The following is a 72089-nucleotide window of genomic DNA, read 5'->3' as shown; positions in this document are numbered from 1 at the left end:
AAATTTGGGAATTTTAATTGAGACCAATAAAATTATAAAAATTATTTTTAATATTAAACTTAATTTTAAGGGCCAAATTAAGATTTAAGTCGCTATATGTAATAAGAGATCATTTACTTTTTAATATTGAAAAGGTTGGATAGAATTAATTCTTTTTTATTACTTTTTTTAACCCTGGCGCCTGAAACCATTCTATGCATATGAGTGATAGGACTGAGATATTTTGTTTGATCCAATTGTCACACACATTCCTTACCACTAATAAAGTCTTGAAATGAAACTCACCTCGTCCTTTCATGGATTATGATGGTGGACATCCATATATGCAAGTGTTGAAAGTTAAAAGTGAAAAAAAATAAATAGTATAATCATTATCTTTATCCTTTCTTTAAAGTGATTGTAATGATATCTAAAAATGTTTGTTGCACTTATTAAAAAATTCAAAACTAATATTAAATTTAAAAAACATAAAAATAACTAATTATTTAATATTTAAAATTTATCATAAAAAAATAAATTAAATAAAAATTAAATATTAAATTCCAAATACTATTGAATTTATCTTTCTTTAATTAATAAATTTATAATCAATTTTTTAATTAACAAGATATATATCTTCACTCTTTTCAAATAAATCATTTTTTCAAGAAATTAATTTTATATAATATGAAGAAAGAAAACTCTCTGACCAACTTAAATTTGTTAAGTAAGTAATTTATTCATCTACTTAAATAAATATCCAGAACACGAATTTATCATAATTTATGCATGCAATAATCTATTAGTTAATGACAAATCTTTAAATGATAATAAATTTAAAAAATATCGTGATTAATAAGATGAACTTTAATACGGATCCTATAAAAAAAATTAATTAAATAAGAATTTAGCTATCTTGTATCTTTAGAATATATATTAAAATTATAAATTTAAAAATTTTTTATTGAAAATAGAAAAATTTAAAATTTTAATACATTTATTTTATATTTATTAAAAGAAAATATTTAAAATATTCCATTAATAATAGTTTTATCATATTCTCTTAGGACACATGTTAACTAAACCCATTAAATAACCAATTTCAATCACACCTATGCATTTTTAGAGTTAAATCTCAAAGTAGTATTTGAACTTGCAATCGAGTCTCTAACTCGTCCCTGAACTTAAAATTACCCCAAATTTATTCTTGAACTTAACAACAGTTGTCCTTAAAGTATATTCCACCGAATATTCGCAAAATAAATGATGATGTATACTGGAAGATGCCATAATAGATAACATATAACGACTATATTTCGTGGTACATACAAAATTTTAACTCGATTTGGTCCCTATTATAATATTATTAGGGTAAAAATCCTACACCAAATTATCTTCACCCAGATTCTCTTTCTCACTCTCTTTTTTTTGTTCAACTTCATTCACTACTTTCACTCCTCCAAATCCAATAATCAGTAACAACATCATAAGAAAAGATCAAAAATTGTTGTTTTAAGATTATAGCAATCACAAAATATAAAAAAATCAGCAATAATAAAAAAAGATCAGTCAATCTAATCTGCAAGTATCATCAACCTAAATAGCAATAATAAAAAAAACAACAATTAGAAAAAAATCAACATCAATTACAGAATAAAACAACAACAACAAATCAACCGTTGCAGCTACATTAAAATAGGATCAGCAGCAACCATTACTCAAAACATTAGACAATAATAATTGAATACCTAACAAAATTTAAAATTCATCTTGGCCACCGCATGCAAAGGAAGAGAACCAGGCCAAAGAAAAAAAAGGAAGGCAGAAAGAGATAGAAAAGAGACAAGAGAAGAGTGTAGACGGCAAACAGTGATGACAACAAGTAGAAAAGAAACCAACAACGAGCAGTAATGGTGAGAAACTAGACAACGCGGTGACATAAAGAGGCCGGTGAGCGCCGCAGCAACAAGATGAAAGTCGGCGAGAGGCGACAATAGAAAAAATTGAGACTTTGAATTCTGCCTTTACTGTGTTCGAATACTGTGAGTGTGAGAGATTAGGTTACGCCGGAGAGGGGACGAGAAGCGTGACGCTGAGATGGTAACTGATGAGAAGTGAAGACAAATAAATTGAGAAAAGTTCTGCTATGTTGTGACCGTGACTTGTGAATATGAAAGAGAGTTGAGGGGTCTGAATATATATATATAACGACGTCGTTTTGGAGTGGAGATTTGTCGGTGTGACAGAAATCAATCAAGTTTAACTTTTTGATGATAAAAAATATCTTAAAGATTATTATAAATTTTAAAATACAACTTTAAAAATAAATTTAAATAACTATTAAATTTAAACACCATAAAAATTTTGATATTCCAATGTATTTAATTTTTTTATCTTGGAGCAACGTACATTCATACTTTCATAGTACTTACCTACTCTACCACCAAACCAAATAATTAATTAATCATATTCCAAGAGTTCAAAACCTTAATTAGTGAGGACGGGGATGCTAGCTAACCAAGATAAATAATATTTTAAATCAATGCAGATGGAAAAAATTAATTAAATTCTTTTTGTGTTTATTTTTTCTCCTCGATCATATTTAGTATTTTCCCACACATAATTCATTCAGTGATTCAGATACTTACTAGCCAACAAGAAGTTAGTGATCTAGTACCTGTCTGCCACCAGATGGACAATAGATTCTCTTCCAAAACACTTTAAATAAAACATCTTTGAACATGTGTAAGAGTTAGGTATGTCTCCAAATATGTTCAGAATATTAATTTCTACTTACATTTAATGCCTCATTGGCATTTCCATTAGAATATAAAAACATAATCTTTCTTCTTTCGCCCATTATTTGATGTTAACAAGGTTCATAGACATGGACAGGGATTATATTATAGTTAATAGATGATGAAGAGAAGAGTTGAAAGAGAATGAATTGTTTTTTTTTATGATCTTTTTTAATTCATGTTAAGAATTAATCCGTTGCGAATCAAAATTTTATTTAAAAAGTTTACTGTTAATTATTAAATTGTTGTATACATAAAGTGAGATTCAAATTTTTGACATTTATTTAAACAGATTAATGAACTAACCACTAAAATTAATTCAATTTGGTTGAATGAATTGAATTGAAGTGATTGTTGTATTATGTAGAACATGAATAATACAAAATAATATAACTAATTTTGCTATAACTAATTTACCAAACTAATAACTACCCTTGCCTTACACTTATAATGTCGCAATACAAAATTAAAATGATGTGAGAGTAAACATAGAGCTCATTAAGCCAATGAGTTATAACTTAAATGACATAGTCTTTTTATTTTCACTTAGAGGTTTTAGATTCGACTCTCACTCTTAATTTAAAAAAAAAACACATAGAGCTTCTTAAGCTGATTCTGGATCTACATTATTTTAGAATCAGTTGTAGCCAAGGTTGTGAGAACCAGACCGATCAATAAACCGGTGAGATCACTAGTTCAATGGTTCACTGGTTCGACTGGAGTTCAATCGGGATTCAACCGGTGTTATTAAATATTAAATAAAATTATTAAAAAACCTAAAAATAATTTTAAATATATAAATTCAATAATTTCTAACTTAATAAAATTTAAAATTTCACATAATAAATTATCCATAACTTAATATTAGAGGTTCACAAACAACTTCAAACATCAAAGTTTATAACTAAACAAAAAAAACGCACATAATGACAAACCCATAATGTTCTACATTCAAAAGAAACAATTACTAGCAAGTTTCCAACTAATCAAAGGTGCAATTCATCAAAAATTATAATTATCATTAAGTGTTCCAATATCTCCATCATAAACAGGTAATCCAAAGCCACCATTATCAAAAGTACCACCAAAAGAAGCTGTATTTGAAGAATCAGCAGCATCAGGCAAATCCACATCAACTTCCACATCTCCTCCATCTAATAAAATAAAATAGAAAACCAAGAAAAAAATTAAAGTTATAACTTTACAACAGATATCTTTAGTAAATGAAACAAGTTTTGCTATTTCAATCACCTTTAGGATATGAAGGCATAGCATTATCTGTGTAAATTAAATTTTCAATACCTTCGATGTCTCCATTAGTAAATTCAGGATTATCTTCATCCGACATTACCCAAAAATCTACTGTGTCAATGCTTTGAATGTCAATTGGATCATAATTCTTCTTCTTGTGATGCATTCTAGATTGAAGGCATAGATTATAAGTCACATAAACAATGTCACTTAGCCTTTGATGCTCTAATCGGTTCCTTCTCTTTGAATGGATTTGTTCAAAGAAGCTCCAGTTCCTCTCACATCCGAATGATGAAGATGTTTGATGAAGAAGACGAATTGCCATTTTTTGCAAGTTAGGAGCACTCCCACCGTGTAGCCTCCACCATTCACCTACCAGGATATGAAAGTCAAACATCAATTCTCATTCAATAGTTAAAAAATCAAAATAAATTGAATATAGAAATATAATAACTTACCAGGTTCAAGTCTCTTAATTGCTTTCAAAGCACTTTCCCTTCCAAAACTTCCTTTTCGATCTCGATACAACTGTATCTCTTGCATTGCGGCAACTGAGTCATCGCAAAGAGTTTTAATATCAAATAAATCAAGCAAAGACCTCAAGATATTTGCCTTCTCAACAAACTCCTCACTATAGAAGAAATATGGATTCAAAAAGTATGCTGCTGCATGGAGGTCACGCTTCAAATGCTTATCCCATCGTATTTTCAAGATACTTGTATAAGGTGTGTATGCATATTTTCTATTTCTAAACATTGTCTTGATAGCAATTTTGGCTCTTTGCATGCCCTCATACACGATACTCAGAGAAGGTTTCTCATCAGCATCAACAAGCCTCAATAACTTAATAAGAGGACTGACGTGAGTGGAAATTGGCAGATTAAGAATTAATTAGAGAAATGGGGTTGTGAGTACAGTTCTTAACCGGCAAAAATCCACTCGTCAATTTAGAAAAGGGTTGTCACAAATTTTAGAAATAAAATACTGGGAATATGAGTCCCAGGTCGTCTCCCAACGAGTTGCAGGAAGATGTGCTATTTTATCAATCAGAGGTTTTCAAAAGGGGTTTTGAATTTGATGAACAGAAAATTAAATTAGAGGATTTATATGATTTAAATAAAATCTTGACTGGGAGAAGATTAATTGGAAGTTCTATCCTTGTTAGAATTTTATCAAGAGCAATTAATAATTAGTCATTGTTTACATTTAATTAACCCTCAACGAATGAAGGAAAGTTAAATTAAAAGATCAACTTCTATTCACAAGTCCTAACCCTCTCCCTTGGGAAAGATTAGAGTTAGTGATTAACAAGTCGACCAATAATGAACCAATTATAATTGAACTCTTGAGTATTCCAACTCAAGATTCTCCTTTTAATCAACTCCCAATCAAGTTGGGGGACTACTCCATCATCATAATTGTAGACTTCACAAAATCAATTGGGAAAGTAAAAGAAGACATAATAAATAATAATAAAAGAGATGAATTAAAAGTAAAAATAGTCTTGTATTAATAAAATGTGAAAAATAATCCAATGTCAACTCTGGATAAATTAAGAATATGGAAGAGTAAATGAAAAGTAAAATAACAAGCTTTGATGACCAGTACCGGAGGTAGACTCTTCTCAAAAGCTAAAGCCAAAATTCTTCAAAATCCTAATTTATGAATGTTCAAGTGAGAAACCTAGGGGATGAGTAAATTCAGATCTAAAAACTTGAAATTGTCTGGAATGAATTCTCCTTCTGTCTCTGCATGTTCCCTGGCTCTAATCTGTGTTTCTGGGCCAAAAACTGGGTTGAAATGCGGCCCAGAATCTGTGCCAGCGACTTCTGAAATTCTGCAGATCACGCACGTCACGCGGCTGCATTGTCCACGCGTTCGCGTCACTCAGCGTTTCTCGTACCACGCGTGCGCGTCGTTCACGCATTCGTGTCGTTCGCGCAGCTTCCAATCCGCGCGGTCGCGTCAGGCACGCGAGCGCGTCACTGTGATTTCTTCCATTTCGCGCGGTCGCGTGAGCCATGCAACCGTGTGACTTCTCGCTGGTCATCTCCTCAATTTCTTGTATTCCTTCCACTTTTGCATGCTTCCTCTTCATTCCTTACGTCATTCCTGCCCTATGAAGCCTGAAACACTTAACACATAGATCACGACATCGAATGGTATGAAGGAAGATAAAAATATACAACTAAAAGGTCTTTAGGAAGCAAGTTATCAATCATAGAATATTTTTAGGAAGGAATTATAAATACATGCAAATCATATGAATAAGTGGGCGAAGACATGATAAAATCACACAATTAAACACAATATGAATCACAAAATAGTGGTTTATCAACCTCCCCACACTTAAACATTAGCATGTCCTCATGCTAAGTTGAAGGAGATAAATGTGAATGAATAGGAACATGTAAGACTTATGCAATGCAACCTATATACATATGAATGCAACTATATGATTTTGTCTACATGATTAAAAATAGATAAGTTCTCTAAGACAAAACATGGGGCAGATTTCACCAATTTAATTAATATTGTAAAAGCAGATAAATTTGTAAGAAGATAGCTCGTGAAAGCAGGGAATACAGGACTGAGCATTGAACCCTTACTGTTGGTGCGTGTGCACTCTAATCATCTTTAGTATATGGGGTAATCACTCTATCCTTCTCTAATCATGCTTTCGAAAATTTTGTTTTTCACCTAACCAATCAACAATTTTAAAATGCCAATGCAAACATCATGAGGTCTTTTCATGGTTGTAATGGGGCTAAGGTAAGGTGAGGGTACACATATGGCTAAGTGAGCTTATACATTGAATCTTTAATTAATCTAAACTCTCACCTAACATACATATACTCTATATAATTTTAACATTCATCTTAGCTACCCAAAATCTCCTTTTCACATTCCATACTCATGTATCAACCTTTATTTTAATTTTATATCACATGTGCATTGATTATTAAACTCTGACTTATCATTGGGGTGATTTTGTCCCCTTATTCACTAAAATAAAGAAATTTTAAAATTTTTTTTGTATAGCTTATCAATGCACATAGATTTGTAATCTTTCTTTTATGGTTTCACATGAATAGGTACCCAAATTCCCTTTATTCTATTATGACATATTTTTTATTACCCTTTATTCCCATGATTTTTCCATACTCAGTTAACACACAAATTCTATCTTAAGCTAACCAAAGATTTAATTGGGATTTTCAATTGTTTTCCGCTTAAGGCTAGTAATGTGGTAAAATATAGAACGAATGGGATTAAAAATGGCTCAAAGTGGTTAACAAAGGTAATTAAAAGGGTTGGCTTATTTGGGATACGTGAGCTAAACAAACAATGGCCTCAATCATATGCATGCACATAACACATTAACATTGGACATATAGGATAAAACAAAATTCAGATTACAATCATAGAAAAGTAAACACATGAGAAAAAAATGTTTATGGTTAAATAGTGTAACCATGTATTTAGGCTCAAAGTCTCATGGGTTGTGTGTTCTTTTAGCTCAAAAATCCTATTCCAATTTCAACTTCAAACAAATTTAACATAAATGTTTTGATCTAAATTAGTGAAATTTTCGAAAAATATATGGTCTTAAAAGAAACTTATTGTCTTTTCAATCAGGTAGAACATGCATGCAATTAACCTACTAATATGTAATCTATCCTATTCTAAAGAAAAAGAAGTTGGTGTTAGGGGGAAAGAATTACCTCTGGAAGTTAGGTACTGACCGACCTCCCCACACTTAAGGCTTTGCACCATCCTCGGTGCGATCTGTCAGAAACAAGGGTGGGCTGGTGGCAGTATCTCCACAGTCGGGACTGTCATGGCTCCCTGTGTTGGTAAAGAAAGTGGAGTTCGGAGTGCCTGGGTCCTCGTCAGGTCTGTGGTTGCCTGTGAGTAGCTCTTTGAGGTATTTGAATCGGTGGTGGTTGCGGCGCTCTCGGAGCTTTGCTTTCTGGTCTTGTTGGTCCAACCTCTTCAGTATTTCATGCAGTAGCTGACTAGCAGATGGTGGAATGTCTGCAGCATCTTCTGTGGACTGGCTGGTAGTGGCAAGTGGTGGCCTGAGATATCTCCCGTTAGGGACGTACTGATCATCCCGTGGAAGTATGGCTTTGGTGTCCCCAGCTCTGTAGGAGACTCCGACTGCTGAGACAAGATTTGAGACCAAGGCGGGAAAAGAAAGGTTGCCCGCGATTTGCACGTGTCTCATAGCATTCCGGATGTGTCTTGGTAGATTTAGAGGCTGGTCTGTGAGGATGCACCATAGTAGAACAGCCATGTCTGCGGTGAAGGAGGACTCATGAGTGCTCGAAAAGACGTAATGGGACATAATTTGTGCCCATACGTGAGCCTCTAAGGTGAGTGTGGAAGCCGAGATCCCCTTAGGACGGGAACGATGGTATCCAAAGATCCATTTGCTGCCAAGTTGTGTGATAACTCTGAGAACAGCATCCCAGTCAAATTTGTACGCCTGGCGCTTGAGTGCGGCTTCTTGAAATGCGTCCAATCCTTCTGGAGCAGGGGAAAGATCTAGGGCTCGCTGAATGGCCTCTTATGTAATGGGGACTTGCTTCTGCTGGACATAAACAGACTGCATGGTTGGCAGGTGGAAATTGGAGTAGAACTCAACTACCCAAGAAAGATTAACCTGTCGTGGCTGTCTCTATAGGAATCCCCAATGTCTTTGTGCAATATGTGGCTCAACAAATGTGGCAATACGAGGTGGAAAGATAAGAAGGTGTTCATTGTTGTAATTCTGAGCTGCCAGAATGGAAAACATCTGCTCACAATAGCGATTGGGAAATCGTGCAGTGTCCTTTGCTGAGAATGCTTTTTCCTTTTCATCGATCTTTATAATCCTTTTAATTCTTTTTGTTGAGGGTTTAACCGCAGTTAAAGAAGGCTCTACTACTAATGCTCTTTTTGTTCTTTTTCTTGCTGTAGATTTGGGGGTAGCTTTCTCCTTTGCCTTTCTTGGTGGCCATCCTGAAAGGAAACGAGTAAGGACATGAATATTTCAATGGTTATAGCAAGGAAAAGAATGGAAAATGTGGTAATCAATGCACAGGAAAGGATAATGATGTGAGCACATGGTCATGACTACATGTGGCAAATCAACAATGGAAATAAAATAAGTACATGTGATGACAGTGAAATGCCAAGTGTTTATTAGCATGCCGGCAAGGGCATGAGTAGCATAGATCAAGCATTCAATGTCCAAGTTAGATTACCAAGTCTTTCCAACTAACAATATGCTTGTAATAACAATTATATTTAATTAATAAAATATAAAAAGGGTGTTGTAAAAAGCAAGCATTTATAGTAGTAGATTGAAAGAAATCCAAAAATAGTGCAAAATGCCATATGGGCGTTTTCACAAACACATAGCATGCATGTTAAATAAGGTATGGAAAAATTAATTTTCAACATGCAAGTAACCCTATAAAAATAACATATAATTGTTAAACAAGTCCTAAACAATTTACAAGCAACATATAAAAATAATGACCCAAATAAATTTCTAACACCAATAGAAGGAAGAAGAAAAGAAAAAGAAAACATGGATAGAGAAAGTAGAAAAGAAAGAAAAACAAAACATGAAAATAAGAAGAGGAAAGAAACAGTAGGGATGGGAGAAGAAAAGAAAAAACCTTGATAATGGTGGTAGAAAAGAGAGGGTAGAAGAGAGAAAGAAGGGGGGAAGAAGGAGGGGAAAATAAAATAGGAATGGGATGAGAAAAGAAAAGATAATCTGGCAGATTTGAATGAGTTGGGCGGCGAAAGTGACGCGGACGCGTGGGACACGCAGTCGCGTGGAAAGCCTTTAAATGAAATGACGCGGATGCGTCGGTCACGCGGACGCGTGACATGATTTGCGCTAGTGGCGCGAGGGTAGCTTCGCGCTCGCACAACTCTCTGTTCAAATTATATTTTACCAAAATTTAGGGTGATGCGATCGCGTGGTTGACGCGATCGCGTGGTTGACGCGATCGCGTGGATGGCCAGATTGAGAAAACGATGCGGACACGTGGGGCACGCGAGCGCGTGGCAGGGCTTGTGCGACTAGCACAAGTGCAGCCCAAGTCCAGCTCAACTTTCGGCCATACACCCTTTTTACGTCGATTTATAGGGCACGCGTTCGCGTGGGTGACGCGGATGCGTGGAAGGCCTTTTTCCCACATGACGCGGATGCGTGAGCGACGCGGTCGTGTGGAACAATTTGTGCCAAAGGCATGCCTCCAGCTACAATTTTGCGTGACTCTTTGTTTCTTTTCTTCTCGTGTCCCAGGCACCTATGACGCGGACGCGTCATCAATGCTGTCGCGTTGTGTGCTCTCGCTCTCTTTTTTTTAATTAAAAGTAGAAATATGCAATATGCAGTATGCGGATGAGATGCAAAAGAGAGGCATTAGTACTGAGAAGAGTTATTGATGAGAAAAGATAAGGAGAGGAGAAGGAACGATCAGACCATGGTGGGTTGTCTCCCACCCAGCACTTTACTTTAACGTCCTTAAGTTGGACGCTCTACTAGCTCAGTCTTCTGCTGTGGGCGAATCTTCCAAGAGGAAGATCTCTAGTTCCTGGTTTTTTGCCATCTTTTCACTATGGAATAACTTCAAGCGATGTCCATTGACCTTGATAAGTTCAGAGCTTGAAGGATGGCTCAAGTGAAAGACTCCGTATGGTTCCACCTTCTCTACTCGATACGGACCATCCCATACAGATCTCAGCTTGCCTGGCATAAGTCGCATTCTGGAGTTGTAAAGTAGGACTAAGTCCCCTGGTTGGAATTCTCTTCTTTTAATGCTCTTGTCATGCACAGCTTTCACCTTCTCTTTATACATCCTGGAGTTTTCATAAGCTTCAAGGCAAAGGCTCTCTAATTCTTGCAGTTGCAACTTCTGTTCAGCTCCGGCTTTCTCATAGTCCATGTTGCATTCCTTTACCGCCCAGAAGGCCTTGTGTTCTAACTCAACTGGAAGATGACAGGCCTTTCCATAAACCAAGCGAAAAGGACTCATCCCAATCGGTGTCTTGTATGTTGTTTGATATGCCCAAAGCGCGTCTTGGAGCCTGGTGCTCCAGTCCTTCCTATGAGGCTTGACTACCTTTTGCAGTATGTGCTTTATCTCTATTAGACACCTCTGCTTACCCATTAGTCTGGGGGTGATAGGAGGTTGATACTTTATGAATGATCACGTGCCTCTTCAGTAAACCTGTTAGTGTTCTGTTAGAAAAGTGAGTGCCTTGATCGCTCACGATTGCTCGTGGTGATCCAAAGCGACAAATAATATGATTTCTAACAAAGAAAGCAACGGTGTTAGCATCATCAATATGGGTAGGAGTTGCTTCCACCCATTTAGAAACATAATCTACAGCTAACAGTATATAAAGGTGGCCATTAGAATTTGGAAATGGACCCATGAAGTCAATGCCCCAAACATAAAAAATTTCACAGAAAAACATAATTTGTTGAGGTATTTCATCCCTCTGGGATATATTACCAAACCTTTGGCATGGAGGACAAGATTTACAAAGATCAGCAGCATCTTTAAAAAGAGTAGGCCACCAAAATCCACAGTCTAAAACTTTTCTAGTAGTTCGTTGAGGGCCAAAATGTCCTCCACTCTCAGATGAGTGGCAGGCCTCTAAAATCGACTGGAATTCTGATTGAGGTACATACCGTCTAATTACCTGGTCAGCACCACACCTCCATAGATATGGGTCATCCCATACATAGTATTTGGACTCGCTTTTTAGCTTGTCTCTCTGATGCTTAGTGAAATCAGGAGGAAAAGTATGACTAACTAGATAATTAGCTACATATGCATACCAAGGGGCTATATACTGCCTGTAAGCTATCAAATGAAAAAATTATCATTGATAGGAATGGAGTCATCTTTAATGTGCTCAAGGCGACTCAAGTGGTCAGCCACTAAATTCTGGTTACTACTCCTATCTTTAATTTCCAGATCAAATTCTTGCAGTAGTAGCATCCAACGTATTAGCCTTGGTTTAGATTTCTTTTTAATTAATAAATATTTTAGAGCTGCATGGTCTGAGTACACTACTATCTTAGTACCAAGTAAATAGGCTCAGAATTTATCCAGATCAAAACAATAGCTAGAAGCTCCTTTTCAGTAGTAGTGTAATTAGATTGAGCAGCATCTAAAGTCTTAGATGCATAAGCAATTACAAAAGGGTCGTTACCTTCATGTTGAGCCAGTGCTGCTCCTACTAGATGATTGGAGGCGTCACACATGATTTCAAATGGTTGACTCCAGTTTGGTCCCCTCACAATCGGAGCTTGAGTCAAGGTGGTCTTTAGCTTATCAAACGCTTGTTTGCAATCCTCACTGAACTCGAACTCAATATCTTTCTACAGTAGTCTGGACAAGGGTAGTGCTACCTTACTGAAGTCCTTAATGAATCTCCTGTAAAAACCTGCATGGCCAAGGAACGAACGGACTTCCCTCATAGAGGAGGGGTAAGGTAAACTAGAAATAACATCCACCTTTGTTGGGTCTACAGAGATACCAGTATCAGAAACAACATGTCCTAGAACAATACCTTGTTTTACCATAAAATGACACTTTTCAAAATTTAAAACAAGGTTTGAACTAACACACCTGTCCAATACTTTAGATAAACTATCCAAGCAAAGGTTAAATGAATCACCATAAACGCTAAAGTCATCCATAAAAACTTCCATACAAGTCTCAATGAGATCAGAGAAAAGACTCATCATACACCTTTGGAAAGTAGCTGGTGCAGCCAAAGGGCATTTTTTTATAAGCATAAGTCCCAAAAGGACATGTAAAAGTAGTCTTTTTCTGATCTTCAGGAGCTATATAGATTTGAAAATAACCTGTATAACCATCTAAAAAACAGTAGTGAGATTTACCAGATAGGCGATCAAGCATCTAGTCAATGAATGGCAAGGGATAATGATCCTTGCGAGTGGCTTGGTTGAGATGCCTGTAGTCAATGCAAACTCTCCATGCGTTCTGCACTCTGGTTGTCAGAAGTTCTCCTTGCTCATTCCTTATTGTTGTGACTCCAGACTTCTTGGGCACCACTTGTACTGGCTGACCCATTCGCTATCTGAAATGGGGTAAATGATATCTGCTTCAAGTAGTCTGGTAACTTCCTTCTTGACAACTTCTAAGATGGTGGGATTCAATCTTCTCTGAGGTTGATGGATAGGCTTTGCTCCTTCTTCTAAGAATATTCTATGCTCACAAACTCGAGGGCTGATGCCTACTATATCCGCCAAGCTCCATCCAATTGCTTTCTTATGCGTCCTCAATACACTAAGCAGTTGTTCTTATTGTTGGAAAGTGAGCTCCATTGAAATGATAACTGGAAACTTCTGCTTGTCCTCAAGGTATGCATACTTGAGGTGTGGAGGAAGGAGTTTTAATTCCATTTTCCGCTCATGGTTTGGTTCTGGATTCTCTGGGGCTGGTGAAAATGGTAATGAATCTTCAGTATGTTTAAAGGGTGTCCCCACACTTGGATCTTGCTCCATGTGACTCTCTTCTATTTCTTCTTGGTGAGTTGCAGCTATAATTTCATCAATGATGTCACATTGGAATATGGAGTGATCTTCTGGGGGATGCTTCATAGCTTCATCTAGATTGAAGCTCACTGTTCTGCCATCTACCTCAAAGGAATAGGTACCCGAAAAGGCATCTAGCTTGAATTTTGAAGTCTTTAAAAATGGTCTACCAAGCAGGATTGACGAAGGTCTCCCTAAGTCATTTTGGGGCATCTCCAGGATATAAAAATCAATGGGAAACGTGAGCCCCTTAATGCTCACTAATACATCTTCAGCAATTCCAACCACTGTGATTATGCTCTTATCTGCTAACACAAAACGAGCTGCCGACCTTTTTAAGGGAGGGAGCCTTAAAGCATTATATATAGACAAGGGCATAATACTCACGCATGCTCCTAAATCACACATACAGTCATAAAATATAACACTTCCAATGGTACAGTTAACCATGCATGGGCCTGGGTCACTACATTTTTCAGGTATATTTTCCATTAAAGTAGATATAGAACTACCTAAAGGAATATTTTCTAATTAATTAATTTTGTCTTTATGTATGCACAACTCTTTTAGAAACTTTGCGTATTTAAGCACTTGCTGAATGACATCAAAAAGGGAAACAGTTACCTCAACCTTTTTGAAAATCTCTACCATTTTTGGATCAAGTTCCATTTGCTTTCTGGGCTTCTAAGCAAGGTGTGGAAATGGAATAGGAGTGACGTCTTTTATAGCTTCAGCTTGCTGGGGTTTCGCACTCCTTGGTTGGGCTGCTTCTGCTTCAGCCATGCCTTGTGCTTCATCTTCTTCTTCAGCATCATCTACCTCAACCGCATCCACAGCTGGGGCGTGTTCTGAAGGGCTTGATTCCTCTGGATTCCTCTCTTGCAGTGTGGTTCCAGATCTCAGGGTAATGGCATTGACGCCACCCTTGGGGTTGGGAAATGGTTGAGAGGGGAGTCCACCAGAGCTTGAGGACTGGTTGTTAGAGTTATTCAGTGATCCAATATGTGAGACAAGGGCTTGTAAGGTAGAGTTCAGACCATTTAGAGTAGAAGTAAGGTTGTTTTCCATGGCCTGCTGGTGCACGAAATTGTGATCATCAACAATGGCGCCAAAGACTTGGTAGCGCTCTTAAACGTGAATCACACTTTGTCACAACTTCGCACAACTAACCAGCAAGTGCACTGGGTCGTCCAAGTAATACCTTACGTGAATAAGGGTCGATCCCACAGAGATTGTTGGTATGAAGCAAGCTATGATCATATTGTAAATCTCAGTTAGGCGAATTTAAATGGTTATAATGGTTTTCGAAATTAATAATAAATAAAGCATAAAATAAAGATAGAAATACTTATGTAATTCATTGGTGGGAATTTTAGATAAGTGTATGAAGATGCTGTGTTCCTTCTAAATCTCTGCTTTCCTACTGCTTTCATCCAATCCTTCTTACTCTTTTCCATGGCAAGCTGTATGTAGGGCATCACCATTGTCAATGGCTACTTCCCATCCTCTCAGTGAAAATGGTTCAAATGCTCTTGTCACAGCACGACTAATCATCTATCGGTTCTCGATCATGTCAGAATAGAATCCATTGATTCTTTTGCGTCTGTCACCACGCCCAACAATTGCGAGTTTGAAGCTCGTCACAGTCATTCAATCCTTGAATCCTACTCGAAATACCACAGACAAGGTTTAGACTTTCCGGATTCTCAAGAATGGCCGCCAAAGGGTTCTAGCTTATACCACGAAGATCCTGATTAAGGAATCCAAAAGATACACGCTCGGTCTAAGGTAGAACGGAAGTGGTTGTCAGTCACGCGTTCATAGTTGAGAATGATGATGAGTGTCACGAATAATCACATTCATCATGTTGAAGTGCAACGAATATCTTAGAACAGGAATAAGCTGAATTGAATAGAAAATAGTAGTAATTGCATTGAAACTCGAGGTAAAGCAGAGCTCCACACCCTTAATCTATGGTGTGTAGAAACTCCACCGTTGAAAATATATAAGTGATGGTCCAGGCATGGCTGAATGGCCAGCCCCCATAAACGTGATCAAAGGATCATAAGGTAATCCAAAAATAATCCAAAGATGTCTAATACAATAGTAAAATGTCCTATTTATACTAGACTAGTTACTAGGGTTTACAGAAATAAGTCTAAATGCAGAAATCCACTTCCAGGGCCCACTTTGGTGTGTGCTTGGGCTAAGCTTGAGCTTTACACGTGCAGAGACTTCTCTTGGAGTTAAACGCCAAGTTGTAACGTGTTTTGGCGTTTAACTCTGGTTTGTGACGTGTTTCTAGCGTTTGACTCCAGAATGCAGCATGGAACTGGCGTTGAACATCAGTTTTCATCATCTAATCTTGAATAAAGTATGAACTATTATATATTTCTGGAAAGCTCTGGATGTTACTTTCCAACGCCGTTGAGAGCGCGCCATTTGGAGTTTTGTAGCTCCCGAAAATCCATTTCGAGTGCAGAGAGGTCAGAATCCAACAGCATCAGTAGTCCTTTTTCAGCCTGAATCAAATTTTTGCTCAGGTCCCTCAATTTCAGCCAGAAAATACCTGAAATCACAGAAAAACACACAAACTCATAGTAAAGTCCAGAAATGTGAATTTTGCATAAAACTAATGAAAACATCCCTAAAAGTAGCTAGATCCTACTAAAAACTACCTAAAAACAATGCCAAAAAGCGTATAAATTATCCGCTCATCACAATACCAAACTTAAATTGTTGCTTGTCCCCAAGTAACTAAAAATCAAATAGGATAAATAGAAGAGAATATACTATAAATCTCAAAATATCAATGAATATTAGTTCTAACTAGATGAGCGGGCTTGTAGCATTTTGCTTCTGAACAGTTTTGGCATCTCACTTTATCCCTTGAAGTTTAGAATGATTGGCATCTATAGGAACTCAGAGTTCAGATAATGTTATTAATTCTCCTAGTTAAGTATGTTGATACTTGAACACAGCTACTTTTATAAGTCTTGGCCGTGACCCTAAGCACTTTGTTTTCCAGTATTACCACCAGATACATAAATGCCACAGACACATGACTGGGTGAACCTTTTCAGATCGTGACTCAGCTTTGCTAAAGTCCCCAGTTAGAGGTATCCAGTGCTCTTAAGCACACTCTTTTTGCTTTGGATCACGACTTTAGCCACTCAGTCTCAAGCTTTTCACTTGGACCTGCATGCCACAAGCACATGGTTAGGGATAGCTTGATTTAGCCGCTTAGGCCTGGATTTATTTCCTTGGGCCCTCCTATCCATTGATGCTCAAAGCCTTGGATCCTTTTTACCCTTGCCTTTTGGTTTTAAGGGCTATTGGCTTTTTCTGCTTGCTTTTTCTTTTTTTTCTTTTATATATATATATATTGCCACTTTTTTTTCGCAAGCTTTTGTTCTTTACTGCTTTTTCTTGCTTCAAGAATCAATTTTATGATTTTTCATATTATCAATAATATTTCTCTTGTTCATTATTCTTTCAAGATCCAACAATTTTAACATTCATAAACAACAAGATCAAAGATATGCACTGTTCAAGCATTCATTCAGAAAACAAAAAGTATTGTCACCACATCAATATAATTAAACTAATTTCAAGGACAATTTCGAAACTCATGTACTTCTTGTTCTTTTGTATTAAAAACATTTTTCATTTAAGAGAGGTGAAGGATTCATGGAATTATTCATAGCCTTTTGACATAGTTACTAAATACTAATGATCATGTAATAAAGATTCAAAACATAACCAAACATATAGCAAAAAATCAAAAAACAGAGAAATAAGAACAAGGAAGTTAAGGAATGAGTCCACCTTAGTGATGGTGGCACCTTCTTCTTGAAGAACCAATGATGTGCTTGAGCTCCTCTATGTCTCTTCCTTGCCTTTGTTGCTTCATCCCTAGTGATTTTGGTGCTCCTATCTTTAGTTGCTCCCAATAGTTGTGTGGAGGATAATGTATCCCTTGAGGCATCTCAAGAATTTCTTGATGAGGGAATTCCTCAAGCTCTTGTTGAGGTCCATGAGTGGGCTCTCTTGATGTGCAGTCAAATGCTCTACTACTGAGCTATGGACCCTTGAGATGAATCTCTCCATCTCCTATGACTCAGAGGTGGAAGCTTTTGTCTTTCCTTTCCTCTTTCTAGAGGTTTCTCTAGCCTTAGGTGCCATAAATGATTATGGAAAAACAAAAAGCTATGCTTTCACCACACCAAACTTAGAATATTGCTCGCCCTCGAGCAAAAGAAGAAAGAATAGATGAAGAAGAAGAAGATATGGAGGAGAGGGAGAGATGTGTGGGTTTCGGCCAAGGGGGAGAAGAGAGGGTTGTGTCGTGTGAAAGTGAATAAGGATGGAGGGGTTTATATAGTGGGGGGAGAGGGAATGGGGTTCGGTCATTTAGGGTGGGTTTGGGTGGGGAAGAGATTTTGAATTTGAAGGTAGGTGGGGATCCTGTGGGGTCCACATATCCTGAGGTGTCAAGGATTTATCATTCCTACACCAATTAGGCGTGTAAAACGCCCTCTGCATGCAATCCTGGCGTTCAACGCCAGATTGATGCTTGTTTCTGGCGTTTAACGCCAGCTTTCCTCAGAGTGCAATCCTGGCGTTTGAACGCCAGAGTGCTGCATGTTTCTGGCGTTCAACGCCAGATTCATGCTCTGTTCTGGCGTTGAACACCAGCCAGATGCTCCTTACTGGGGTTTAAACGCCAGTAAGCTCTTCCTCTAGGGTGTGCTGTTTCTTCTGCTATTTTTTATTCTGTTTTTAATTTTTACAAATGTTTTGTGACTCCACATGATAATAAACCTAATAAAATATAAAAATAACAATAGAAATATAGATAAATAAAAATTGGGTTGCCTCTCAATAAGCGCTTCTTTAATGTCAATAGCTTGACAGTGGGCTCTCATTGAGCCTCACAAATCCTCAGAGCATTGTTTGTACCTCCCAACACCAACTTAGAGTTTGACTGTGGGGTCTTTGTTTGACTCTATATTGAGAGAAGCTTTTCATGCTTCCTCTCCATGTTTACAGAAGGATAACCTTGAGCTTTAAACACAAGGTAGTCCCCATTCAATTGAAGGACTAGTTCACCTCTATCAACATCAATCACAGCTTTTGCTGTGGCTAGGAATGGTCTTCCAAGGATGATGCATTTATCCTCCTCCTTCCTAGTGTCTAAGATTATGAAATCACCAGGGATATAAAGGCCTTTAACCTTTACTAACACGTCCTCTACCATTCCATAAGCTTGTCTTATTGACTTGTCTGCCATCTCTAATGAGAATGTGGTAGCCAGTACCTTAAAGATCCCAGCTTCTCCATTACAGAGAGTGGCATAAGATTTATACGTGACCCCAGGTCACACAGAGCCTTCTCAAAGGTCATGGTGCCTATGGTACAGGGTATTAAGAATAGGGGTGGCAGGAGTACCCGAACCCGCGGGTACCCGCCCCGCCCCTACCCGGTCGGGGCGGGTTATTACCCGCCCCGGGTGCGGGGCGGGTTTTTATCGGGGCGGGGTCGGGGTTGGGGTGAACCCGCCCCTACCCGCCCAGCAATATATATTATATAATATAATATAAAATAAAATATATAATATAAATATATAAAAATTAATAAATATTATTAAATATTAAAAATATATAAACAACTTTTCTTTCAGATGCAACATTGAAAGTTTGAAACCCTAAATTTATTCTTCTCTTCTCCAGATTCTAGAAATCACAGTGAGAGGCTGAGGCTGAAAGCAATAGCCAATAGAGCATCGAGCTTCTTGCCTTCTTCTTCTCCAACACCTACTCGTTCTTGCCACCGTCCTCCGTCCGAGAGCAGCTGAGCAGCGTCAACGTCCTCTGTCCGAGCGCAGAACCTAGCCTCCGTCTTCCGTCCTCCTTCCTTCGTCGCTATGAATCTGTCACCGTCGCCGTGAGTCCATCGCCGTACCCTTCGTCCGAGAGCAGCTGAGCAGAACTTTGCCACCGTCATCCTCCGTCCAAGCGCAGATCTTACCCGACGTCCTCTGTCCTCCGTCCTTCGTCGCCGTGAGTCTGTCGCCGTTGCTGTGAGTCTGCTGTGAATCACTACTTTTTTTGATAATTTTTATTCAGGGTTTGCAATGTTCCCTAATTTTAATTTGAGTTACAATTTTGTCCTAATTTTTATTTGAGCATGGATTTGTTGCTGCATGCAATTCTATTTGTATGCAAATCTGTTCAGATTAATATGATAAAAATGGTTGAATCATGCTTATTTTGCCACTGTATTTTTCTCTTGAATATTATTTATTTATTTTTATATATAAGATTCAATTATAAGAATAAAGATTATAGTAGAGTAAACAAAGTGATGGTACTCCCAGCCTTTCTTTTCTTTTTGAATGATTTGATATGTTTAATCTCTGGCTAATTTTGGATGTCATGCGAATAGACAAAGAAGAAGTTCTTTTGATGGTACTGCAAATTGTTTTCTGTTGAATTTGACTGAAAGGATTCTCTGAAAGTTTGGAAACTCAGTTCTATAAACTACAGGGTTGGTGCGTGTAATCTACTAATCTTATTTTGCATATTCCAAATTGTGTGTCTCTTGATTTATCCTAAGGGATCCCCCCAAAATTTTAAAGTTACCTCAGTAATTATCTGGATGATATTTATGGTCATAATTACAGTGAGAAATGAGAAATATGTATATTAAAACTCTATATGTTGATTTATCCCTACGTCAGAAATTTTAGTTCAAAAACTATCTTGTAGTATCTGTTTGAAGAAATTATGAGAGATCTATGTGAAAGAGAATGTTTTGATGCAGTTTTCATTTGAGATATTATTCAGTTGAGACAGATGTCCTGTTATAGGAAAAACTAGATTCCTAACTTCGGCACAATGCAGCGCACACTATCTTTCTTCTTGTCTTTTGATTATGATTTTCATCAATGTCTTCCTAAACGGGTGATCAGTTCATTTGTTATTTTCTGGATAAAATCATCTGTGCATAGACACTTGTTTCCCCTTTTTTCCATGATACATATATGTATGTGGATACTTTATTGTGCACTTTTGTGCCTTGATTTTCTCATGACATGAAATTATATTTCAATCGGCAGTTTGTTTGATAAGTATGCTTCATCTACATGCTAAATCATGAGCATCTGTTACTTAGTTTTGAAAAATTGTGCATTTTGATTTTGAGGTTTTTCTTGTTTTCGGTAAGTAAATTAAAAATTTCAATTATTGTACACTTAAAATCGGTTTGATTGCCTTTTCACTAATTTGCTTCTTTTTTTTCTTTTTAAATTTGTAGGAAAAGTACTTTTATGGTAATTTTTTTCATAGTACCAATTAATTTGTTAATTGTTATCTCTTTTTCATAGTACTTAGTTGCTCACTTGCTTGCAATGTTTTAGCTGCAGGGCTTTTTTTATTAGTTGCAACCAAAACAAACTTAATTTCAATTTAAATTTTGACAATTTTTAAAACTCAACAGATTAAATAAAGTAAAAATAAAAGAAGATTATTATTATTATTCTCAAATGGAACAAGAATCAGATTACAAAAGCCAACTGGTATTGGAGATTTGCTTAATTTCCACATGTTCTGTTGTATGTGTTCATAGACTTGTCCCTAATAATTAACAAAACTAATAAGCCACCTTTCATTGATTGGTACTGCATTCTTGGAGTAAGTATTAACATTTCTAATGATGACCCTTTTTCTTTTTGGTGCTAAAGTTTGTAATTTTTATCTTGGATCTGCTTTATCATGAACTTTTATATGATTATGGTCCACCTTAAGTGAAATATTAATATTGAAATACATTTTGAAATACTATAAAAATGCTTGAACTTTTATATATCAATTGTTCACTTGCTTGCAATCTTTTAGCTGCAGGGCTTTCTTTATTAGTTGCAACCAAAAGTCCAAAACAAACTTAATTTCAATTTAAATTTTGACAATTTTCAAAACTCAACAGATTATATAAAGTAAAAATAAAAGAAGATTATTATTATTATTCTCAAATGGAACAAGAATCAGATTACAAAAGCCAACTGGTATTGAAGATTTGCTTAATTTTCACATGTTCTGTTGTATTTGTTCATAGACTTGTCCCTAATAATTAACAAAAATAATAAGCCACCTTTCATTGATTGGTACTGCATTCTTGGAGTAAGTATTAACATTTCTAATGATGACCCTTTTTCTTTTTGGTGCTAAAGTTTGTAGCTTTTATCTTGGTTCTTTTTTATCATGAACTTTTATATGATTATGGTCCACCTTAACTAAAATGTTAATATCATGAACTTTTATATGATTATGGTCCGCCTTAAGTTAAATGCTTCTAAATTATTTTATGACCTTAACCTGAATGGTGTATCTGCATGAACTTTGATGGTAAGATATCAATATGAGCAGCAAGGATATTCCTTCTAACACTCTGATCTCTCCTAGTATAATCAAAGCTGTTAAATTTTCAAATGTCAATCTGATCATGGAAGCACTTGATTTTGGGTTATTCAAGAATTATTATCAGCTTAAACTAAACTATAAGGTGATAGCTTTTCCTTGATTTAACCGAACTAGTTGGTTGTCAACCACCACTATTTCTCCTGGCAGAAAACGAAAAGAAAAAACCACCCTTACCTAATTAATGAACCTTTTTAAAGTTACTATTCTATTAAAGGAAGTGAATGCATACATTTGGCTCGACTACTTTAATTGTGCATTCTGATTTGGTTTATTCTAATTTTGTAATTATGCATTTATGATATGATTTATGTTAATTTTATACCCTCATGTATTTTAATTTTATTGATATAGGTGTTTTCAAATTACTTCATGGCTAGTAATGCTAGAGAAGACACACAAAGCAACAGTGTTGCTCCAAATGATAATGAAGTTGAAGTTCAAAGTAATGCTAATCCAACTTCAGAAACTCCACAAGCAACGGATAATGTCTCAACTCCAGAAGGATCAACTCCTAATGAAGGTGACAATAAGACTCATGTTAAGAGTGCTTACTGGGAGTATTTTGATCGTTTGAAAGTTGAAGGAGAATGGAAGGCGAAATGCATGTTTTGCAAGACTGTGCTTAGTGCAAATCCGAGGAATGGTACCAAGTCATTGCGGAACCATGTGGATCGATATTGCAAGAGAATAAAGGTGGCAAACTCTAGGCAATCATCAATTGTTGAATCATTGTCAAAACAATCACAAAAGCAAAAATTGAGTGAAGATGGTTTTGTGTTTGATCCTTCATTTACAAGAAAATGTGTTGCTGAAATGATTATTATGCATGAGTATCCTATGAGTTGTGTGGACCACCATGGATTGAGGCGAGCTTTTGCTTCAATGCAACCAACTTTTAAAATGCCTAGTCGAAACACTATTAGAAAAGACATCTTGAAGATGTATGGGGACGAGAAGCAGAAGTTAACCCTTCAACTAGATGAAAATGATAGTAGAGTTGCAATAACTAGTGATATGTGGACTTCCAACCAAGAAAAAGGATACATGGTTGTCACAGCTCACTATATTGATACTTCGTGGAAGTTGCATATGCGCATATTGAGGTACTTTAAATATTTTATAAACTTTTATACATTGTGTTGTTTTCATATGTTGAGCTAGGTTAATCTAAAAATGCATGCATGTTTGTTAATCTTTTCAGCTTTTGTTATGTTCCTTGTCCCCATACAAGTGAAGTTCTCACTGAAACGTTGATGAAAATATTGTTAGAATGGAACATTGATATAAAATTGTCCACTATTACATTGGATAACTGTTCTACTAATGATGCTATGATAGATGGACTGTTGGGGCGTTTGGATTCTTCATTCTTGATGTTGGGGGGTAAATTATTACATATGCGTTGCTGTGCTCATATATTGAATTTGATTGTGAAGGATGGCTTAAGTATTGTTAAGGAAAGTATAGAAAAGATTCGTAGTAGTGTATTGTATTGGACTGCAACACAGAAAAGGACTGAAACTTTTGTGAGTTGGTGTGCTAAAACAGCGATCTCATTTACTAGGAAATTAGTTCTTGATTGCCCAACTAGATGGAACTCAACTTATTTGATGTTAGAAACTGCTTTGTTGTATAAAGCTGTCTTTCCTAGGTTAAGGCAGAAGGAACCCCAATATAAAACTGTGCCAAGTAATGAGGAATGGGAACTTGCGAAGGAAATATGTGACAGATTGAAATTGTTTTATGATGTTACTCAACTATTTTCTGGGTCTAAATTTCCGACTGCTAATCTTTATTTTACTTTGGTTTGTAAAATAAAAGTGTCATTGGATGAATGGGAAATTTCTACTAATCCGTTAATTGCTAATATGGCATCTAACATGAAGAAGAAATTTGAAAAGTATTGGGATGAAATTCATGGCATTATGGGTGTTGCTGCTGTTTTAGACCCTAGGTACAAGATGGTTGGGGTTGAGTTTCAATTTGAAAAAATGTATCCAGATCCAACAGAATGCTCCAAGCAAGTTGATAGAATTCATCAGTTGTGTAATGAGTTGGTTAATGAATACACTCAAAAAATGAGTTCTGATGTGTCACATGTCGGTGTTGGTGTTGGTACAAAAGAACTTAATGAAAGTGGAAATGCAAGTTCATTTGGGGGTGATGATTACATGGTGTATCTTAAAAGAAGAAAAATGACAAGGAGTTCATATGTGAATGTTGAGCTTGATCATTATCTTGAGGAGGAAATTCATCCTCCAAATGATCCTAACTTTAATGTTTTGAAATGGTGGAAGAACAATCAGATGAAATTTAAGGTTCTTGCAAAAATAGCTAAGGATATATATGCTATTCCGGTGTCCACTGTTGCCTCTGAATCTACTTTTAGTACAAGTGGTCGTGTGATTTCTCCTCATCGTGCAAAGCTCAAACAAGACATAATTGAAGCTTTGATGTGTGGCCAAAGTTGGTTGTGGGCACCTTTGGGAAGTAAAGGTGATATATTGATTAATCTTCATTTATGTTAATTTTTTTCATAGTACCAATTAATTTGTTAATTGTTATCTCTTTTAATTTTCAGGTTTAAATCTTGATTTGCAAACTTTTAATGATGATGAAGATGTTGAAAGTGATCAAGAATAAGGGTTGAAGATCATTTTATATCTAATATTGTAATTTCTTTGTTATGGTGTTAAATTTGTAGTGATCTAACAATATCTTTTTTTTTTTAATTTCAAGTTATTTTAGCTAATGACATTGTATGAATTTTATGTTTGTATTTTAATTTATCTATGAATTTTAAATTTTTGTCTTAATTTATGTATGAATAGGTATATTTAATTTTTACAGGGGCGGGTCGGGGTGGGGCGGGTACCCACAGGGGCGGGTGCGGGTTCTGCTGTTTACTACCCGCGGGTAGTTATGGGGCGGGTAGTATATGCCTGTCAGGACGGCGGGGCGGGGTCGGGTAGGGTAAAAACCGGCCCCTACCCGCCCCACTGCCACCCCTAATTAAGAATTTAACAGGATCTTGTTTCTTTTGAGGTAAAGTTTTCTGAACCCATGTATCTAATTCACTAATGAGCAAGGGAGGTGCATCTTCCTAAGTCTCATTACCAAACAACTTGGCATTCAGCTTCATGATAACTCCTAGATATTGAACAACTTGCTCTCCAGTTACATCTTCATCCTCTTCAGAGGAAGAATAGTTTTCAAAGCTCATGAATGGCAGAAGGAGGTTTAATAAAATCTCTATGGTCTCTATATGAGCCTCAGATTCCTCTAGGTCCTGAATAGGGAACTCCTTCTTGTCTGGGAGACGTCCCATGAGGTCTTCCTCATTGGGCTTCACATCCTCCCCTTCCTCTCTAGGTTCGGCCATTTTGATTATGTCAATGGCCTTGCACTCTCTTTTTGGATTCTCTTCAGTATTGCTTGGGAGAGTACTAGGAGGAGTTTTAGTGATTTTCTTACTCAGCTGGCCCACTTGTGCATCCAAATTTCTGATGGATGACCTTGTTTCACTCATGAAACTTAAAGTGGCCTTAGACAGATTAGAGACTATGTTTGCTAAGCTAGAGGAGCTCTGCTCAGATTGCTCTGTCTGTTGCTGAGAAGATGATGGAAAAGGCTTGTTATTGCTAAGCCTGTTTCTCCCACCATTGTTAAAGCCTTGTTGAGGCTTTTGTTGATCCTTCCATGAGAAATTTGGATGATTTCTCCATTGGAAATTATAGGTATTCCCATAGGGTTCACCCATGTAATTTACCTCTGTCATTGTAGGGTTTTCAGGATCATAAGCTTCTTCTTCAGAAGATGCCTCTTTAGTACTGTTGGATGCATTTTGCCATCCATTCAGACTTTGAGAAATCATGTTGACTTGCTGAGTCAACATTTTGTTCTGAGCTAATATGGCATTCAGAGCATCAATTTCAAGAACTTCCTTCCTCTGAGGCGTCCCATTACTCACAGAATTACTCTCAGAAGTGTACATGAATTGGTTATTTGTAACCATGTCAATAAGTTCTTGAGCTTCTGCAGACGTTTTCTTTAGGTGAATGGATCCACCTGCAGAATGGTCCAGTGACATCTTAGAGAACTCAGGTAGACCATAATAGAATATATCCAAAATGGTCTACTCTGAAATCATGTCAGAAGGACACCTTTTGGTCATGTATCTTTCCCAAGCTTCATAGAGGGATTCCCTATCTTTTTGTTTGAAGGTCTGAACATCCACTCTAAGATTGCTCAGCTTTTGAGGAGGAAAGAACTTAGCCAAGAAGGCCGTGACCAGCTTATCCCAAGAGTCCAGTCTATCTTTAGGTTGTGAGTCCAACCATGTTCTAGCTCTGTCTCTTACAGCAAAAGAAAAAAGCATGAGCCTGTAGACTTCAGGATCTACTCCATTAGTCTTAACAGTCTCACAGATCTGCAAGAACTCAGTTAAAAACTGGTAGGGATCTTCTGATGGAAGTCCATGGAACTTGCAGTTCTATTGTAGTAGAGCAACTAGTTGAGGTTTCAGCTCAAAATTGTTTGCTCCAATGGCAGGGATTGAGATGCTTCTTCCATCAAATTTGGAAGTAGATGTAGTATAATTACCAAGCATCCTCCTTGCATTATTATTTTCGGCTGCCATCTCCTCTTCCTTTTCAAAATTTTCTGTAAGGTTGTCTCTGGATTATTGTAATTTAGCTTCTCTTAGTTTCCTCTTCAGAGTCCTTTCAGGTTCAGGATCTGCTTCAACAAGAACATTCTTGTCTTTTCTCCTGCTCATATGAAAAAGAAGGGAACAGAAAATAATAATAGGGATCCTTTTTACCACAGTAGAGAGATTCTTTTATGTTAGTAGAAGAATAAGAGAATAAAAGAAGAAAAAGGTAAGAATCCAAACAAAAGGGGGAAGATTAAGTTCGAATTCTTGAGTAGAAGAGATGTGTTAGTAAATAAATAAATAAATCGAAAGAGACGAGAGAGAAGAGTTTTCGAAAATTAATTTTGAAAAAGGGATTAGTGATTTTCGAAAATTAAGAGAAGAAATAAAATTAAATTTAAAATTTGAAACAATTAGTTAATTAAAAGAATTTTGAAAAAGAGGGAGATGATTTTCGAAAATTAGAGAGAGAAAAGTAGTTAGGTGGTTTAGAAAAAGATAAGAAACAAACAAAAAGTTAATTAGTAGTTGAAAAAGATTTGAAAATCAATTTTGAAAAGATAAGAAGTTAGAAAAGATATTTTGAAATCAAATTTTTGAAAAAGATATGATTTGAAAAAGATATTTTAAAAAGATATGATTGAAAAAGATATTTTGAAAAAGATTTGATTTTTAAAATTAAAATTGATTACTTGACTAACAAGAAACTAAAAGATATGACTCTAGAATTTAAAGATTGAACCTTTCTTAACAAGAAAGTAACAAACTTCAAATTTTTGAATCAATCACATTAATTGTTAGTAAAGTTTTTGAAATTTTGAAATAAAGATAAGAAAAAGATTTTGAAAATAAATTTTAAAATTTTTTGAAAATAATAAAAAAATGAAAAATATTTGAGTTTTGAAAAGATAGGATTTTTAAAATTGAAATTTTTGACTAAGTCAACTCAAATTTTCGAAAATTATGAGCAAAATAAGGAAAAGATATTTTTTATTTTTGAATTTTTAATGAGGAGAGAGAAAAACACAAATATGACCCAAAACATGAAAATTTTGGATCAAAGCACTTAATGCATGCAAGAACACTATGAATGTCAAGATGAACACCAAGAACACTTTGAAGATCAAGATGAACATCAAGACTTATTTTTGAAAAATTTTCAAGAAAAGAAAAACATGCAAGACACCAAACTTAGAAATTTTTCATGTTTAGACACTATGAATGCAAGAATGCATATGAAAAACAACAAAAGACACAAAACAAGAAAATTTAAAGATCAAACAAGAAGACTTATCAAGAACAACTTGAAGATCATGAAGAGAACCTGCATGAATTTTCAAAAAAATATGCATAAATTTTAAAAATATGCAATTGACACCAAACTTAAAAATTGACTCAAGACTCAAACAAGAAACACAAAAAATATTTTTGGTTTTTATGTTTTTTTTTTTATTTTTTGGATTTTTCAAAAATAATTTTTTTGGAAAAACGAAAACAAAGAAAAAATTTTTGAAAAGAAAATTACCTAATCTGAGCAACAAGATGAACCGTCAGTTGTCTAAACTCGAACAATCCCCGGCAACGGCGCTAAAAACTTGGTGCACGAAATTGTGATCATCAACAATGGTGCCAAAGACTTGGTAGCAATCTCAAACGTGAATCACACTTTGTCACAACTTCACACAACTAACCAGCAAGTGCACTGGGTCGTCCAAGTAATACCTTACGTGAGTAAGGGTCGATCCCACAGAGATTGTTGGTATGAAGCAAGCTATTGTCATCTTGTAAATCTCAGTTAGGCGGATTCAAATGGTTATAATGGTTTTCGAAAATAATAATAAATAAAGCATAAAATAAAGATAGAAATACTTATGTAATTCATTGGTGGGAATTTCAGATAAGTGTATGAAGATGCTGTGTTCCTTCTAAATCTCTGCTTTCCTACTGCTTTCATCCAATCCTTCTTACTCCTTTCCATGGCAAGCTGTATGTAGGGCATCACCGTTGTTAATGGCTACTTTCCATCCTCTCAGTGAAAATGGTCCAAATGCTCTTGTCACAGCACGGCTAATCATCTGTCGGTTCTCGATCATGTCAGAATAGAATCCATTGATTCTTTTGTGTCTGTCACCACGCCCAACAATCGCGAGTTTGAAGCTCGTCATAGTCATTCAATCCCTGAATCCTACTCGGAATACCACAGAAAAGGTTTAGACTTTCCAGATTCTCAAGAATGGCCGCCAAAAGGTTCTAGCTTATATCACGATGATCCTGATTAAGGAATCCAAGAGATACACGCTCGGTCTAAGGTAGAACGGAAGTGGTTGTCAGTCATGCGTTCATAGGTGAGAATAATTATGAGTGTCACGGATAATCACATTCATCATGTTGAAGTGCAACGAATATCTTAGAATAGGAATAAGTTGAATTGAATAGAAAATAGTAGTAGTTGTATTGAAACTCGAGGTAAAGCAGAGCTCCACACCCTTAATCTATGGTGTGTAGAAACTCCACCGTTGAAAATACATAAGTGATGGTCCAGGCATGGCCGAATGGCCAGCCCCCATAAACGTGATCAAAGGATCATAAGGTAATCCAAAAATAATCCAAATATGTCTAAAACAATAGTAAAATGTCCTATTTATACTAGACTAGTTACTAAGGTTTACAGAAATAAGTCTAAATGCATAAATCCACTTCCGGGGCCCACTTTGGTGTGTTATTGGGCTGAGCTTGAGCTTTACACGTGCAGAGGCTTCTCTTGGAGTTAAACGCCAAGTTGTAACGAGTTTTTGGCGTTTAACTCTGGCTTGTGACGTGTTTCTGGCGTTTGACTCCAGAATGCAGCATGGAACTGGCATTGAACGCCAGTTTGCGTCATCTAATCTCAAATAAAGTATGAACTATTATATATTTCTAGAAAGCTCTGGATGTCTACTTTCCAACGCCGTTGAGAGCACGCCATTTGGAGTTCTGTAGCTCCAAAAATTTTATTTAGAGTGAAGGGAGGTCAGAATTCAACAGCATTAGCAGTCCTTTTTCAGCCTGAATAAGATTTTTGCTCAGATCCCTCAATTTCATCCAGAAAATACCTGAAATCACAGAAAAATACACAAACTCATAGTAAAGTCTAGAAATGTAAATTTTGCATAAAAACGAATGAAAACATCCCTAAAAGTAGCTAGATCCTACTAAAAACTACCTAAAAACAATGCCAAAAAGCGTATAAATTATTCACTCATCACCTGCTATCTTCGATCAATAGATTGGAGCAACTCATCATTAGGAGATTAAGAGGGATAAGTGATCTGAGGGGTCTGCTGAGATGTTTGAGGCTGCCTTAGATGAGGTGCTCTGTAGGCCTTATTATGATTCTGCTGCTTGAAGTTGTTATTGTTATTCCACCTCTGGTTTTCATTGTTATCTCTGCCTCCTCTATTATGATTGTCCCTCCAACCCTGGTTGGAATTATCTCTCCAACCTTGGTTGGGGTAATCCTGCCATCCATGGTTATAGCTGCCACCTTGATTGTACCCTTGATTGGGGCGGTCATAGAAGTTATGAGTGGCTGCCATAGTGTGGTCTTCCTGTTAGAGTTGCAGACACTCATCAGTATAATGACTGTAATCTGCACAGATCCCGCATACTCTCTGTGGAACCAACTGTTGGTTGTGCTATGGTGGAGAAGGCTAAACTTGCTGAGCTTGTTGTTGACTTAGTTGCATCTGCTTCAGTAAGTTGGTCATTTCACATAATCTCTAAGTTATATCAACAGTCTCTTTGCTAGAGGATACCTCTACAACAGCTCTTGACTAACTTTGTTTCTGCCCGTGATTCCTAGTAGATTCAGCTAAGTCGCTGATCAATTGCCACGCCTCTTCCGTAGTCTTGTACTTCTTCATAGACCCATTTCTAGCACTTTCCAATGTGGTCTTATCTTGAGATTTCATGCCATGTGTAAAGTAGCCGAGCAACACTATCTTGTCAATCATATGGTGGGGACATGCTTTCAGAAGATTATTGAAGCGCTCCCAATATTCGTGGAAAGCCTCAGATTCGTCCTGAATGATCATGGAAATGTATTTTCTCAGTTTATCGGCAACCTCAGCTGGAAAGAATTTCTCCAAAAATTCTCTTCTAAGCGTATCCCAGTTAGAAACAGTTGCTCTGGGTTGAATGTAGTACCACTCTTTTGCCTTCCCCTCAAGAGAGAATGGAAAAGCCTTTAGCAGAATAGAAGTTTTGTCAGTACCATCACGCTTAACAGTAGAACAAGCTATCTGGAAATCCCTAAGGTGCTTGATAGGCTCTTGAGCAGGTAAGCCATGAAACTTGGGCATCAAGTTGAGTAGTGCAGTCTTTATTTCAAAATCTACAGCCCCTGCTGGGTGGCGTGCCTGGAATGGTTGTAGTGTAAAATCAGGGGCTGCAGCCTCCTAGATAGTGACTCTCCTAGGTGCTGCCATGTCACCTGCACGTGAATCAACTGGATCAGTAGAGGGGGAGCTTGTTTCTCCCTTAGATGACGTTTCAGATTCGTCTTCAGAGAGGACTAGCCGACGCCGAGCTTGCCTTATACATGAAATAGTTCTTTCAATCTCAGGGTCAAATACTGGCAAGCTTGGATCAGGAAGTGAACACGTCATTTAATGAAAGAAACGTGCAGCTCATAGTAACAAAAATAAAAAAGAAAAATGCAATTAAATAAATTGCAATCAATAAATTAGCACACTATTGCAACTCCCCGGCAACGGCGCCAAAAATTGACGTGAGCGGAAATTGGCAGATTCAGAATTAATTAGAGAAATGGTATTGTGAGTACAGTTCTAAACCGGCAAAAATTCACTCGTCAGTTTAGAAAAGGGTTGTCACAAATTTTAGAAATAAAATACTGGGAGTATGAGTCCCAGGTCATCTCCCAACGAGTTGCAGGAAGATGTGCTATTTTATTAATCAGAGGTTTTCAAAAGGGGTTTTGAATTTGATGAACAGAAATTTAAATTAGAGGATTTATATGATTTAAATAAAATCTTGACCAGAAGAAGATTAATTGGAAGTTCTATCCTTGTTAGAATTTTATCAAGAGCATTTAATAATTAGTCATTGTTTACATTTAGTTAACCCTCAACGAATAAAGGAAAGTCAAATTAAAAGTCAACTTCTATTCACAAGTCCTAACCCTCTCCCTTGGGAAGGATTAGAGTTAGTGATTAACAAGTCGACCAACAATGAACCAATTATAATTGAACTCTTGAGTATTCCAACTCAAGGTTCTCCTTTTAATCAACTCCCAATCAAGTTGGGGGACTACTCCATCATCATAATTGTAGACTTCACAAAATCAATAGGGAAAGTAAAAGAAGACATAATAAATAATAATAAAAGAGATTAATTAAAAGTAAAAATAGTCTTGTATTAATAAACTGTGAAAAATAATCCAATGTCAACTCTGGATAAATTAAGAATATGGAAGAGTAAATGAAAAGTAAAATAACAAGCTATGATGACCAGTACCGGAGGTAGACTCTTCTCAAAAGCTAAAGCCAAAATTCTTCACAATCCTAATTTATGAATGTTCAAGTGAGAAACCTAGGGGAGGAGTAAATTCAGATCTAAAAATTTGAAATTGTCTGGAATGAATTCTCCTTCTGTCTCTGCATGTTCCCTGGCTCTAATCTGTGTTTCTGGGCCAAAAATTGGGTTGAAATGCGGCCCAGAATCTGTGCCAACGACTTCTGAAATTCTGCAGATCGCGCACGTCACGCGGCCGCATTGTCCACGCGTTCGCGTCACTCAGCGTTTCTCATACCACGCGTGTGCGTCATTCACGCATTCGCGTCGTTCGCGCAGCTTCCAATCCGCACGGTTGCGTCAGGCACGCGAGCGCGTCACTGTGATTTCTTCCATTTCGCGCGGTCGCGTGAGCCATGCGACCGCGTGACTTCTCGCTGGTCATCTCCTCAATTCCTTGTATTTCTTCCACTTTTGCATGCTTCCTCTTCATTCCTTACGCCATTCCTGCCCTATGAAGCCTGAAACACTTAACACACAGATCACGGCATCGAATGGTATGAAGGAAGATAAAAATATACAACTAAAAGCTCTTTAGGAAGCAAGTTATCAATCATAGAATATTTTTAGGAAGGAATTATAAATACATGCAAATCATATGAATAAGTGGGTGAAGACCTGATAAAACCACACAATTAAACACAATATGAATCACAAAATAGTGGTTTATCAAGAAGCAACAAGCATAACAGTAGTAATACAATCCTCCCAAAACTTACTATCCAAGATAATTGAGCTAACCATCTTCCTATTGTTACTAGACCCAACCTACTCAATAACCTCAGCAAACAATTTAAACAAGGTATCGACAGTTTTTATCATATCAGAAGCATCAACAGACTTAACAAATGACATACCAGCAGGACAATAAACTAGAAAATTAATTAACGTATGCTGCCTTTGATCAGTCCAGCCATCTGCCATCAGTGTACAACCAGTGCTTTTCCATGAGCTCCTATAGCCTTCAACAAGTAACTGACACTCCTTCTTAAGATCGGCCAGCAAATGAACTCTCATTCATCATATGACGATCCCTTGAAACCAGGTCCAATTGCAGTAACGCCGTCCAAGGCAGGTTGAAAGTAAGGTGATTAAATTGCATTTAATGGAATTCGTGCATCAATGATCCATCTTGTAAGCCCCAACTTAACCTTGTGAACAACTTGTTTACTGGCCAAGATACTTTTCAAAGTTGGTTGAGAGCCTGGCGTAGTCCTTCCCTTAAAATAACTTCCAATTGGAGTAGCAGCAATTGCTCTTTTCTTTCCTTTGTCTCCCATTGTTGCAGGAGCCGAAGGTTGTACAGGATTAGGCGCTTCACACTCTTCTTCTGCTTGTGTTTAACTTTCCACATCATGACAATCAGCTGTAAGTTTTCTTTTTTATGCCTTATTTTTTTTGTTTTCCTCCAAAAGCCTTTTGAATTGAAGTTCAGCATCTTCAGTTACTTTGTTACAAACTTTAATTTGTCCAGGAATTTTTGCAAGATGATATTTCATTCTATATATCCCCCTCTATTGTAAGTATTCAAGCAGAAAATACATGTATATTGGGCCTTATTATTTTTGTCATATTTTACTGTAAAATATTGCCAAGCTGGATTAGATTTACCTTTGGATGAACCAGTTTGAGAATCTTGAACAGCATTATCTTGTGGCTGTGGGTTACTTTGTGATTGTTCCATCTGTAACAATAAAAAAATCAAAGACCAGAAAATAAATTCAAAAAAACATGAACAAATAAATAATTCAGCAACCAAAATCATGAAGCAGCAAACAAATTCATCATGAACAAATAACCTCAGAAAATCAAAAACCAAAATATGAAGCAGCAAACAAATTCCTCATTTTTATAAATTATTTTCAATAAAATGTCCAAATCAAATAATTAGAAATAATATAATTAAATCCTTTATTTTCTCAAAACAGTAGTATCAATATTCTAAAATATTAATTATTTAGTCCAAAATTATATAAAAATCGTTATTATTTCACAACCACCAACTCTGTGATTTAAATATAGAAAATAATCCAAAAATTATAAAATTGGATAATAATCATAACTTATCTCAAATTCAATAAATCAAAACTTGCCTTAATTATCTTTAATAAAATAATTTCTGAAATTAAGGCTATAAATAACTATATAATTTGAGACTTGATCATAAAAAGACTTTTCAAAGGTTCTGGGTCTTACAACTGATTTCCGGTTAATCCGATTGAATCGGCCAGTCCGGTTTGATTTTCAGAACCATGGTTGTAGCTAGACCATGATACTTGTTTAATGTGCTTGACTTGCTTACTAAAGATTATTTTCTACTTGACCAGAAAATAGGTTTGTTCCAAGATAGACATAAAAATCACAAGTTGAGCTTTTATAATATAAATCAAACCAAAAAAAAGTCTAGGAGAACTAACTCCATATGCAGTCAAATAGTCAATTTTTTTAAAAAATCTTAATTTTAAAATATCAAAAACTAGTTTTACGTTCAAAAGACATATGCCCTCCACCCCTTTCACCTTTCTTTTCCTTCCCTTTCACCTCTTTTTTCCTCTCCCTTTGCGTCTCTTTTTCTTCTTTCTCTTTCGCGTCTCTCTCTTTGCACCATCTCTCCCTCCATATTTTTTCTTCTTTTAAATCACCTTTAGAAATTCGTGTACAATGATTTTTAAATATTTTTTTATTACATTTTACATGTTTCTTTTTGTCATGTTTTGAATCTCTATTTTACAATAATTTTAAATGTTTCTTTTTATTTAGTTTTAGATATTTCTTTTGTTATTTTTTGAACGTTTCTTTTCTTTTAGTTTTAGATGTTTCTTTTATTTTTTAAATCAAGAAACATAAAAAAAATCAAAATAAAACAATCATCAATAAAGGATAGAAAAAAAGAATTTATATAAAAATACCATAAACAAAACAACTTCCAAGACCTCTAAAATTGACTCTTTGGAGGGAAGCAAACGCATGACGGAAAGAAATAAGAACACAGTAGAAAGAAACGCATACATGACGAAAAAAGGCGTATGCACAGTGGAGGAAAGCACTGCAAAAGAGGGTTTTTTTTTTTACTATGATAGTAAAAATTATTTTTAATATTTTCTGGCCTTTTTTACAACCAAACTAATAGTTGGCCTCTGATATCCAAATTAATTACCTAATAGGATTGAATCAGACCCAATCTGAATCTCAAAAAGCAAATAAACTCGAATAAGAAGTTGAACAAAAAGTTGAGAGATCTCCTATATACTAGACAACCATTTACCTTCGAATTAATGCATAACCTACAAGTCTACAACATAAAAAAAGCAAATTATTAAAATAAAATATTTGAATACCAAAATTATCGAAATACAATTTTTGTACTTTAGATACAAAAATATAACTTTTTACAAAATTATGTAAACTGTTGAAGGGATTTTACGATTTTCAAATACACAAAATCTGCTGGTGGATTCAAAAGTTTATGTTGAAGAAGCATTTGGCTAGAAACTGTAGGAGTTTTACGGTTTCTGTAAGGATGAAAAACAGACATAAACTGTGGTAAGGATTCCACGGTTTTCATATGAACTAAAAATCAATAAGAAATAATAATATATATGAAAGAGTAGAACACTAAAAAAATTAATATAAAAATATTTATCATATAAATAAAATAAATACAATAAAAAATAAAAATATAAAAAGTACTATACATTTTATAATGTCAAACAAAAAAAATGTTCTATAATTTTTTTAGTATTGTTAGTAATCTTTAATTTAGTATCATTTTAGACTATAAATTTTTATTATTTATAACTCTATTGTTACTTATACTTAGTATATAATAAAATCGAAAATAAAATACAGTGAGAAATACAATAAAAACAAAAATAAAAAATGAAAAAAATTTCATACAAACATAGTATATAATAATTACAATCAATAACATATATCAAATAAAAAAAATTATAATAAGAAGTAAATAAAATTAATATAAATAAAACTAAATAAAAAAATAAAAAATTTTATACACAATATAAATACAGTACAATAAAGGATAGAGAAAAAGAATTTATATAAACAAAAAATAATAAAAATTAATAAAAATTAATAAAAATAAAAATTTATATTAACAATAGTTTTCATATGAATAAAAAAATACAATAAAAATATAATATCAGAATACTAAAACAATAATATTAGAATACTAAAAATATAATATAAAAAATATTATCATATAAATAAAAAATATAATAAAAATATAAAAATCAAAATATAAAAGAAAGTACTAAAAATAATAAAAAAATTAAAATATTTATATTGGAAATGATTAAAATAAATCTAGAAAATTTTGATGAAAAAAAAGAATTTGGAACCAAGAATATACGCAAAGAACTATTGTGAAAGTTATATGGTTACTTGCATTCTTTTTATAGAAGAAAATAAAAGGTAGAATTGGTAGAAATGGAATAAATTTTTCACCTAATTTCTCAACGGTAATTAACCTTCTCCAACGTGAACGCAGAAGCTTGAATTTTTTTGTTTCACGTGAACTTTGGGTTCAGAGTTTTAAAAAGTTACTAAAAATAAAAATGGGACGTTCAAGACACTCAAATGGACTTCTCTCTTTCTCAACGTGAACTCTAAACACACCTATAGTTGAAGACTTTTCCGGTATAAACCACTAAACTTCTTCTACGATTTATATACATTGCTATATACACAGAAATTCCTACCACAATTTTTTCACAAAATTCTTCACACACAAACCGTAGAATCTGTGAGATCCATCAACGATTTATATAGTTTTGTGAAAAGTTATATTTTCATATTCAAACTGCAAAAGTTATATTTTTGTAATTTTAGAGTCCAAATATTTTATTTTAGTATTTTGCTCCAAAAAATATTGTGTTTCTATCTATTTCGTATTCTAAATACAAAAACCAACACTATTTATATGCTACACTGCCACTTGATTTCTATTATTAACCTTTTTCGATTGAAGATTTCTTTATGCCAAAGGGCAGATAGTCTTCACATAACTATTACTATAATATATTGTATTGTTCCATCGATTATATGGTCCTTACTCTTTAGGAAAATAATGTCATGTAGTGTAGTGCTATCTAAGTTGGCCAGGCTAAAGCTAGTTTATGTATCATGTATCACTACAAGAAAAAACGTTTTTTAGATGCCGAAAATCGACGGCCATTTTTGCTGTCGATAATTTTCGACGGCTTACTGTCGATATTAATAAAAAATAATTAAAAATAAAATATTAAAATCGACAGCCAGATCGTTGATATTGTTATAAAACATTAATTTTTTTTCTATTATAGTCACATTATCGACGCACTTGAGGTCGAAAATACTTTTAATTTAAAATTGATGTACATGGTGTCTATTTTGTTATTTAAAATATCGACAAAATTTTCGTCGATAAATTTAAACGGTTTAGATCATTTTCTAAAATGAAATCAATGGTATAAATTTAATGTATAAAATAGACGCTATGAATGTTGCTTTTTTTAAAATAAAAATTGACAAATGTGCCGTCGATTTTTATAACTACAAACACATATACCCGCGTCCCTCTCCCGCGTCTAAAGTGTAGAAATACAATTCTTCTAATTTCCCTCGTTCAACCCCAAATTCACACCATTCTTCGCTTATGTCGTCACTCCGTCACGGTGACGGTTGTGCCACTGTCGCTCCTCCTGCTCACGCCGCCGTTGCACTCTGTTGCTGCCGTGCCGTTGTCACTCCTTATAGTCGCACCACCGTCTCTCCTCGTGCTCGCACCGCCGTAAGATGTAAATCATTTGGAGTTTCAATTGACAAGATCAAATAATTTTCTCTTTATTGAAGAAACCTGAAAAGTTCTGTGATTGGTTAGAGTTGAAATTGATGTATTGATTGTGTTAAATTTTCTCTTTATAAGGAATGATTTACAGAAACTTCTGAATTTTGAATCGAATTCTTCAATGTGATCAAATTCGTTGAAATACGTATTTGAATTTGTGGAATGCGTAGGTGATAAGCAAGAGGAAGATAATGGGAACGTCGCTGGTTTCGAACGTGAAGCGCGAGGTTTCGATCATGAGCAAGCTCAACCACCCGAACATCGTGAAGCTGCACGAGGTGCTGGCAACAAAGACCAAGATCTATTTTGTATTGGAGTTCGTTAAAGGCGGTGAGTTATTTGCTAAGGTTTCGAAAGGGAGCTTCAGCGAGGATCTCGCCCGCAAGTATTTCCAGCAGCTTATCTTCGCCGTAGGGTACTGCCACTCGTGCGGCGTTTTCCACCGTGATTTGAAGTAGAAAAATCTCTTGCTTGATGAGAATGGGAATCTCAAGGTCTCCAATTTTGGACTCAGTGCCGTCAAAGACCAGGTCAGCCCCAAAATACTGTAATTTGCATTAACAACATCATTTTGTTCTTTTTGATTTGTTAAATTGTTGGAGAATTTGATTTTTCACAAGCAATTTGAACAAAAAAATTTATGTCAAAATTCTTCCCGTAATGAAATGTTAGAGCTCAAATTAGAGTTCAGGGTAATTAATGTGATAGATGGTGGATTTTAGAGTCCTGTGTTTAGGGTAATCAATGGTGCTGGAGGATTGCTTCTAAATTTATGAATTTAATTAATTTGTTACAAAATTAAATGGTTTGTTGAAGAAAAAGTTTATTTGTCCCATCATGGTTTGGATTTGTGGTTGCAATTCTAGCTGCAGCAAAATTTGCAGTTGATGCTGCTGTAATTGTTGTAAATGGCTACAAAATTGTAACATCAATGCCGTAATCTTGGTTGTAGAGTTTGAAATCATGGCTTGCACATTAATTTAGTAATTTATATTGAGGATAATGTATGGGAATAATAATAATGGCTGGTTAAATTAAGATGCCTAGAGTCACAAACTCACAATGCTAATAAACAAAAGATTACATGTAAATGTGTCATAAGAATTAAGATACTGATAAGCGGATAATTTATACGCTTTTGGGCATTGTTTTTAGGTAGTTTTTAGTATGATTTAGTTAGTTTTTAGTATATTTTTATTAGTTTTTAAGCAAAATTCACATTTTTGTACTTTACTATGAGTTTGTGTATTTTTCTGTGATTTTAGATATTTTCTGGCTGAAATTGAAGAACCTGAGCAAAAATCTGATTCAGAGGCTGACAAAGGACTGCAGATGTTGTTGGATTCTGACCTCCCTGCACTCGAAATAGAATTTTTGGAGCTACAGAAGTCCAAATGGCGCGCTCTCAACTGCGTTAGAAAGTAGACATCCAGGGCTTTCCAGCAATATTTAATAGTCCATACTTTTTCCGATTTTAGATGACACAAACTAGCGTTTAACGCCAGCTTTCTGCCCTATTCTAGTGTCAAACGCTAGAAACAAGTTGCAAAGCAGAGTCAAACGCTAGAAACAAGTTACAAACTGGCGTTCAACTCCAAGGAAGACCTCTACATGTGAAAGCTTCAATGCTCAACCCAAGCACACACCAAGTGGGCCCGGAAGTGGATTTCTGCATCATTTACCTATTTCTGTAAACCTAGTAACTAGTTTAGTATAAATAGAACTTTTTACTATTGTATTGGGGTCTTTTTCCCTATTTTCAAATTCATATGTCATTTGGGGAGGCTGGCAATTAGGCCATGCCTAGACCTTGTTCTTATGTATTTTCAACGGTGGAGTTTCTACACACCATCGATTAAGGTGTGGAGCTCTGCTGTTCCTCGAGTATTAATGCAAAGTACTGCTATTTTCTATTCAATTCATACTTATTCTTATTCTAAGATATTCATTCGCACACAAGAACATGACAAATGTGATGATTATGTGACACTCATCACCATTCTCACTCATGAACGCGTGATTGACAACCACTTCCGTTCTACATGAAAATAAGCTTGAATGTGTATCTCTTGGATTCCTGGTCCATGCGTTTGATTGCCTCTCTTGACAATAGAGCCTTCAATTCCTTGCGATCAGAGTCTTCGTAGTATAAGCTAGAATCAATTAGCAGCATTCTTGAGATCCAGAAAGTCTAAACCTTGTCTGTGGTATTCCGAGTAGGATCTGGGATGGGATGACTGTGACGAGCTTCAAACTCGCGACTATAGGGTGTGGTGACAGACGCAAAAGGATAGTAAATCCTATTCCTACACGATCGAGAACCGACAGATATTAGCCCTACGTAACCCGTAGCTGGACCATTTTCACTAAGAGGATGGACGGTAGCCATTGACAATGGTGATCCCCCTACATACAACTTGCCATAGAAAGAAGTTAGAAGGATTGGATGAAGGCAGTAAGAAAGCGGAGATTCAAAAGGAATGAGGCATCTCCATACACTTATTTGAAATTCCCACCAATGAATTACATAAGTATCTCTATCTTTATTTTATGTTTATTTATATTTTAATTATCAAAACTCCATAACCATTTTAATCCGCCTGACTGAGATTTACAAGGTGACCATAGCTTGCTTCAAGCCGACAATCTCCGTGGGATCGACCCTTACTCACATAAGGTTTATTACTTGGATGACCCAGTGCACTTACTAGTTAGTTGTGCAAAGTTGTGAAAAAGAGTAATATTACAATTGTGCGTACCAAGTTGTTGGTGCCATTAAGATCACAATTTCGTGCGCCAAGTTTTTGGCGCCGTTGCCGGAATTGTTCGAGTTTGGACAACTGACGGTTCATCTTGTTGTTCAAATTAGGTAATTTTCTTCTTGTTTTAACCATTATTTTATTTTTCAAAAAGTTTTCAAAAATCTTTCAAAAAATTTGTTCTTCTTTGTTTTCGGTTTTCCAATTTAATTTTTGAAAAAAATATAAAAAATTATAAAATCATAAAAACAAAAATATTTTGTGTTTCTTGTTTGAGTCTAGTGTCAATTTTTAAGTTTGGTGTCAATTGCATGTTTTTAAAATTTGTGCATTTTTCGAAAACTCATGCATGTGTTCTTCATGATCTTCAAGTTGTTCTTGGTAAGTCTTCTTGTTTGATCTTTCATTTTTATTGTTTTGTGTCTTTTCTTGTTTCTCATATGGATTCTTGAATTCTTAGAGTCTAAACATTAAAACTTTCTAAGTTTGTTGTCTTGCATGTTTTTCTTTCCTTGAAAATTTTTCAAAAATAAATCTTGATGTTCATCTTGATCTTCAAAGTGTTCTTGGTGTTCATCTTGACATTCATAGTGTTCTTGCATGCATCATTGGTTTTGATCCAAAATTTTCATGTTTTGGGTCATATTTGTGTTTTTCTCTCTCCTCATTAAAAATTCAAAAATAAAAAATATCTTTCCCTTATTTATCTCATAAATTTTCGAAATCTTTGGGTTGACTTAGTCAAAAATTTTTACAATAAGTTGTTTCTTGTTAGTCAAGTCAAGATTTCAATTTCAAAATCCTATCTTTTCAAAATCTTTTTCAAAAATCAAATCTTTTTCATTTTTTTATTTTCGAAAAATTTTTAAATGTATTTTCAAAATCTTTTTCTTAATTTTATTTCATAATTTTTAAAAACTTTACTAACAATTAATGTGATTGATTCAAAATTTGAAGTTTGTTACTTTCTTGTTAAGAAATGTTCAATCTTTAATTTCTAGAATCATATCTTTTAGTTTCTTGTTAGTCAAGTAATCAATTTTAATTTTAAAAATCATATCTTTTTAAAAAATTGCTTTTTCAATCATATCTTTTTATTCATATCTTTTCAAAATCATATCTTTTCAATCACATCTTTTTCAAATAATATCTTTTTCAAACTTTAATTTCAAAATCTTTTCTAACTTCTTATCTTTTCAAAATTGATTTTCAAATCTTTTTCAACTAACTAATTGACTTTTTATTTGTTTTAAAATTCTTATCTTTTTCGAAAACCACCTTCCCCTTTTTCAAAAATCTTTTTATTTAACTAATTGTTTTAAATTTTAATTTTATTCTTTTTTTCTCCTAATTTTCGAAACTAACATCATAAATAAAATAAAAATAAAAATAAAAATATTTCTCCTCTCTCTTCTTTTAATATTTGAATTCTCTCTCTCTCTTATCTCCTTCTATTTATTTATTTATCTACTAACACTTCACTTCTACTCATGATTCGAACCCTCTTCTCTTCTCTCTCTGTGTTCAAATTTTTCTTCTTCTATTCTTTTCTTCTTCTACTCACATAAGGAATCTCTATATTGTGACATAGAGGATTCCTCTTCTTTTCTATTCTCTTCTTTTTCATATGAGTAGGAGCAAGGACAAGGACATTCTTATTGAAACAAACCCTGAACCTGAAAGGACTCTGAAGAAGAAGCTAAGAGAAGCTAAAGCACAACAATCCAGAGAAAACCTTACAGAGAATCTCAAAAAAGAAAGAGAGATGGCCAAACCCAACAATGCAAGGAAGATGCTTGGTGACTTTATTGCACCAAATTCCAACTTACATGGAAGAAGCATCTCAATCCCTGCCATTGGAGCAAAGAATTTTGAGTTAAAGCCTCAATTAGTTTCTCTGATGCAACAGAATTGCAAGTTTTATGGACTTCCATCAGAAGATCCTTTTTAGTTCTTAACTGAATTCTTGCAGATCTGTGATACTGTTAAGACCAATAGGTTGATCCCGAGGTCTACAGGCTTATGCTTTTTCCTTTTGCTGTAAGAGACAGAGCTAGAGTATGGTTGGACTCTCAACCTAGAGATAGCCTGAACTCTTGGGATAAGCTGGTCACGGCTTTCTTAGCCAAGTTCTTTCCTCCTCAAAAGCTTAGCAAGCTTAGAGTGGATGTTCAAACCTTCAGACAGAAAGAAGATGAATCCCTCTATGAAGCTTGGGAGAGATACAAGCAACTGACCAAAAAGTGTCCTTCTGACATGCTTTCAGAATTGACCATCCTGGATATATTCTATGATGGTCTGTTTGAATTGTCTAAAATGTTAATGGACCATTCTGCAGGTGGATCTATTCACCTAAAGAAAATGCCTGTAGAAGCTCAGGAAATCATTGACATGGTTGCAAATAACCAGTTCATGTACACCTCTGAGAGGAATCCTGTGAATAATGAGACGCCTCAGAGGAAAGGAGTTCTTGAAATTGTTGCTCTAAATGCCATATTGGCTCAGAACAAAATATTGACTCGGCAAGTCAATATGATTTCTCAGAGTTTGAATGGATGGCAAAATGCATCCAACAGTACTAAAGAAGCATCTTCTGAAGAATAAGCTTATGATCCTGAGAACCCTGCAATGGCAGAGGTGAATTACATGGGTGAAGCATATGGAAACACCTATAATCTCTCATGGAGAAATCATCCAAATTTCTCATGGAAGGATCAACAAAAGCCTCAACAAGGCTTTAATAATGGTGGAAGAAATAGGTTTAGCAATAGCAAGCCTTTTCCATCATCTTCTAAGCAACAGACAGAGAATTCTGAGCAGAATCCTTCTAACTTAGCAAATATAGTCTCTGATCTATCTAAGGCCACTCTAAGTTTAATGAATGAAACAAGGTCTTCCATTAGAAATTTGGAGGCACAAGTGGACCAGCTGAGTAAAACAGTCACTGAAACTCCTCCTAGTACTCTCCCAAGCAATACAAAAGAGAACCCAAAAAGAGAGTGCAAGGCCATAACCTTACTTGGTGTGGCCGAATGCACAGAGGAGGAGGAGGACGTGAATCCCAGTAAGAAAGACCTCTTGGGACGTCCTCTGGACAAAAAGGAGTTTCCAATTGGGGAACCTAAGGAATCTGAGGCTCACCTAGAGACCATAGAGATTCTATTGAGCATCTTTTTACCATTCATGAGCTTTGATGACTATTCATCTTCTGAAGAAGATGAAGACATTGTTGAAGGGCAAGTTGCCCAGTATATAGGAGTAATTATGAAGCTAAATGCCAAGCTATTTGGTAATGAGACTTGGGAGGATGAGCCTCCATTGCTCATTAATGAACTGATTACCTGGATTCAGCACACTTTACCTCAAAAGAAACAGGATCCTGGTAAATTCCTAATTCCCTGTACCATAGGCATTATGACCTTTGAGAAGGCTCTATGTGACCTGGGATCAGGCATAAACTTAATGCCACTCTCTATAATGGAGAAACTGGGAATCTTTGAGGTACAGGCTGCCAAATTCTCATTAGAGATGGCAGACAAATCCATGAAAAAGGCTTATGAACAGGTAGAGGACGTGCTAGTAAAGGTCAAAGGCCTTTACATCCCTGCTGATTTCATAATCCTAGACATTGGGAAGGATGAGGATGAATCCATCATCCTTGGAAGACCCTTCCTAGCCACAGCAAAAGCTATGATTGATGTTGACAGAGGAGAGTTGGTCCTTCAACTGAATGAGAACTACCTTGTGTTTAAAACTCAACGATCTCCCTCTGTAACCATGGAGAGGAAGCAAGAAAAGCTTCTCTCACTGCAGAGTCAACCAAAGTCCCCATAGTCAAACTCTAAGTTTGGTGTTAACCAAACTCTAAGTTTGGTGTTGAACCCCCACATTCAAACTCTAAGTTTGGTGTTGGAAGCTCCCAACAATGCTCTGAACATCTGTGAGGCTCCATGAGAGCTCACTGTCAAGCTATTGACATTAAAGAAGCGCTTATTGGGAGGCAACACAATTTTTATTTATCTATATATTTTCCTTTTTTTAGGTTGATGATCATGTGGAGTCACAAAAATAACTGCACAAATTCAAGAAAAATAAAAAAATAGCATTAAAAACAGTACACCCTGAAGGAGGAAAACGCCAGTAAGGGTAGCAGAATGGGCGTTTAACGCCCAGTCTGGCACCATTCTGGGCATTAAACGCCAGAAACAAGCACCAGACTGGCGTTAAATGCCAGAAAGAAGCAACAATCTGGCATTAAATGGCAGAAACTGGTTGCAGCCTGGCGTTTAACGCCAGGAAAGGAATAAAAGCTGGCATTTAACGCCAGAAACAAGCAGTAGTCTGGTGTTAAATGCCAGGATTGCAATGTAAGGGCATTTACACGCCTAATAGGAGCAGGGATGATACATCCTTGACCCCTCAGGATCTGTGGACCCCACAGGATCCCCACCTACCCCACCTCTCTCTCTATCTCCCTCCATCTTCTCTATTTTCTTCTTCTTCTTCCCCTTCTTTCTTTCTTTCTTCTTCTTCTTCTTCCACCTCCGAGTCAGAGAAGATGGAAAGATTCATCTCAAAGGTCCATCAAGACTACTTCTATGAAGTTGTGGCCAAGAAAAAGGTGATCCCTATGCAATTCAGCTGGAATTGTCATAGAGGAAGACATCCTCATTAAAGAGGACAAGCCCATCACTAAGAAAAGGATGGAGAAAACAAGAGAGCCCACTCATGGACCTCAACAAGAGCATGAGGAATTCTCTCATCAAGAAATCCCTGAGATGCCTCAAGGGATACATTTTCCTCCACACAACTATTGGGAGCAACTAAGGATAGAAGCACCAAAATCACTAGGGAGGAGCAACAAAGGCAAGGAAGACACATTGAGGAGCTCAAGCACTCCATAGAATTTTCAAGAGGAAGACGCCACCCTCACTAAGGTGGACTCATTCCTTAATCTCCTTGTCTATTTATTTTTCTATTTTTGGTTTTTAAGCTTCATGTTTGGGTATGTTTTGTGTCTTTATTTCATGATCATTAGTGTCTAGTATCTATGTCTTAAAGCTATGAATAATTCCATGAATTCTTCACCTCTCTTAAATGAAAAATGTGCTTAATTACAAAAGAACAAGAAGTACTTGGATTTCAAATTTTATCTTGAAATTAGTTTAATTATTTTGATGTGGTAGCAATACTTTTTGTTTTCTGAATGAATGGTTGAACAGTGCATATTTTTTATAGTGAAGTTTATGAATGTTAAAATTGTTGGCTCTTGAAATAATGATGAACAAAGAGAAATGTTATTGATAATTTGAAAAATCATGAAATTGATTCTTGAAGCAAGAAAAAGCAGTGAATAAGAAAGCTTGCGAAAAAAAAGTGGCGAAAATTAAAAGAAAAAGAAAGAAAAAGAAAAAGCAAGTAGAAAAAAAGCTAATAGCCCTTAAAACCAAAAGGCAAGAGTAAAAAGGATCCAAGGCTTTGAGCATTAATGGATAGGAGGGCCCAAGGAAATAAAATCCAGGCCTAAGCGGCTAAATCAAGCTGTCCCTAACCATGTGATTGTGTCATGAAGGTCCAAGTGAAAAGCTTGAGACTGAGTGGTTAAAGTCGTGATTCAAAGCAAAAGAGGTGCTTAAGAACTCTGCACACCTCTAACTGGGGACTTTAGCAAAGCTGAGTCACAATCTGAAAAGGTTCACCTAGTTATGTGTCTGTGGCATTTATGTATCCGATGGTAATACTGGAAAACAAAGTGCTTAGGGTCACGACCAAGACTCATAAAGTAACCGTGTTCAAGAATCAACATACTTAACTAGGAGAATCAATAACACTATCTAAAATTCTGAGTTCCTATAGATGCCAATCATTCTGAATTTCAAAGGATAAAGTGAGATGCCAAAACTGTTCAGAAGCAAAAAGCTACAAAACCCGCTCATCTAATTAGAACTAAGTTTCATTGATACTATGGGATTCATTGTATATTCTCTTCTTTTTATCCTATTTTGTTTTCAGTTGCTTGGGGACAAGCAACAATTTAAGTTCGGTGTTGTGATGAGTGGATAATTTATACGCTTTTTGGCATTGTTTTTAGGTAGTTTTTAGTATGATTCAGTTAGTTTTTAGTATATTTTTATTAGTTTTTAAGCAAGATTCACATTTCTGTAATTTACTATGAGTTTGTGTATTTTTCTGTGATTTTAGGTATTTTCTGGCTGAAATTGAGGGACCTGAGCAAAAATTTGATTCAGAGACTGACAAAGGACTGCAGATGTTGTTGGATTCTGACTTCCCTACACTCGAAATGGAATTTTTGGAGCTACAGAAGTCCAAATGGCGCGCTCTTAACTACGTTGGAAAGTAGACATCCAGGACTTTCCAACAATATATAATAGTCCATATTTTGTCCGAGTTTAGACGATGCAAACTGGCGTTTAACGCCAGCTTTCTGCCCTATTCTGGCGTCAAACGCCAGAAACAAGTTACAAAGCAGAGTTAAATGCCAGAAATAAGTTACAAACTGGCGTTCAACTCCAAGAAAGACCTCTACACGTGAAAGCTTCGATGCTCAGCCCAAGCACACACCAAGTGGGCCCGAAAGTTGATTTCTGCATCATTTACCTATTTCTATAACCCTAGTAACTAGTTTAGTATAAATAGAACTTTTTACTATTGTACTGGGGTCTTTTTCCCTATTTTCGAATTCATATGTCATTTGGGGAGGCTATCCATTCAGTCATGCCTAGACCTTGTTCTTATGTATTTTCAACGGTGGAGTTTCTACACACCATAGATTAAGGTGTGGAGCTCTGCTGTTCCTCGAGTATTAATGCAAAGTACTACTGTTTTTTATTCAATTCATGCTTATTCTTATTCTAAGATATTCATTCGCACACAAGAACATGACGAATGTGATGATTATGTGACACTCATCACCATTCTCACTCATGAATGCGTAATTGACAACCACTTCTGTTCTACATGAAAACAAGCTTGAATGTGTATCTCTTAGATTCCTGGTCCATGCGTTTGATTGCCTCTCCTGACAACAAAGCCTTCAATTCCTTGCGATCAGAGTCTTCGTGGTATAAGCTAGAATCAATTGGCAGCATTCTTGAGATTCGAAAAGTCTAAACCTTGTCTGTGGTATTCCGAGTAGGATCTGGGATGGGATGACTGTGACGAGCTTCAAACTCATGACTGTAGGGCGTTGTGACAGACGCAAAATGATAGTAAATCCTATTCCTACACAATCGAAAACCGATAGATGATTAGCTCTACGTAACCCGTAGCTGGACCATTTTCACTAAGAGGATGGACGGTAGCCATTGACAACGGTGATCCCCCTACATACAGCTTGCCATAGAAAGGAGTCAGAAGGATTGGATGAAGGCAGTAGAAAAGCGGAGATTCAAAAGAAATGAGGCATCTACATACACTTATCTGAAATTCCCACCAATGAATTACATAAGTATCTCTATCTTTATTTTATGTTTATTTATATTTTAATTATCAAAACTCCATAACCATTTTAATCTGCCTGACTGAGATTTACAAGGTGACCATAGCTTGCTTCAAGCCGACAATCTCCGTGGAATCGACCCTTACTCACGTAAGGTTTATTACTTGGACGACCCAGTGCACTTGCAGGTTAGTTGTGCGAAGTTGTGAAAAAGAGTGATATTACAATTGTGCGTACCAAGTTATTGGCGCCATTGAGATCACAATTTCGTGCACCAGATACTGAGATACAAAGAAAAATATTAGCAAATAGCTATTCATGATTTTGAAGGTGATCAAAGTTACAGTGAGAAGCCAGGACATGATTTTGCTTTGAATGCAACCTATGATGATGTGAATGCTTCAAGCTATGATGCTCTAGTCATTCTTGGAGGTTGTGCACCTGAGTATTTGGCACTGAATAAATCTGTCATTGCATTAGTAAAGTATTTTATTGAAAGCAAGAAGCCAGTTGCATCCATCTGCCATGCCCAATAGATTTTAGCTGATGCAGATGTGCTCAAGGTACTCTTAGATCATGTTTGATATATTTCACATTTGTTTCTCAACGAGCACTGAAGTTGAGCTGTGTAGGCGAAATGTGTGCAGTGTCTACTTTGATTTTATTCTTAAATCAGTATGATGTAAACTGTTCAGATTAATTTGTTGATGCTTTAAACACAATAAAATTTGGGACATTTTCCTCTTTCTAGTTTCTACTCTTCGGTTTTTGTTTCTCATGGTGAGGTTGGGTTATGCTGAGTAGTTCTCTATTAAAACAAAAAAGAGAATTTCTCAAGAAGACCCTGTTCTGAATAAATGAATTGGTTTATTAAAAGTTGCTAATACCATGTACCGTGTTTGTAGATGCATACCATATAGATATAAGATTGAGGAGAAAACTTGGTTGGGCAATTTAAATGAATTTGAAGTTCTGGTTATTAGTTCTTAGAAAGGCAAAGGAATGCTATTCCTAAAGGTACAGTGCACCCTAACTGTTATTAATTTATTTTTTATTACTCAATAATCCAAATGTTAATTATTTGTGTGGTTTTCAAAACGCCAGGGAGGGTGGGAACTTGATGAATCCAAAAAGGAGGCAGCTTTGCGAGAGACTATAGAGGAAGCTGGGGTGCGAGGCATTGTTGGGGTAAGCCTAATCCTTAGCCTTTGCTTTTTGACTTTTTCTTTCTTTCTTACACCTTTGTAGTACTAAGTCAAAGTTTGTGTATTGTAGGGTAAATTGGGGAAACGGAGCTTCAAGAGCAAAACCCATGATACCTTCTATGAAGGGTACATGTTCCCACTTCTTGTTGAAGAGCAACATGAGTTCTGGCCAGAGCAGAACGTCCGTCAAAGAACATGGGTAAGTACTTGTGCAATCAATTGAATTGAATGTTTCAATTATTAATGTTTGAAGCTTTCTGATTTAGGGGACTGCTATTGTAGATGAGCGTATCTGAAGCAAGAGAAGTTTGTCAACACTGGTGGATGAAGGAAGCACTAGACAGACTTGTAACCATCTCACGGGTCAAAAACTACTTGGTCGTGAAACAAAACAAGTCACAAGAAGTTTGTTTAATAGTTAATATGTAAAACCCGGTTAATTAACGGCTAATTAATCCATAAATGAGAATTTATTCTAGAAGGCCCAAAATGTGATTTTTATGGCTAAATGTGATAGAGGAGATTGAGACGAGAATTTCGATACCAATTTTATAGAATTCGGACCAAGATTGGACCGAACGGGCCAAACTGGGCCAACTGGACCCAAAGTGGGCCCTTGGCCCAACTAAACTAAACCAAAACCCTAGTTTTCAGCACTCTCTCTCCTCATTAACCACACACACACGCTGAAAAAGAGAGGAAAGGGGGGAAGAACACTCTCTCAAGTTCTTTCTCTCACTTGATCTTCAAACCACCATAACTTTTGATCTAGAGCTCCGATTGCCGCACCGTTTGCTGCCACGTGTTCACCGCGGAGAGCTCTACAAAACCCATACAACCAATTTTGAGGTAAACCACGTTTTGCTCTTCGAATTCCTAGCCTTGATTTTGAGTTTCATGAGCAAAAATGTTGAGATTTTGGGCTCTTTGATGTTATAGGACCTAACTCTCTTGAAGGAGAAGGTTAATCTTGTCTCCTTGGACCTTGGGTGTGGTAAGATTCTCAACCCTAGTGTAATTTGTTGTTCTATGATATTTGGGTATTGAGATGTTGTGTTTGGGTGTGATGATTGTGGCTTAGGTTGTGTATATATGAATATTGGAGCTTGATTGGTGATATTGAAAAGCTTGAAAAGGGATTTGGTGGTGAAAAATCTGTTCGTGGAGGTGTTGAGGCCTTGAGAGCTTGAGAAAAAGTGGTTTGGAAGTGCTCTGGTTGAGCTTGGGAAATCGGCTAAGGTATGGTCTCGGTTTCCCGTATCTAATATGTAATGTGGTAGAAAATACTTAGGCTAGAGGCCCTAAGATAGGCATTGAATTGTTGATGTTGTTGAATAGTTGATATATATGATGTGGTCATATATGTGATGATGATTATTGATGCCTTAATGGTATGATGTATGAGGAATATGCATGTTGTGATATATACTTGATGATTGATTATGGTTGAATTGTGGGTGGAACCATGTTGATGGTGAGTATGATATTGATTGTGTAAAATGATGATTTATTGGAATTGGTGTTGTTGAAAATTGGCATGAGGAAGAGTATATGATATGTCAATGTATTTGAGTTTGAGCCACTTGGGTGAAGTGGGTTAAAATGATGGGATAGTGATTTTGTAAATTGTGGTAAAGTGTCAATGTGTGAGTTGAGGAGACTTGATGTTGAATTTGATATATTTTGATTGATTTCAAAGAAAATGGATGAAATTGGCATGTTTTGATTGATTTTGAAAAGAGTTGAAAATGGCTTGTTTTGAAAATGGCACTTTGTGGTTTTGTATGAAAAATATGGTTTTTGGGCATACTTTCACGGGACATAACTTGGACTACGAATCTCTGTTTTGTGCCAAATCTGTTTAGAAATGAAGTTGGATCCGGGATGTCCATGCCGTTCGAAGAACGGGTGAAAAACGATTTAAAATGAGGAAGTTATGTCCGTCGGAAGATTGGGGGTTGAATCTGTGAATTCTGTAGTTTTTAACTTAGAAAACTTTTAGCAGAATGACCCCCGCACGTACGCGCACTTGGCGCGTACGCACCATTCTTCTTAAAAATGCCATCCACGCATGCGCGTCATGTGCGCGGGCGCGCCGAATATGCTGCACCCAATGCCCAGCCATTTTCCAGAGAGTTGTGCCAGAACTATGCGAGTTTTGTGCCTAGGGCACGAGAGCACCCACGCGTACGCGTGGTTGACGCGTGCGCGTCAATTGGCTAATTTTCAATCCACGCGTTAGCGTGCATAACGCATATGCGTCGATGAGTTTTGGTGGCCATCCACGCGTGTGCGTGGAGTGCACGTACGCGTGGCCCTGTTTTCATCCCAAAGTTGATTTTTGAGTTTTAAAAGCCAAATCTCATACTTCTAAGCCTCCGATCTCACCATTTATATCTTAAATCATTATGATATGCCTAGCAATGGGAAAAGAAGCTAGGGGATGTGGTAACTTGCGAGAGAAGCAAGAGAAAAATGAATGATCAATGAGGATCAAGCATGATTATGTGAGATGCGAAGGATGGTGGTGGAAGTGCTTGTTATGCCATGGGCCGAAGGGCCATAATTGTTAATGAAACGGCTGGTTATGGATTTAACCGTGAGCCGGGTGGCTGGTTATGGATTTAACCGTGAGCCGGATGGCTAGATTATTGCCGTGTTACAGCGGAGCCATGATTATGGCCAAGTATAAATGCGTATATGCTGTTGAATGAATTGTGAATGTTGCACTTCCACTGTTGGAGATGAGAGTTTCCCTGGAAGGAAGCAGTGGCTAGCCACCACGTGCTCCAGGTTGAAACGCGAAGCTCTTCTGACCCTATGTCGTAAGTGTGGCCGGGCACTGTGAAAGCCCCGGATGAGCTCGCCCCCGTAAATATTCACCATGAAGGTGATGGATATAGATCATGATTATGATCAAGTTTATGATAAGTATAACTTGAGTTGGGGATGCGCGACAGAGGGACAGTCCAATGGTTAGCTACCAGGACTTGTCGGATTGGCTCTATAACCGACAGATGATATCATCAGCCACTAGGGACAGGCATTCATCATATGCATACTATATGAATTGTTTGAGATTGCCTATTTGACTGCATATTACTTGCTATTTGTCTAAATGCCTTATTTGTTCCTATTTGTATATTTCTTGTTTGATATAACTGTGTTTGCTACATTATACTCCTGCTGGTGGTTGGGAGGTCTGAAGGAATTGGGAAGGGAAGCATTAGTTAGACTGAAGAATCTTTAGTCAGTCGCCACATATGCTTTAGCTTGTTTATAAGCTTTGATATTATCTGGAGGAAGTTCTAGGATTGCCTTCGGCTTTCCTCTATTATTATGTATTATATATGTGGAAGCTGTTACCATGCTGGGGACCTCTGGTTCTCACCCATGCGGATTTTGTGGTTTTCAGATGCAGGACGTGAGGTTTCCCGCTGAGGCATGCTGGAGACTTCTAGATTTGCGAAGATTCCTTGCTCTCGGGACTCTGTTTTGGTTTATATGTTTTGCTTAGATACTTTTATCTCCATTAAATAATACAAACTGTGATGACTCCTCTTATGGGAGATTTTAGAGAATAGGTTTTTGTATTTGTGTCCTTTTGGGTTTTCTTTGGGGTTTTCCTTATTTTATCATATGTATATATTGTTGTGCTCGAACCGGTTATTTTCACAGCCAGATTTTGAGTCTTGATATTCCTGTTTTTGACACTCCTTTGTATATATATAATCTCGCGTTGGTTTATCCTTGTTCGTTACGTTATCGATCGGAGTGTTGCGCTTTTGAGTTGCGATTTTTGTTTACCCCTTTTTCTACAAAGGCTCCTAGTTATAATCAATCATTCATACTACTATACGTACTAAATTTTTATTTTAGAGGTCATAATACCTTGCCATCTCTGAATTATGACTTAAGCATAAGACTCTGTATGCTAGGGTGTTGTTACATAATATACTCAGTAATGGCCTTCTTGGAGTGTATTATCTGCAGAACTTCCACCAAAAAAAAGGAAGAAAAAAATAACCATTGCTATTATTTTCAAATTTTGCTGGTTAATTTAACCTTGTCTTTATGTGGTGCCATTGTATATTGGGTGCATGCCACAAGTTAACAATGAGGGTTTCTGTTGATGCGACAGGGAAGGAGATGCACTGCATATCCGGCAGTGAAGCTGAATGTGGTGCCGGGTGGAGCAATATGGCTGGAGCCTAACCTTATAAGCCTAAGTTTAGTAGTATTATTGGTTATTTACTTTAATTTGAATATTTTGTATTATTGGTGGATTGCAATTTAAATAAATATAAGTCTAAGTTTAGTTATTTATCTTATCTTGCGTCTTTATGTTAGAAGATTATTTATTAGTTTGATATGTTTGTAAACTCATTATCTAATATTTAGTATAAATTTTATTTTTATATTTAAAAGTTTATTTATCTTGTTATCTAATATTCTGTATAAATTTTATTTCTATATTTAAAGTTTATTTGCATTAATTGTTTACTATTTTTCAAATAAAAAAAATTAAAAATATGGCTATTAAAATTGACAACCGTGTTGTCGCTTTTTAAATTTAAAATAGACAAAATATAGACAACGAATATGTCAGTATCTAAATAATTAAATCGACGGCAATTGTGTCGATTTTATTGAATCAAATATCGATAGAAAAGTCGTCGATTTTATATAATAATATCGACGACAAAATTGTCGATTTTATTGAATCAAATATTGACTCAAATGGCGTCGATTTTAAATAATAATATCGACGACGATGTTGTTGATTTTAGTAAGAAGACAAAATTTTCAAACTCATATTATAGACGAAAATGCTGTCGATTTTATTAAATTATTATTGATGGCTACAAGAGCCGTCGATTTTATTAAAATTTTGAAAAATCGACAAGCTTAATAGCGACCATCTCCACCGTCCATTTTACCGTCGATATTTAATATTATTGACGATCTAGCCGTCGATTTGGCCATCAATTTTAACGATATTTCTTGTAGTGTATGTATGAAAAGTAAATCTGCTAAATTTGCTTTCCTCTGGTCCTCATTCATTAGACCAAGTAAGTAATGAAAAATCCTTGATTCCATTTGAACCCATCTCTTTCTCACACATATATAAAATTATGTTATGTGTACACTTAAATTAACCATTAAAATCAATCACTAATATAAAATACATGTTAAAATATAAATATAAATATAAATTAAAAATAAATTAAATTACACATATACTTATACACAAATATATTAGTGGCTGATTTTAATAGCTAATTTTAGTATACGAATAATATTATATTCAAAAATTCTAATTTTTTATTTGTCTATTTATTGTAATTGAAAAAGGGGGAAGGGGAGAATAGAAAAGATGATATCCCACCCTTTTAATTTATTCCTTTTCACCAAATCCATAACAAGCTACTAATATAAAATGAGTCAAAGTAATAAGCACTTTTATCTCTTAATCAATAGTTTTATGTTTGAGTTTTGGAAACAAAAAAAATCTTATAAGAAAACCACTATCCATTTCACACAGTACTTTAGCTAAAGTTGGACTGAATTAATAAAATTCGTAGTACTATAACTCAAATGTAAGACCATTTTCAGTAGGAAATTTATCTCAGTTTCTGTTTATGGCTCATCTGTCATAAAAAGTAACTCCACATCAGCTTTTGCGTCATAAACAGTAAATAGAAACTCAAAGCATCTCTCTCTTCTCCATTAGAAGGAACTAACTTTAGTCCCTATTGTGGTCCCACTTAATTAATTAATTAAAATACTTAAAATAAATGTAATTAATTTTTTCAATAATATAATTTAAATTTATAAATTTAAAAATAATTCACTATTAAATTCTGAATATTGCGAATTTGGACTAGATTGTATAGGAGTCTGAGAGGATGGGTTAGAAGAGCCACCAACACCAGATGAGTTATGTCTGGATGCACTGAATTGAGTTGGAAACGGCAAGGAAGTTGGAGTAATATTTTCGATAGAGGGGTTAAATATAGATGAAAATAGAAAATGTGGTATTTGTGAATTTTGATTTTGCGGTTGGAATATAGGAAATTGATTATTATAAAGAGTTTGAAAATTAAAATTAGAAAGATTTTTGTGGATTTGGATTTTGAAATGTATTCGGTAGTGTGAAGTTTTGATTTGAAACTTGAGAGTTTGTGGTTTGAAATTGTTGGGTATTTGGAATTTGAGAAAAGTTTTGTAAGTAATTGAAGAAAGAGTTGAGTTGGTTTGGATCCATTCTTTCCAACAAAAAATAATATTAGCAGAACTTTGATTTTATAAACTTGGAAGAAGATGAAGAAGAGTCGTAGAAAGTGTGAGAATATAAGTGTATCTAAGTGGTATATATAGAGTAACAAAATATTAATTTGTTAATGATAACGGTAACATAGTAACGACTAGTTTCCAACGGCTAATTTTGCAACGGCTAATTTAATATAATAATATAATTAATATTCAATATTAATTTAATTACTTATATTAATTATGATTCAAATAATTAATATATATTATTAATAAATTAAATATAATTTAATTATTTAATATAATTTTTTAAATAACTAAATTAAATACTTGAATCATATTTAATTTATAAATAATTATAATATTTAATTATATACATAAAGTTAAATAAGTTGATATATAATAAGATAAAGACCAACCGTTTATTGATAACATATTATGCAACGTTACTTATTATATTAACACCATATTATTTTTTTTAATTTAAGTGCCACATGTTAGAATATCATTGATTCAAATGAAAACAAACCAAATTCCTCTAAGCAGGGCCTTACTTGCTTTGAAAAATGTGCTGAGACTCATGTTTATGTTGTTCCAATAGTTGGTCTTCATTTATTCACCGTTAGAGATGCTCTAAGTGGTTCAATCAGAACTTTATAGAAAAGAATGAACTATACCTATTGTTGGGGTTTAATATGGTCATTTTTGTGATTTTATTAAATTATTTTAACAGAAACCTACTAAAATAGTTATAGAAAGGTTAAATAAATTGAAAATTAGTCACAAAAAAATTAAAATTTTTTATTTTATTTTATTTTTCGACAAGTCCAACTAACGGCTACGAAGACACAAGAGAAGCAGTGTAGATGGGCATAATAATTCACATCATAATAAATTCATATGCTAACTACCATGTCAACTTATTAGTATACTACAATCAAGAGATCAACCAAGCAAAATATATTATCAAACATGTTGTCTTCATTATTTCATGATTCTTCTTTCCAGTTTTTATTTTTTTCGATATTTTTTTCCTCACAAGAAACAGTTCATGAGTGAGGCAATTACAAACATCAGCAACAAAACAGTCAAACTACACCAAAATCACACCACAAACCATCCACACCAGACTACCAAGAATAATAAAATCATCCACACTTCTTTAAGATCTTTCCTCCCCCTCTTTCCATCCACGCCTCAAAGCGTTCCTTTGTACACATTCCACTCCAATATCATTCCCCACAACTTCTTCCGATAGTGTCACATGAGACCGGAACTATCCAAAATTTACACAATCTATCCTTAAAATAACAAACCACATCAGCAATTCAACTTGGGAAGGCACCAGACTTTTTCACATATTTTTTTTGTAAGCTTATTCATATCAAAACGACTAGAAGTATTGTTATTATTTCATATAAAAACCCAACTTAACTTTAGCTGAGGGACCCAAATTAGAAGTTCAAGCTCGAATTACTACAGGATCAACCATGTAAAAAATCTGGAGAACTGGGTAAAAGAAGAGTGTTTAAACGTCTAGGTTCAGAATGACAAATGGTTGCACCTACAAATCTTTCCAATAACTACTGATCAATGCTAAGTGGCCACCGAATGAAGAGCTAATTGGAAAAATAACACATTGATCAGGCAACAGAAAACCAACTTAATAATATCAATTGTAACAAATAATTCATAGATCTAATTAATAAGAAGAAGAAGAAGCTGGGCTTTTTGGGTTTGTCGTCAATCCACTTGGAGAGGGAGAAATGGAGCCTCTTGCGGCACATGGCTTCGGCTTTGAAGGGCTCCTTGAGGCAGTTTCTCACCAGATTTGCGCATATCTTCGAATATGTTATGTACGTCATCCCAGCCGCCCTCCAAAGCGGCGCTGCTCCACCTGCACTTGCCATTCTCCGATTTTGATGGTCACACCTTATTGTTTGTTTCTCCTGCAACTCTTTTTCTCTCCCATTTCAAACTTCTCATCTCCTTTTCGCGCCCTGATTATTTTTATTCTGCTTTTTGGGCCTTTAATGGGTCCGCTAAGCCTATTCACCCCTATCACTAAAAATAATAAAATATATAAAAGCAGTGTTGTGTATTTTGATTATTGATTCAACTATCAATCTATATCTCAGTGACTAGGGAAAAAATACACTTGCTTAATTTTATGCACTTTTTAACTACACGTTACTCAATTACTTATTATTTATAAGCTTTTGTAAATATAAATATTTTATAGAATTATATTTTGAAATATATGTTGATAAGCTTGATTTTAGCTGATATAAATAAATAAATAAATAAATCTTAGCAATGAGATGCTTTATTCTTAGTAACATTCGAGCTAATATAACGCATTTTGGTTATATATGGATGATAGCGAGTGTAAAGTGTTATTTCATAATTTTTTTTCTTAATATATCACCTACACAAAATATATAACATGTACTTTCCATTGCCAATATATAAGGGTGGTAACATGCACTTTACTCATGAGTATCTAATTCGATCCCACTCAGTCGGAAAAGGTTGCCGATCCGATCCACAGCGGGTAGGTAAAGATGCGGGTAGAGTGCGGGTTAAGTCTCAATCCTATCCGATCAACCCGCACTCTATATATGTATATCTTATATACTTATATAAAAATATTTTTTAAGTGGATGTTGAATTAAACACCTTTTACTAATATAAAAGATCCTTAGCCACTAAAAGAAGATCATTAACGGTTAATTTAATACTCTTTTTTTTTTACGTAAAAGTCGATTACATAGTGTATGAGACAAAGCCACATATGTTCTACCCAAAATGCAAGCGGCATGATAGAGGTTGTGATTGGCTTATCCAATCTAGCTTGATTTGAAAAAAAAGTTGTTGGGAGATTCAGAGATACAATGGCAAAGACACGTATACCATAAGGACAATTTCACAAGATCATGCTAAGTTGGACTCAAAAATGATTACAATTGCTATCAGGCCATTAGTTGAAGTAGACCCATCATTAAAGGTGAAATCTATTATTGCATAAATTCAATCTAGGTTTAACTATACTATAAGGTTGTGCTAAATGCTACCTCGTACTTGTATATTGCGCTAACCAACATTTTGACTAGCAAGTAGATGTAAATATCGTATACAAGATGTCAGAAATTTACAAGATTTGAACAGAAAAGCTTGTACCAATGGAAATAGAGGTCAATAGAATTAATAGTGTATTTTTCACCTTTTTGTATATTGACCTTTTTTAGACATTTATGTTACTATCTTATATATTTATGCATGTTATATTGACCTATGATTTTTAAATCTTTTTTATATTTATTCCTTTTATTTTTGTATATCAACCTATATATTTATATTTATGTATTTATTTTGTTTATACGAAATATTCTTGGAAGATAAGTAGTAGAAAATGATTGTTACAATATAAAAGAAAAAAAATTACAAAACATAAAAAAAATAAACACAACATAAAAGAAAAATAAATACAAGACATAGCCAAAAATAAATAAAAAAGAATTACATCATGAGAGAAAAAATAAATACAACACATAAGAAAATTATATAATAAAATAAAACAAAAAAGAGAAAATAAATATATGTAATAAAAAAATATAACACATAAAGAACTAAATACAAATAAGAAAATACAAAAGTATATTTTTTTCTAGTTTGTCTCCCACCAATTTTTTTTTCCTTTCTGGAACATCTTCATAATCAGAGATGGAGAGAATTTCTTTGGTGGAATAGTCTTTGTCCATAGAAAATATGGATGACTCTTAGAAGCACCCGCATCCTAGCCACTCGCTCCACTACCCTCATAAATCCCAAAAGCACCTATATCCTAGGCACTCACTCCACCACCCTCAGAAATTTCCAAAGCACTCATATCCTAGCACTCGTTCTACCACCGTCATAAATTCAAAAGCATTCATATCCTGGACAATTGGTTGATGTCGTACACGATAGTTCGGACGTACATGGTGGGTCGATCCTACGCGAGGGGCGGCTCTGTTCTGGTCGGTCAACTTCAAAGTAATCACTACCTCAATTATATACCGATATCTGGCCAACAAATGAATCAGAAGTAGCAGGTATTTGGCGATGTATAAAATTGACATATTATTAATTGGATAGTACTGGCCGGAGATGGAATTTGGATGGATTAATGACCAACAATGCTTATCATCGCAAAACTCTTAACTCTCTCAATACTTGAGACAAACTGATATCACCAAATGGGTTCAACGAACTTAAGAATTCTTGCGGTAGAATGGTCAACAGATTGTAATGTGGCAAGTACGATTTTGGATCTAGTTCTGCTTATGGTTCTGGTTCTGATTCTGGTGATTGTGGTTGAAAATAAATGTTTATTTGTGGCTGGGGTTATGATGGTGGTGGAGGTGGTGGATATGATTTAAAGACAGTGAAGTGTGGTTGTTGAGGTGATGGTTGTGGTGGGTAAAAAAAATTGATGTTGCTGAGGTGGTTGTTGTTGGAAAATGGGATACTCATGTTGTGGTGGGGGCAACTGGTAAACAGAAAAATAATGTTATTTCTCTTAAAGAAAAAACTAATATTGTCCAGGCGATGGTGGCAATTATGGTTGATCCTCCTTGAGGTCTGCCTGTGGAACTCTCCCTAACAACCTAAGGTGATGGTCATAACATCACAATGTGTACCAATCATATAACACTGGACAAGTACGAAAGTCGTCAATTTCATTTCCATGGAGCACCATCATGTAGCGTTGATTGCTCACATATCAACCTAATACTTGCTCCTTTTCCTCTAGTCATGGCACTACGCTCCGGTCAACTGCTTGGAATGAGCTTCACCAATCTGAAATGGATCATCTGGTGAAGGTTGTGGAAGCCCAAATGGATGTCTCACTCTGTCTATTGGGTGTTATTCGATACACTCAAACGACACTAATGGGAACATTGAAGTGCACACCCACAAATATCGATGTAGGTCTTTAAGATCATTAACAGCTACATATGACTACTAACAGTGACGAATTTAAAAAATTTTGTGAAAGGGGACAAAATATATATAATATGATAATAATTTTTATAATTATACTTTGTTATTATAAAATATAATTAGTTTTTAAATTATTAACCAACAAATTAAAATACTAAAATAATAATTTAAATAATAATATAAAAATTAAATTTCATTTTTTTAGGTTTTATATTTTGAAAAGATTAAATAATTTTTTCATTATCAATACAATTAAATATCTCTCTTTTTATATATATTGTTAAATAATTATTTAAAAATTCATCTCACATGATTACGAAATCAATTTTTTTATAATATTTATATTTAAAAAAGTTTTTTCAACTGATGTTGTCTCAGAAAAACTAAAATTAACTTTAAAAAAACACTAATAATAAATAGTATTATTTTGATTTCTTATTTTATTATTATTATTTATTTAACTATTTTTTATTTAATAGTCAATATAAAAAAAGTCGCAAAGAACTAGATATACATTAAAAAAAGTCCCGAAAAACTAGATATACATTAAATATTAAATATATATATATATATATATATATATATATATATATATATATATTCTAAAATAAGACTTTAACTGTCATATTTTGATGCAATATTTTGTGAATATTATTAAAATAATAAGATCTTTTCATTCTTAAAAATTTATAATTTTATGTCAAGTGAATTTTTTTAAAATTTTTTAATTGTGAAGGACTAAATTTAAAAAAAATAAAAAAATTTAGAGATCAAATTTTACTCTAAATATTTTTGTACATTTTTTAAATATTTATTCAAACATTAACAAAATAATTTAGATTAAATGGATACGTTATTTCTTAAATATGATTTTTTGTCACTTTTAATAAATATAATATTTATTAGTTATTCTTATCACATTTTTCAAATCATTCAAGGATTATTTTGTCTGTGCTTGAATTTTTTGGATACTAATTAAATTAGTAGTTACTTCTATTTTGAACAAATAATCATATACACGGCACAATAGTGATATTCACTATGTATATAAATAATTTTTTTAAATTTTAAATTTATTTATTAGTTGTAATTATAAAATAATAAATCTATAATTATTTCACTCCTTCTTTTTAAATGTTATTGTAACAAATTCATTTGAATTTTGAATTACTATTTGTTTTTACATAATTGAAATTGATGAGTGAAATTTAATTATAGTTAGGTCAAATTTAATTATATAGTGGGGGGAAATAAATTTTGTTACTGTGTATCAGATTATTAGTTAAAAAAATTTTAAACTTCACTGGGGAAACTTGCCCCCACATTCATCAACATAAATCCGTCCCTAACCACCAAATTAACTATAAAAAATAAACATAACAACATTTATTTAAATTACTAAACATGATTAATATTAAAAGAAATCTTTAGCATGTAAGTTGTTCAGATCCTTGTCATCTAACTGTTGGATAAATTGTGCCGTAGACCTTCCACATAATTTCTTAATTGGTGCCAATGACTTCACCTAAATCAGTTTACGTTGGTTAGAATCAATTTTTAAAATGTAAGAAAGGATGAAATGAAAAATATAACTATTCGTGTTGACCAACTAATATTCCAACAGCTGGAAGCTGATCGTAAGGAATATGTGTTATCCACGGCATACGCTCCCATCCAAACAAACAGTAGTATAAGGAGGTCATCCATCTACTTACAACTGCATCATGATATATGATACAACAACCTATATAGATGTGTCAGAAAAGCTGTCCCCAACAATTCTAGAAGTAGAGGTAAATATTTTGAGTTAACCAAATTGGACAACTTGCTAGGGAACACCACAGTTCCGAGCAAGCAGAATATGTGATGATACCAAAAAAAAAGTGATACATAAAAGATAAATGAAAGGGATGAAACCATGTCTCAACGAGCTTTCTGAACCCATGTGTTTTATAACCCCTTCCCTTTTCTAGTTAGTACAATTTAGTTTCAAGACTTAGAATTTAGAAAAATTAAAAAACAAAAAGATAAAATAAACTACATATTCTTCTAAATTCTGTCATAAAGTTTAAATTTTTAATTTTACTACATCCTTTTTACTCTATGTTGTAGTTGCAGTTGTAGAAATGTTGTATGCGTATGACTATATGGGTCATTTGATGAAATACATAAAAAAGTAAATAAGTTAAATTAGATTTTATTTTGTTATATGACATGTGTTTTTTTTATGTTTGTAGTAGTATTACTCTAGTGGATAGGGAATCTTGAGAGATTGAAATTGCCAATTTTGTTTTTTGTTTTTATTAGGAACAAGTAGTAGAACTCTCAAAAAAATTAGATAAAGCTCATCAAGAAAAAACACCAATTTAGAGTTAGAAAGGAATCAAATCCAAAGAATGCCATTTGCATATTCATTCACAAAAACAACAACCATGAAAAAAATTGAAAAAGAAGAATACGAAAGTTGAAAGGTCAAAATTGATGAAAAACAAACCATGGTTGTGGATTGTGATGAACACATGGTGTGCGTAGTGTGATTTTCATTACAAAATGGTTATGGATTCCTGAGCTCGTGTTTTTTCATCTTGATCATAGAATTATTGTTCTATTAACTTTGACGTCACCTATTGGGTTATCTCTATGCTTGATTGGTATTAAATTTTCTCATTAATTGTTTGTGTTTGGAGTTGACATTGCTCTACACAACTTTCATTGTTGTTTATTCACTGCACTCCTTTAGTATTGTTTGTGACCAATTTAATAATGTCAATACTAAACCATTTTTTGCTTTGCAAGTTCTCTAAACCAATTTCATGTTAGAGTTGTCTATACTTGTTTCTAAAAATGATCTTCCTGTGGAGTAAGTTTAAAGGAAAAATAATGCATTACACATCCCTCCTTTTGCATGTCTTCTTTGGTTGAATGCATAGCATATTCTTGATTATAAGGCATGTGGCTGGTATCTTCCCTGTTACCTACTTAGTTGAATTTGTCTATTTATTTTTTTATACGTTTTTTAGATTCCTTGATGAACAAATATAGTGGAGCAATATACCATCACACGAATTTTTTTAATAAACATTTAAAATATTTCATTTATCAGTATAAGTAATTTAAACACAATTTACAGTGAAAAATATCTTATTTACAGTGCTGTAAATGAATTAATTAAGAGTATATCTCATTTATTGACAAAAAGTTTAAGCAAATAAAATGGGTGGACACGTGATACGTGGGGGGTTAACGTACTCAACATATTTTGTTTATAGTGTAAACAAGATATACTCATAATTAATTTATTTATACTGTAAATGAAATATGAGTATTTGTAATTTTTATAGGTATAAAAATATAATTTTAAAATAATAAAAAGTATTAAAAAATTCAAATACAGGAACGGATGAATAGTTACTAATTTAAATTAAAAAATAATTTAAATAATTATCAATAACTACTTCTTTTATCATTATACACCCACTCACAAGTGGTTTCTACCTCCTTCAATTCTTCATGTTCACGTTACACATCAGGTTGATGTAGTATATCGAATACATGATATTGAAAATATTGTCATGGTTGATTTTTTAAACATAGGTGCTCATGAGATGGAATATTTTCATTTTTCTAATCTTCAAATAGCATTTGATTTCTATAACCATTATGCAAAATCTGATGGTTTTGGTGTTAGATAAAGTAAGACTCGAAAAAACAGCAAAGGAGAATATGTGAAGAATTTAGACTAGAGAAATATTATAATATAGAAAATAGAAAAAATGAGCCAAAATTTGAGACTTGTTATGGCTGCTTAGCTAGGCTTGTAGTTCGTTTTGTGGCTTACACCAGAAGATAGCATGTGGCTTTATTTGTTGAGTTGCACAATTATGATTGCCTTGATCCTAGGTTAATTGGTTTCCTTCCTACACAAAGGAAAATGATAGAGGCAATGCTGGTCAAATGCACAACATAAAAGATGCAGGCATTAGCACACCCCATATATGCTGAGTTAGCTAATCAAGCAGGTGGTTATGAGAATGTTAATTATACCTTAAGAGATATGTATAATGAAATTGCTAAATGAAGGTGTTACGCCCTAGATGATGCTAAAGTAGCATTGAAATACCTGAAAAATCAGAAAGCTGAAGATCATTGTCTCTATTATAAGCATATAGTTAATGCTAACGGGGTATTGCAAGCTCTATTTTGGTGTGATAGAAGAAGCTAGATAGATTATGAAGTATTCGGAGATGTGCTTGCCCTTAATGAGACATACAAGAAGAATAAGTACTTGTGTCCAATAGTAGTATTTTTTAGTATGAATCATCACAACCAAACAGCGGTATTTGGACATGTTCTAGTTACCTATGAGAGTAAGGAGGTCTACATATGGTTATTATAACTACTGGCAACTATGAAGGGAAAAACACTTGTACATGTGATTACAGACAGTGCCCCATCAATGAAGTTTGTAATTGAGGCGATATTCCTAATAAATGCCCATCATAGATTATGTGCCTGGCACCTCATTCGAAATGCCACAAGTAATGTTGGAAACCCAAAATTCACATCTATTTTTAAGAAGTGTATGTTAGGAGATTATGATATTAGTGTGTTTGAGCAGAAGTGGTTTGAAATGGTTAAGGAGTTCAGTGTAGCTAAAAAGAATTGGATTATTGATATGTATGAGAAAAGACATATGTGGGCCATTACACATATTTGAGGCAAGTTTTTTGAATTGGATTATTGATGCAAAGGTTTGCTGTCATGGCCCAAACCAAGCCATAACTGGCGCTCAAGGGACAAGTCCCTCAGCAATCCAAACGACCAAATTTTCAGAAAAAACGAACAGAACCTCATCTGTTTCTAAGACCTTACCAACATAAATATTAACTCTCTGTATCAATAATAAACATCCATTTCCAAAGACAACAACAACAACATATTCCAACCATATCCACAACCAAATATATCCAAAATACGCATCATATATATATCAAGTTGATAACTAGAGTATATAGTTAAATCCATAAGTCTTACATAACTAATAATTACTATCTAAATAGTTCAAGATTCAAAATAACATAACCCACACGAGGATCCTGCCTGTGGGATATGGAGCATTGACATAATCTAAATTTTAAGCAAAGGTTCCATTACATAATTATTTAGCCCTTGGAAAGAAGAAGGACTCACCAAAATGACTAAGATCTACTGAGGGGCAGGTGGAAAGGAACCTGGAATGACTCCTGTATCTAAAAAACATGAGAATATAATAGGGTGAGTTTTGCAACTCAGTGAGTAAACATTACATCTATAACCTACACAAGACAATACAAATTTTACCATGAAAATTATATCTCTTTCCAAAGATGAAGAATTCATATTAATTAATTATGTAAATAAATAGATAAATAATTAAGCGAAATGAACTGAAATGGGAGTTCTCATTCTAGAAGTCAAATCAAATCGAATATTACACACTTAGGGCGGCTCCACCTCTAAGGGTAGCCCTTTCCTCTAGTGTGCTCGTACGATATAACAGATCCAACGTGTGACCTACACGTTAGGCTAGCAACGCCCCTGCTAGTTGAGGTCTGAGCCAGATGCATCTAGGTTAACATCATAACCGCCATTAACTATGATTTTCTAGTATGAGTCTCTCAAACCAATCCAAACCAAATCACTTATAAAAATCTCTAATGTTTATAACATACTACTAAGTACCATAGCAAATCAATATATATAAAATTCCATACTAAAATTTAATAAAGTCAAATAAAAAAATATGTATGCTTTACAAAATATATAAATATCGTCTCGTGTGTATTTTTATAAAATTGTAAGTTTCACAAATCAATATTTATTTTAAAAATTCAAAAATCACAATAATAAAATATTTTCAAACTCCAAAATTAATGATTCAACAAAAATATTGATAATAATATATTTAAAAATAATTATAGATATAATATCCACTCACAACTTGATTTTAAAGAACCAGAAGCAACTTTGAGCGCTCCAACGAGCTATCAAATGATGTCCAATAACTCTACAACTCTAAAATATGACAATAATGATGTTTGTGAGCTACTAATTTTGTCAATTAACATAATCTTACTCATTTTGACAAAAATTCCAAATTCTCTAACCTAAAAACCCTTATTTCGGATTTTGCTATACTCACAAGTTTAAAGATGACAAAAATTTGAGATATAGATAATTATTGAGTCAAAGAGTTACCTTGAAGCCTCAATAATAACCGAAACTCAAAGGTTGAATACTTTCCTCACTCATTAAGTTAAAACTCCATGATTTTGGGGTTGCACTAAATGAAATTTAGATGAATGAAGTTAGAGAGAAAAGAAGAAGGAAGTGTGATGAAGAAAAGTGTGTTTGATGATAGTGTATGATTGAAATAAGAAAATATAAGAAGATGGAAGAGATTAGGAAGATAGGGGGATGAGGAAGGAGAGAGATGAGATTGAGAATGAGAGGGGAAGGGCTTCGGGAGCCTTCCTAAAGGGAATAAGAGGAATTAAAGTGGGTCACGTGCTTGTCACGTGCCCCTCCTCTCTTTCTTTTTTTTTTCTTTTGGTTACTACATTCTCTCCCCCTTAATAAATTTGGTCCCCGAATTTTCAAATTCATATATGGTGATAAGTGTGATAGTTACCTTCAGACTCAAACAAATATGGACATTTGTCACGCATAGCATCCTCCACTTCCCAAGTTTCTTCTTCTACCGAATGATTCTTCCAAATAACTTTCACAGATGCTATCTCTTTAGAACGTAGTTTCTTTACTTGGCGATCAACTATAGCCACTGGTTCCTCTTCAAATGATAAATCCTCCTTTAGCTCTATGGCTTGTGGTGCAAGCACATGAGATGGGTCGGGAAGGTATTTGCGCAACATTGATATGTGAAAGATTGGATGAATCATAGACAACTCAGGCGGCAATGCCAAGCGATAAGCAACTGCACCTATTCTGTCCAAAATCTCAAATGGACTAATATAACGAGGATTAAGCTTGCCTCATCACTCCTTTCATAGGCGACACTCGAAGAAATACCTGATCACCCACTAAAAACTCTAAGTTACGTCTTCTGTTATCAACATAAGCCTTTTGCCTACTCTGAGCTACTAATAGACGTTCTCTTATTATGTGAACCTTCTCAACTGCGTCTTGTACCAAATTTGGCCCCAAAAGCCTAATCTTACCAACCTCAAACCACCCAATAGGTGACATACATCTTCTCCCATAAAGAGCCTCAAATGGTGCCATTTGAATGCTGGCTTGATAACTATTATTATAAGAGAACTCGATCAAAGGTAGATAGCTGTCCCAATTTCTACCAAAATCTAGAACACAACACCTTAACATGTCTTCCAATGTTTGAATTATCCTTTCCGACTGTCCATCGGTTTGAGGGTGAAAAGATGTGCTAAGATCCAGACGAATTCCTAATGCTTTCTAAAAAGACTTCCAAAAATGAGAGGTGAATTGAGATCCGCGATCTGAAATAATGGACACTGGGATTCGATGTAATTTAACTATCTTATCAACATAAAGTTGAGCATACTGAGCTACACTTTCACTAGAAGAAAGTGGGTTGACTTCGTCATTCTATCCACAATTACCCAAATTGAATCAAAACCTTTAAAACTACGAGGTAAACCTATTACAATATCCATCGTAATCTTTTCAGGTATCTCAATCTGTTGCAATAGCCTAGCAGGTCTTTGATGTTCAGCTTTAACCTGTTGGCAAGTTAAGCAATGAGAAACAAAAACTCCTATGTCTTTCTTCATGCCTTCCCACCAAAACAATTGTTTCAAACCTTGATACATCTTATTGGAGCATGGATGAACGGTATACTTAGAATTGTGGGTCTCCTCCAAAATAGCTTTCTTCAAATCGTGGTTATCTGGCACACATAAGCGTTGACCACAATGCAAAACATCTTGATCAAGAGAAAAGTCTGAGTTCCTCCCATTGCGAACATCGATCGAGATGATCCTTCGGTAAGGGAAGGTGATCACCAAGACATTCGAGATAAGAACCTTCGGTAAGGAAGGGGACTCTCATTTTATACTGGTTTAAACTCAATGCCTTTCATAAAAGTTATAAGTTAAGGAAAGGAGAAAGTATAAGGCAAAGTTTGATCATGATGATGTTTTTTTTCTAAGATTTACTTATGAACATGTCGACGTTTCATATGTTACTATCCTTCTATTTTTCCTATGCGGTTTCCTTTTTACCTATATGCTTTACAAGAAAAAATCATATTACATGCCATATTGTACAACTTTTTTTTAAAATGCCGCACGTGGGCTGGAGATAGATATGGAGGTGTTGCATAGCATTCCTACTTAGACTTTAAGTTCTCATCCTTTTTCTTTTCCCAAACTATCTCCAGAGGAACATGGCACAACGGATAGAGACGACGCAGTGCCCCCCGAAGGTAACTTCTGAGCATGACCCCTCGAAGCATGCATGGGTAGTTACAACTACTACTACGGTGCTCCGAACTATCTACTTAGGTCAAGAGTTCGTAGAGAAAGAATCCCAGGCCAGCTGCCCGTCGTAACCTTCCAAGATAAGAATGCTTCAGCATTCAAGAAACGGTCATCCGAGGCGGTGCATCTCGAATTAGATTTCGAGACGGAGGACGAGGAATCTGACAACCCTGACCAGGAGAAAGACACCATAGAAGAGGATCCAGAGGAGGAGTCGAATCCTTGCGAAAGTCCAAAGATGGAATACGTATCCTATTCACCCACCTCGGCACCCCGTTGGGTCTTAGTTCATCCCACACAACGGAACCAGATCTTCACTGCGCGGAAAGGTGTTGGAGGAAGACCACTGGTACCTCGATTCGTGAATAACTGAAGGGTCTTGATCAAGGATAGGATGGGACACAAGTATGGGAGCCTCTTCGACGAAATTAGTTAGGACGTATTAGTTTCTTTTGTTATAATTACCTCTAAGCATTTTATTTTGAACCGTACTCATGGATAAGTTATTATTTCATATTTATTATATTCAATTCCATCATTTTAGTGCTACTTGTTTTTCCCTTCACGTGCACTTCCTCCTTCCTTGCATAACGATTAAGTTCATTCTCTTTCTCTATCAAGTGTGGCACCTTATTTAAAGACCTTCAAAGATAGGATTTAACTTAGGGTGTTACATTATTGGTATCAGAGCAAAGTCGATCCTAGGGATCCTGTCTTAGGAGGTATGACTAATAAAACTTCTCCCTATGGTTATCCATGAACAGAGGACCTATGACAAGTCGTAGACGCCCACATGGATCGAGCTCGAACTCCTCAACCCTAGTAAAGCACATGAAAAGATGGCCAAGGCAATGAAGGAACAGGCCTAAGCCACAAACCTGATGGCTCAATAACTGTCCACTGGGGACAGGGATCCCAATACTCCCAGGCTAGAGAAAGGACAAACCCGTATGTCTTTTGCTGACTTCAAGAAGATTGGTCCGCCTGAGTTCTGTGGGGCCCTCAACCCTGATATAGCAAAGGAATGGCTGACAGAAATGGAAAAAGTATTCACAATTTTTTCATGCACTGAGGTACAGCAAGTGAATTACGCTACCTTCATGCTCAAAGCTGATGCCGAGTTCTGGTGGGATGGAGCAAGACGGTTGTTGGAGGATGCTGGAACAGATATCAGCTGGGCCACCTTCAAGGAAGCTTTCTACAAGAAGTACTTCCCCCTTTCTGTTCGAGAGTCCAAGGAGATGGAGTTTCTTCAACTGAAGCAAGATAGGATGAGTATTGCAGAGTACACAGAGAAGTTCGAGAGGCTCTGTAATGTATAAGGATAATCCAGACGAAAAGTGGAAGTGTGTGAAGTATCAAGGAGGGCTCAGGGCAGAAATCCTAACCGCAATAGCCCCACTGGAAATCCGAGAGTTCTCTTCCCTTGTTAGCAAGTGCCAGGTGATCGAAGAATGCACCAAAAAGCTAGCGTCAGAAAGAAGCAAGGCTTTCAAGAAAAATGCAGCTGAATCAAGGATCTTCTCAGCATCCGTCACAGAAGAAGGCCTTTCTTGGAAGACCTATAGGAAGGCAACCTCAACAGGGCACGAATCGTCAGAAACCTCCCACTGACACCTCACCAAAGAACACCGAACTCAAGGAGTGTGCTTCGTGTGGGAAGCAACATAGGGGTAGGTGCCTTGCCAGGCAAAATGTCTGCTTCTGGTGTTTCCAACCGGGGCATATCACCAGGGAATGCCCAGCAGTTTCCCTTTCCTCTGCCAATGCACCCCATCGTCAGGGGCGAGTCTTTGCCCTCAGCAGCGAGGAAGCCCACCAGTCAGAAGATCGAATCGAGGGTAAGTGCATAATTAATGGAGCTCCTTTAACTATTTTATACGATACTGGTGCTTTTCATTCATTTATATCTCTCTCTGCTACTAGTAGAATTAGTTTACCCATGACCAAATTATCATATGTCCTACTAGTGACCACCCCAGCCGGTAAGAGTGTCAAAACTCAGCAGGTTTGTCAGAGGACTTGCATCCACATTTCAGGTAGGTCATACCTTGCTGACCTCGTGTGCCTCCCTTTAGTAGGATTAGACATCATCCTAGGAATGGATTGGCTCAACGAAAATTGAGTCTTGTTAGATTGTTTTGAGAGAAAAGTCATCTTTCATTCTCAATCCATACAAGACACAAGTAACATTCCAAGATCCTCCAAAGGTACAAGTACGCGGCAAGAATATGCCTTGCTAAATTCGGTAAAATCAGATTCCAATCAGGAGTTGTGTGAGATACCAGTAGTACGAGACTTTTCAGATATCTTCCCCAAAGATATACCCTCTTTTCCCCCAACGCGAGAAGTTGAGTTCTCCATAGATTGGTGCTTGGGACGGGGCCAATCTCTATAGCCCCTTACCGGATGGCTCCATTGGAGCTCACTGAACTGAAGAACCAACTGGAAGAGCTGCTGTAAAAGGGATTCATCAGACCAGGCGTCTCTCCCTGGGGAGCTCCAGTATTGTTTGTGAAGAAAAAGGATGGCAGTATGCGTCTCTGCGTAGACTATAGACAACTCAACAAAATCACGGTGAAGAACAAGTATCCCCTCCCAAGAATAGATGACTTAATGGACCAACTACAAGGTGCAACAGTGTTCTCTAAAATTGACTTGAGATCAGGGTATCATCAAATAAGGGTAAGAGAGGAAGACATCCCAAAGACGGCTTTTCGAACGAGATAC

At 35.4% G+C, this 72089-nt stretch overlaps 2 protein-coding genes and 1 non-coding gene across 3 annotated transcripts; 1 reads left to right on the top strand and 2 right to left on the bottom strand.

Moving 5' to 3' along the window:
* Nucleotides 1–3779: 3779 nt before the first annotated feature.
* Nucleotides 3780–4814, bottom strand: LOC112702708 (uncharacterized). Its single transcript, XM_025753895.1, has 3 exons — nt 4487–4814; nt 4029–4400; nt 3780–3931 (listed from the first exon to the last, which is right to left on the bottom strand). Exons 1-3 carry the CDS (start codon nt 4812–4814, stop codon nt 3780–3782), a joined length of 852 nt encoding a protein of 283 aa, XP_025609680.1.
* A 38260-nt stretch (nt 4815–43074) lies between these two features.
* LOC112716688 (small nucleolar RNA R71) lies at nt 43075–43182 on the bottom strand. Its single transcript, XR_003160440.1, has one exon. It is a non-coding gene; the product is annotated as a small nucleolar RNA R71 (small nucleolar RNA).
* A 6199-nt stretch (nt 43183–49381) lies between these two features.
* Nucleotides 49382–50013, top strand: LOC140184066 (nudix hydrolase 17, mitochondrial-like). The gene is made up of 4 exons (XM_072234349.1): nt 49382–49396; nt 49484–49567; nt 49655–49783; nt 49867–50013. Exons 1-4 carry the CDS (start codon nt 49382–49384, stop codon nt 50011–50013), a joined length of 375 nt encoding a protein of 124 aa, XP_072090450.1.
* Nucleotides 50014–72089: the final 22076 nt, after the last annotated feature.

The sequence above is a fragment of the Arachis hypogaea genome, chromosome 1 (assembly GCF_003086295.3).
Source record: "Arachis hypogaea cultivar Tifrunner chromosome 1, arahy.Tifrunner.gnm2.J5K5, whole genome shotgun sequence".
In the NCBI taxonomy this organism is placed as follows: domain Eukaryota; kingdom Viridiplantae; phylum Streptophyta; class Magnoliopsida; order Fabales; family Fabaceae; genus Arachis; species Arachis hypogaea.
The sequence above is the reverse complement of the archived record's forward strand: the minus strand, read 5'-3'. Positions and strand labels throughout refer to the sequence as shown.

Excerpts from the sequence above, each read along its gene's own strand:
- LOC112702708 (XM_025753895.1), bottom strand. The coding sequence starts at position 4,814 with ATGCAAAGAGCCAAAATTGCTATCAAGACAATGTTTAGAAATAGAAAA. Across the intron at positions 4,401-4,486 it reads AATTAAGAGACTTGAACCTG|GTGAATGGTGGAGGCTACAC; the intron begins GTAAGTTATTAT and ends ATATCCTGGTAG. Across the intron at positions 3,932-4,028 it reads TATGCCTTCATATCCTAAAG|ATGGAGGAGATGTGGAAGTT; the intron begins GTGATTGAAATA and ends TTATTTTATTAG.
- LOC140184066 (XM_072234349.1), top strand. Across the intron at positions 49,568-49,654 it reads GGGTGCGAGGCATTGTTGGG|GGTAAATTGGGGAAACGGAG; the intron begins GTAAGCCTAATC and ends TGTGTATTGTAG. Across the intron at positions 49,784-49,866 it reads ACGTCCGTCAAAGAACATGG|ATGAGCGTATCTGAAGCAAG; the intron begins GTAAGTACTTGT and ends CTGCTATTGTAG.